Here is a 72089-nt window from a genome sequence, read left to right on the forward strand (position 1 = left end):
TGCAATTAAAATTTCATTAAGTAGTTATACAAAGTGATCACGTATATAAGGTCTTAGTTTATTATTCGAATATAATATAAAGCAATCTGAGATATATAAATAGAAAAACAATGAATTTTTTTTGCTACTGATAGAGAAAGTTCACAGGTACCTACTCTTCATGATACAGTTCTGCGAATCATCCTACAAGTTTTTGGGGAAATGAGTGATCATTTTTGCGTCTGTGTATAATACGAGTATAATGTCCGTAACGTGCGTACGTTACATGAAGATAACCTGTGAACGTCAGCTGCGGATCCGGTGGCGGGTTGAGCAGCATTAGCCCCTCAAAGTTGTCCGTTAATGTTCGTCAATTAGGTACATACCTATCTTTTAAAATTGGAGTGTACTTATCAGAATTTGAATTCAGAACTAAGAAGGTACCTACCTACTATTTGTCTATAATGGACTTAACAGGATATCACATCACCAAAAGCTATTCATCATTTGGGAAAGGACATTTGCCACACTCGTGTAACGCTGCGCAATGTTGGCTAGGCTGTCCACAATTTAGTTCGGAGGTCAACTCACTATGTTTTGCTCCAAAGTCCTGAGTTATAAATCCGTGCGACGTACCTTTGACGCAAATTGGTGCATAATATTAGCACGTTGATACAGGTTCATTGAAGTACAATCACGGTATGTCGTCAGCACAAATGGGGCATATCCTGGCATCAATTGGGTTGGCAGCGGAGTGTGACTCCAAGCCCAGTGCCACTCCGGCCGACCACACTTCACCACGTAAGTACTTATTTACTTTTACCGGTATTTTATTATTTATCATCCTCCAAACTGTTAGAATTCATTTTTTTGCCGATTTATTACATAATAAATCAATTCACAAATACAAGAGACTGACTGACAGTGTATAAAATTATTCTATAAGTAAGTATTATTTACTTATGTACGATAAGGTGCAAAAGTCCAATCAGTTTCTTGCAAAGTAATAAATTAACTGGTGCACTTAAGACCTCCTGGTTACATGTCGTTTCTGTAATAGACCAACAACACCTACAAAATAATACATTTTATAATTATGACAACTAATGGTTCATAATTTCACCACAGTTTACAAATCATTCACTGGGTTCAGTGACTGCACTTTGGTCTTTGATTGTACCTATCACAATAATACAAGGTAAAAATAAATTAATTCTCATCATCACCAGCCCATTAACGTCCCCATGGGCCTTCCCTATGGATGGATAGGGAGATCGGGCCTTAAACCACCACGCGGGCCCAGTGCGGATTGGTGGTTATTAACGACTGCTAATGCAGTCGGGACCAACGGCTTAACGTGCCTTCCGAAGCACGGAAATTAATTCTAAAATGGCGCAATCGAAACGTCACTTAATGCGAGTACATTTCCACTTTTGAGTATATATAAATACTATATTTATGAACAATACCCATAATAACAATGTTAGTACCTGTCCGCTTTCAATAAAATCCTTCACGTGATCACATTAGACGTTGATCATTAGATATGATTTCTCCGGAGTAACAAAGAGCATAGAATACTGATCATGAAGACTACTTTATCACTACTAATACTACTACCACTTCTACTTACTACTACTTCTATTTCTTTTTATCATCATCGTCATCAGGCCATTACAGTCCTCTACTGGACATAGGCCTCTCCCAAGGCGCGCCACAAAGCCCTATCCTCAGTCTTACGTATCCAGGCGCTTCTAGCCACCTTCTGCAGGTCGCCCCGCCATCTTGCCAGGGGTCGACCGACACTGCGTTTCCCTAGACGCGAACTCCACTCCAGAACACGCTTGCACCAGCGGTTGTCGGTTCTGCGACAAATGTGGCCAGCCCACTGTCACTTCAGTTTGCTAACTTTCAGAGCGATGTCGGTAACTTTGGTTCACGAAATAGTCATCGCATCAATAATTTAAGAGCCACGCTCTTGTCGGTATAACATTCTCCATGCTACGTTTTTAGGAAAAAATAGGGCAGTGGTTTCCTTCTTGTCTTCCGCCCCGCAGTATTCCGTCTGTGTGAGTGGGATGGCGCAGAGTAGTATATTTCAAAGCCGTACTAGGTAGAACTCCTGTCCTCCTCCTCTAAATAGTATTGACAATTACTGCTGTCTTTTGTCAGGTTCCAGAACGCAAAAGTTCACGAAATAGTGACAGGTCTGAAATAAATAAAAAAGCATTTCTTTTTTATTTAACATGTTATACATTTAGATTTAACCACGAATTAATGAACATATTGCTCGTAATTTGATTCCTTCAAATGAAATTCCTTCGTTTCCGTTTTAACGTTTCTGATTTGATTAATTCGAAACTACCCTAATAAATCGTGGATTGTTTTATTGTGTGGTATATACCTACTTAAGGTTTTGAAAGAGACTATCATTGAATTATCGTAGGTTAGGCTTTTATTCTATCTTATTTGTGTAAACTGTACTTTACTTTCATAGTTTTCTATGAGTTAGCCTTTAGTTAATGTCTGTTAATTATTTTAGGAAATATAAGCAAATAATAAACATACATAAATAGTCTATATACATTCCACAGCTAGGCACAGGCCTCCCCACAATCAATCGGAGGGGGAAGCAAATAATAATAATAATAAAGTAAAAAATAATAATGATGACAATAAAAGAATAATGTGTTAATAATTGGGTGTAAGTCATCTTAAATATATTTTTTTAAAGTAATATTATGTTGTGAATTTATTTTTATTGTTTTTAATTTTGGTATTTCTCTCAGGTCACCATGTTCGGCGTGGGCTTAGCATTCGTGTGCCTCTGCTTCTCCGTCGTCCAATCCTTGCCACCGGATAAGGTTTGTTATAGTATACTTATACTACGACTCACATCCCGTTCGAAGCTCACCTCGTTTCACCTTGTTATCGCCTGTTGACATCGTTAAAAAGCTATTTCGAGGCTCTCACTGGGTTATTAGAGCATGCTATATGAGCATATAAGGATTTTCTGGATTTATTTCACAAGTAACGTCGAGTGAAGGGTTGCGTTACGAGGACCCAAATTAAGACTATCAGGACGTATGATATCGTTACGGTTCGCTTATTACGTCTAACTTATGGTCTTAATTACAGTTTCTGTGTTTTAATTACGGTCACCATAGTAATATTTATTGCTACGACCTATGCCACCTAAGATGCTACTTTTTAGGGAAAAATTGGGCAGTTGTTTCCCTCTTGCCTTCCGCCCCGGGGACGCTGAAGCGAGAGGGAAAAAAATAATTTTGTGTGAAAAATTAATATTATAAAGACGTGAAAATAAATTTGTTTGTAGGAAGTAATCTCTGGAACTACTGAACCTGTTTCGAAAATTATTTTGCGATTAGAAAGTTACATTATTCCTGGGTGATATAAGCTATAGTTGATTGTGAAAAGTGCGAAGTGGGCACAGGTCAGCTAGCTAAGTATAAACACGGTAAGTCAGAACAGTAAGGTCGATAAGGGTCCGTCATGTTTGAAGGGATATAGGCACTATTTTACATTATTTAGAGTTTTGGATTGTACTGTGTCTGTTTTTCAAACTATCGAACTATACACAACGGAGAATGATTCACGTACCTATATATCTATAACTAGGTAGGTATATGAGCAGGAGATGGAAGCGCATTAAGTACTGTCAACGTATAAATTCACAGAGTGTGCAAAAAAAATCCGCTGCTGTATGTTTATTAAGTGTAATTTATCTGTGTGTTATTTCTAGTTTAACCAATTATGTAGATATTTAAGTAAGTAGTGGCCCCGTTTCCTGCAGACACCTCCTAATTTTACTTTAAGTTATACCTGTCATTTTCTTATCCACCGAAAAGGAAAGGGACGGATGATTGACCGCTCTTAATTTTAGGAAGAATGAGTAAATGGATAACCCGGGCGAATCAAAAAGATATCCCGCTGGTATGCAAACCGTTTGACGTGTGCTGTCAACATAATTCTGTCGGGTAAAATTTTTAGACGGTTGTTTTAGATTAGTGCTTAAAATTGTGTCCCATAAATTTTATGCTTGTCGATTACCCGTCCCTTTCCTTTTCGGCGGATAATAAAATGTCGAATATAACTTAAAATGAAATTAGATGGTGTTTACAGGAATTAACACCAGTGTTAGATAGAAAACATCGACCTAATCTCGACTGATACATCACTACGCTAATGAACGTCACAATACTAGCTGACGACAGATCTAATTCTGATCGCGTATTAAAGCTATTGTAAAAATATTGTTTTTATTAAAACATAATCACTATTAATTATATTTCATTCGGTCGTTCTGTTCTGTTTAATGGTAGATACCTACCTAGTTTGCCTAGCTTTAATGTAAAATGTGAACATAATCCGATTGTTCTTTGACATACTGGTGATTGTTTCATTAGCGGATGTTTTGCAGTGTGTCCATGATAAAGTTAGAAAGATAATGAAGAATACATACTCGATAAAAGTACCTATACGTATTCAATAAATACCCATATTTTAGGTCAAATACTCTGCACATTAAAATACATAATACCGGGTTCTTATCCTCATGTCACGTTACTGGTTTAACGCGGTAAGGACGGGTCCTTAAAATACCGGGGTGTTTTTTAATGATGATGACGTAAACTTCAAACAATATATAATAATACTAAAAGTTTTAATTCGTACATAATCCATAGAGGTTAGTAATTTACAAGTCTTAATTGTGTGCTTCTTCTTATTGTGTTAGTTAGTAGGTATAATAAACTAGCACATTTAAACTACATATACTTTTATGTTCATGTACCTAATCGACTTCTGTTTAACACAATACATTACACATCTATACTAATATTATATATGTGAAAGTGTATGTATGTGTCTGTTGTTTGTCCGTCTTTCACGGCAAAACGCAGCGACGAAATGATGAAATGATTTTTAAAGTGAAGATAGTTGGAGGGATGGAGACTCACGTAGGCTTAAAGGCTGCCTGGAAGAGATTGCTACTTAGCAATAAGGCCGCCTATTGTACTAATTCTATTTCTCTTTTGTTTTGTATTTTGTTTTTTCCTGTTTGTGCAATAAAGTATTTGTTATGTTATGTTATGTAGGCTATTTTTTGTCTCTTTCTAACCCCCTACTTACTTAAAATGGGGGGTGTAAGTTTGTATGGAGCAACCCGCAATTTTCAAGGTAGAAAACTAAGAAACGGTATGCGGGCTATTTGTGCATGTTTTTGTTTTAGAAATCTGCCCCCAACCCTTTCAAAGAGGGAGTAAAATTTAAAAAGGACTTTTGGCAGTTTTCATGTTAGGAAGCTAAAAATTGGTACATACCCCGAATTTTACGCGAGCGAAGCCGGTGGCACAAGCTAGTACCTAAATGATTTTATATAATTGCAATGTAAGCACCCTGTAGAAGCTGCTGATTCCGTCAATTCAACTGTGCTCGGATTTGGAATCGACTCAATGCATCGCCGAGTCAACATACGATGCATTCGCCGCTGCAACGAGCACAGTCTCCCGTTGGGAATACGTGTAGCTTCGATAAAATTTTCGCAGCTAATACAAAAATGCCTTGGCTTAATGGTCAGTTCAGCTAGTACTTAAAATATGAAACGGAAGCCAAATAATTTTGTTTATTATCAACTGCGTATTTTGAAATACTACTTAAACACGTCTTAGCCGGTTCAGATGAACTGAGCTAGGATTTCCAAGCGATAACACCCTAATCCAATACTTTCCAGACGATGAAGAACGGAAGGAGGATTTCTAGGTTAATATGCATTATAATATGCTAGTAACCCTCGTTTACCATTAACCACCACTCTACTATAATCAATCTCTTCTATCATATGGGTTGTCTAATTGACAACTTATTTTAAACAAATTATTTTTATTTTATTATTATTTTTTATTAATGACTATTGATTACTCATAAAGTTTTGAAATATTCGGGGTATTTTATGTTTTAGCGTATATTTTGACTACAATGACTCTCAAATAGCCGTGACTAAACGGCCAGATAATTCCGATATACTTTTTTCTTGATCCTACATTTAAATAGGAGACAAATTCGCAACCAAAAATCACTGTGTGTTCCAGTGAAAACCGCAGAGCAAACGAAGCGGTCTGATTAGGAGTAAGTATGCAAATGTATCGCCTAATTAATGAATCAACAATCGCTCGATACCGGTAAGTACGATAATTAAGCTCGATAAATGAATATTAGTGGCTCTGAAGCGTATAATTCTATGAATTGAAGCTACACAATGCTCAAATCTTGTTTTGATGTTTGAAATTGTAATTAGTTTAATTTCTAGTATGAAGTATAGATACAAATTCAAATCAATTTGGTCGATGGTCCTTGACGCCCTTATTTGGCAATACGTTATCGGTTCTAAGTATAATTACAATATCATCATAATCCTGCTTTTCGGTGTTCAGAAATATTGGTAGAGACAAACTGGGTATACATTTTTACTTAAATTTTACGATTTATTAATAAATCGAAGTGATTTTAAATTTCTTCTTCAAAGTTTACTGTGAACTTTTTGATTCTGAACTTTTAATTTGATGTAAAAATATCAAACATAAACAGTTTCAAGTCTGACAAGGGTAAACATCTTAATTTAACAGTCCGTCAATTCTGAGCAGTGTATACTGTACTATCCATTTTCAAACCAGCCACATTAGCAATATTGTAATCGCATTATCACACTTGGTCAAACCTCGTGACGTAACCCAGTCATTACATTTGGATGAACTAATTATTGGTATACCGGTTGCACCGGCAAGTCAATAACGGAATGATGTCGAATTAACCGACCCTTATTATGGCTTTGCCGATTTTCGAATTTCATTTCAGTAATTAATATAAATAAGTATTATAACTTTTTCCCATTTATCCAATTTTGACGATGTCAACTCCAGATTGCATTGATTTTTCATTATCTATCTCTAGCAATATACTGGGTGTTAGTGACATCGTAACGAATACTGAGGGGGTTGATTCAGACCATGATTCTGAGTTAAAATCAAGTGGAATTTTCCGTCGCCAAATTCATAATTTTTTTTTTAGTTTTTTAAATTATCTTCAATTCTATACTTTTGCGATGGAAAATTCCACTTGATATTAACTCAGAATAATCAGATGAATCATCCCTCTCAGTATTCGTTACGATGACACCTACACCCCGTACAAGTACATACGGTAGCCATATAAGTAGGTATGGGTGTTAGTGACACCGTAACGAATACTGAGGGGGATGGTTCAGACTATGATTCTGAGTTGATATCAAGTGGAATTTCATGTCAAAAAATTCATGAAATTTTTTCTTTTCTTTTTAATTATTTTCCAATCCATACTTTTGCGACGGAAATTTCTACTTGATATCAACTCAGAATCATGGCCTGAACCACCCCTCAAAGTTTTCGTTACGATGTCACTAACACCCTGTATATCATAACATGAAAATTTTGCCACATGCGTAATTTTGCTTATCCAGGTTACGGTATATTTTTTCTTTTTCAATAACAAATATAAAAAAAAACACGAAAAATTTGTCCAGGTGTCAGCGTTCCACATAATAAAGACTCGAAGTATAGATTTGAACACGGCTTATGGCTTGTCCATGGAGAATCGTCTAAACAAAGCGGTGCAGCCAACCAATTACCGACTGGAACTGGAACCTTACCTTGAAGACGCTGTGTTCAAAGGTCATGTGAAGATTAATCTAGTGTGGCTGTTGGACGCTGACGAAATTACCCTGCATTGTGCCCATGAGATTGAAATCACTGAGACGGAAGTCAAGATTTTGGGGCACAACTCGTAAGTATAAAAAAAAATAGTAATAAATAGTAGTAGTAGTAGTAATAAATTGATTGATTTGATTTGATTTGATTTATCATGCTGTATACATTTAGTACAATAGTTGTTAATTTTACAAAAATAATCTTATACTATCAAAGTAAGGTAGTTGCAAAAGTTTCTAAAGTCTGTCTCTCAAAAGAAAGTCGACAGAGTCCCGTCTCTTAGGGCGGGCGAAACAAAAAATGTTTTATAAAACCGGCTACATCTTGCTTGATGACGTTGAATACGTTTTTCTTAGCCAGTGTGGTCAAACGCGAAGTTATTACGGATAAGAAATGCCAACATGTTTTCATGTTGCTTTATAAAAGTAATATCTTACTTTTCTCTGTGGTAATAAAAACAAAGGTGCTTTGAATTTGTATTTACAAAGCGCAGTTCTGCGTTCTGCCTGTAGGTAACGAGTAGGTAAACTAAGACAAGCATTTGCATGTAACCTTGCAACAACAGATAAACACAATTCTACAAGGGAAATTCATAGAAAAATATAATATTTTAGTACAATTCGATTCTAATGATTCTTCCGCAGTAATGTTAGTATAATTAGAAAGAAAGTCAAAGTTAGTTCCGTGGTTAGGTAGATCTACTTTGGATTAGTTCATTAGGTGAGTAGGTATATATTGTCTTTGAAGTCATTAGTCTGAAATAGCTCTACGAGTAAGTACCACTGTCTCTAACAACTGGGGGGTTAAATAGGAATCGAAGCAATTCATCTAAAAAAGCAATATTGCAATGTCACGTTTACGCATGTAAAAGTAAGTGCGCGATACAAACACATGTTAAACAGCAATATTGGTTTTTTAGGTGAATTGCTTTGTTGTGGCCTTTTAACCCGTCTGATCATTACAAGAATAATGAACACCTTGTAAAGAATGTACAAATATCTGATTCAGTTGGCGATTCGGTATACATTTAAAATGAGAAACATCATGAACAATGTCACATAGCCGCATTCTTATGAGTCATATGTTTTTCTCTAGCATCCACGGCGAGTGTAACAATCGTCATTATAATCGCCATTATTTTCTTATCACGTTCCGATCTTACGTTTGAATGGTTTCCTTTGCAGAGAGAATTAAAACTTGTTTATTCAAGTGAAATGTTCTACTGGGTTTCTTTTAATGTGATCTATTTCAGTAGGAGTCGAAATTAAAATCTGCTACTATTTATCTCGAATGTTTACAGACAGCAAACAATCAACAGAAACAATTTACATATTTGCTGTCTGTTAATATATTTTTTCTTTGGACTCCCCTTTTAAATGGGACTTTAACATAGCTGGTAAGGAGTGGGCGTAGTATATATACTATAATTGTTGCTTATGCAGATTTTATTTGCTGGGACTGAAGAAAACCCGCGGTGCAAGTGAAGATCCGGTTTATTTGGCAAACAACATTAAAAATACAAAGTTAAAAAGTAAAATACAAGTAAAAAATCTTAAGTAAAAATTCGTAAATAATCGATGTAAAATCAGTGAGAAGTAGAGAAGAAGTGATTCGTGACGTGTCCAATCAGATTCTTATTGGAAATCTTCGGTCCGGAACTAGCGGGCTGTGCGCGCATTACGTCGGCCAATCAGGAGCGCCGCGCCATGTATCCGCTCCTCGCGTCGCTCCCCGCGCCATGCCCCGCGTCGCTCCCCGCACCGCTCCCCGCGTCGCTCCTCCGTTTCGCGACGCAATTAGCGGGTCGTGCGTGGATTAACTTAGCCCGCGACCTCCTCTTCTCGGCTGTCCGTAACATCCTCCCCTCGGCGTAGATCTTCGCAGCCTTCTTTCACCGGGAGGACGGCGAGACGTCGTAGAGGTCGGCGGAATATCCCTCCTCTCGTTCGTACGTCAGCGACTCTGGTCAGTCCGTCGGGTCCTTGATGCAGTCGGATTACTTCACCTCGTGGCCAGATGTTCCTCGGCAGTACTGGATCAGTGATAATCACGACGTCACCAACTTTCAGGTCCGCTCCGCGCCCGCTCCGTGTGCCTCCACGTGGTATGAGTGTAGGTAGGTACTCCGTTAGCCATCGACGCCAAAACACGTCAGCCAGCGCCTGCGTGGCTCTCCAGGTCCTCCTGTCTACCTCCCTGCACGGCCCGGTAGTGGGTAGGCCGCCGGAAGTCCCCAGTAGGAAGTGATTCGGTGTTAGCGCCTCCATGTCTCCTGGTTCAACTGGCACGTGAGTGAGAGGGCGTGCGTTGACCGTGTACTCTGCCTCCGTGAGTAATGTGGCGAGTACTTCGTCCCTGGGGTAGCGCTCGTGTAGTGTGGCGACTAACGCTGTCTTAACCGAGCGTTAATACGCTCGGTTAAGACAGCGCTCCCATGCTCCACCTTGATTCGGTGCCCCGGGTGCGATGTATTTCCAGTTCGTTCGTTGTAGTAGAGCGAAGTCCTTGAGTTGTGGACCCCACTCTCGCTGCGCTGCTCGCAGCTCTTCGTCCGCGCCATGAAAGTTCGTCCCATTATCGCTGTAGATTGTTACTGGCCACCCCCGCCGCGCCGCCATCCGCCGTAGGCACATAATAGCGGAATCCGTAGATAGCGACGGTGAGATCTCTATATGGACCGCTCGCGTAGTGAGACACGTAAACAGGGCGCCCCAGCGCTTTTCCTTATGTCGCCCGACCGTCACGTACATAGGGCCGAAAAAGTCGAGGCCCGTGTAGCTAAATGGCCTCGCGTGCGCTGCGAGTCTTTCGTAGGGCAGGTCTCCGTGAACTTGCGGTCTCGGTCTGGCTTTCTTCACTTTGCAGAGTTGACATGAATGCTCCACGGCTCGTACTGTAGGTCGTATACGTGTGATATAGAACTTCTGTTTCAGGTCGTTGACAACTTGCTCTCGGTTAGCGTGGTTCGCCGCCTTGTGTGCGTGCGCGACGAGTAGCCGGGTGAAAGCGTGGCGGCCGTCCATTATTAGCGGACTTTTTGACTGCTCGCTTATTCTCGCCACGCCCACGCGACCGTGTAGTGTAAGTAAGCCTCTGTCGTCTATCCGTGGGTCGAGCTTACGCAGCGCGCTGTTCGGACGTAACTTCAAGTCCTTTTTCAGTCGTTCTATTTCGTCGGAGTACGAGTCCTCTTGCATTTTCTTATACCATAGCTCTTCTGCCTTTGTGATATGGGCGAGTTTCAGTGTTCGCGTTCGTTTCTTCATTTTATCGACGGCTAGTAAGACGTAGGCTGTCGCACGGACGAGTCTCTCGTAAGAGGAGAACCGACTTATGTCAGGTAGGTAGGCCGGCCCCTCGCTGTTGTCCGTGGCGCAGACTATCTCGTCTTGTCCGTTGTCATTTTCCTCTTCGGTGCGTTCCGATGGCCACCTTTCTTCTTCTTCCCGGAGGAACGCCGGGCCAATGAACCATCTTTGGTCGGCTCGCACCTCGTAGTTAGGTCGTGTGGCGTCGTCGGCTACATTTAACTCGCTCGGTATCCATCTCCATTGTTCGATGTGCGTGAGGTTAGCGATCTCGCCTACGCGGTGAGCTACGTACGGCGTGTACTTGATGATGTCGTTGCGAATCCAGTGGAGAGCGGTCTTCGAGTCTGACCAGAGCACGATCCTGTCAGCCTTCTGTCTATGTTCTTCTTGTATACTGTGGGCGAGTCGTGCGCCTATGAGGCTGGCTTGCAGTTCCAGTCGCGGTATGCTCTGTGCCTTCACCGGTGCTACCTTAGCCTTTGCGCCGGCGAGCGTGATGATGACCTCTCCGTTTTCGTATTTAATTCGCCAGTACGCTACCGTGGCGTACGCTCTGTCGCTCGCGTCGTTAAATACGTGTAGCTGACGTTCCAGTACTCCCCTCGTTGGCGCATAGCAACGGGGCAGTTTAACTTCTCGCACGCTGTCGACCGCTCGTATCCATTTAGTGAAGTCCTCGGCGGCTTCTTCCGGCACTTGGTCATCCCATCCTATCCTCTGTTGTCTCCATAAGTCTTGCAGTAAGATTTTAGCCGTTATGGTGAGATGGCTTAGCAGTCCAAGTGGGTCGAAGATCGACATGACAGCGCTGAGGGCTTCGCGCTTAGTCGGCGGGCGTGCTGACGTCTTGACCTCCTCCGGTACCCTAGGCAGCGCGGTGTTGAACATTAGTTCATCTTTAGTGGCCTCCCATATTAGACCTAGAGTCTTGCCTTGATGACCAGCGGTTCCCATTTCCTTAGGTAGCTGCGCGCGGCGGTCCGGGGGTATGTCTCGTATTACGTCTTCATTACTCGAGTTCCAGCCGGCTAGTATGAACCCGGCTTGCTCGTGTACGTAGGTTACTTCGTGTACTGCTCGTGTTGCTTCCTCCTTGGTCGCGTAGCTCTCCACGAAGTCGTCCATGTAGTGGCTCTCTGTTATCGCTCGGAGGGCCACGGGGTGTGTCTCAGCGTGCGCGCGTGCGTTGTGGTTGCGCACACTGTGCGCTAGGAATGGTGAGCTCCGGGCGCCGAATATCATCGATGACATGACGTATTCCGTGGGTGGCTTCTTTCGTTCGTTACCTCTCCACAGGAACATTTGAGCCGGTCGATCTTCAGGGCGAATCTTTACTTGTAAAAACATCTCACGTATGTCGGCGGTGACGGCGACCTCTTTCTCCCGGAAGCGATAGAGAATTCCCGGTAAGGCTCGCAGTAAGTCGGGTCCATCCAGGAGGTGATCGTTCAGGCTCTCTCCTCTCGACTTGGCGGCTGCGTCGAAGACTAGGCGTACCTTCCCTGGCTTGTTAGGGTTCGTCACGGCGAAGTGAGGTAGGTACCACGACTTGTCGTTGTCTCTCTCGTCTCCGTTAGCTACTGCGGCGTATCCCTTCGTGAGTAGGTTCTCTATCTGGCTTGTGTAGGCTGCCTGGAATTCGGGGGACTGATCCATCTTCCTCTCGATAGTCCGCAGTCTCCTGAAAGCCATCTCATAGCTGGGCGGCATGACTACTTGCTCGTCTCTCCATGGCAGGCCCACTTGATATCTTCCGTTGACTCGTTCGATGGTTTTATTGAAGATGTCGATCGCTCTCTCTTCGGCCTTCCTCGGCTTCGTTATCAAGGCAATTCCTAGGGCGTCGACGTCGTAGTGTGTTTTGATGAGCGCGTTTAATTCCTCATCTTCATTAGCGAAGTTCCTCACGTCTTTTTCCGTCTTGGCGTGTACGTGGAGGACTAGTTGATCCTCCCCTCGGTACAAGCTCCGCGGCACCGTGCCATGTATCGTCCATCCCAGCTCGGTGCGTGATGCGATGGGCTCGTAGCGTTTGCCGATGAGGATTTCCTTCGAGATAATCAGATGCCAGTTGTCGGCGCCGATCAGTAGGCTCGGGCGCGCCGATTCGTAACTCATGTCATCGAGTGGTAGGTGCTTCAAGTGTTCGTATTCGATGAACTTCCTTTTCACCGTCTGGCTTCCGATCGTAAGTTGTTTCACCGTGTGGGCGGTGATGTCGTGAAACTGCTCTTCATGTTGGCCTCGTACTTCAATCTTGACGACTCGACTTTGCGTCTCCTTTTGACTCGCTGTGGCCCCGTGTATGTGTAGCGGGCTCACATGTCCTCTGGCGCCGAGGTCGTTCGCTAGGCCTTCGTCCATGAGCGTGATGGTAGCGCCTTCGTCTAGTAGCGCGTACCTCTTCAATGACGGTCCTCCCGGTACGCGTATCTCCACCGGGCACACCTTCAATAACACCTTGACCGGGCCGCTTGTAGTGGCCGACGCGGACAAGACATTTTCCTCGTTTACTGGCGGTGGCTTCGGTTGAGTAGCTGCGGCGGGCGACGTGTCCATATGCAACGTACTGTGGTGAGGTAAGAGACAGTTTTCTATTCCGCACCTCTTTGCTTTACATGTGAATCTCCTGTGCTTTCCGTTGATGCACTTGAAGCATATTTTCTCTTCTTTCACCCACTGCCATCGTTCGTTGACCGTCATCCTCTTGTATTTCTTACAATCGGGTACGTCGTGGTTGCCGCCGCAGCATAGACATCGTTTTGTGACGGCTTCCTTTTCTCTCTCGACGGTCGGTGCGGTGGGTGTTTCAGTGGTTGCGTAGACTTTCACGTCTTTACGTGGCCTTTCACGTGAAAACGACTTCTTTTCTTGATTGTTGAAAGTCTCCTTCAGCGACTGGGGCGATGTGGCGTATGAAAATCGCATCGCACGGTCGGCCTCACGTTCCAAAAATCTTGACAGCGTTGCTATCTCCGCTTCCGATGGGTCTCCGTGTTCGTAGGCGAAATCATACCACCTAGACTTGAGATGTGGGCTTAGCTTCTCGATGACCTCTCGTGTGAGCATGGGGTTTCGGAGATATCCTCTTTCATCGACGCCACCTAATACGCATACGATGTTCTTTAACTTGACCGCGAGGGTGTTCAATTCGCCCGCGGACGTACCGGACTTAGGTAACTTCTTTATATCTTCCATCGCTCGTTCGATCAACATCTCTGGTCTTCCAAAACATTGCTCCAATGTTCGCATAATCTCGTCGGGGCTAGTCGCCGAGTATAGCAGCGCGGCGACTGTCTCCTGTGCTTTCCCTCGTAGACAGTTCCGTAGCCGTGCGAGGTTCTCGTAATCGGAATACTTGTACATCGCCGTAGAATCCCGCATGGCCGCCTTGAAGGGTAGCCATTCCGTCGCGGCGCCGCTGAACGTAGGCAGCTCGTGGGCTTGGCGGGGCACCGGACGTTTATTCACGATCTTTTCTAGCGCTTGTGCTATTCTATCGACCGTGTCCTCTTCTTTATTCGTCGCATGAAAGCTCGTACGTTGATTAGGAATAGGGCTAGGCGGGCGTAGTTCCGTCTCTTTCCCTCGTGCCTCTCGATTCCATCTTCCATCTCGCTCGCTCGCGTGCGCGTTTCTCGCGCATAGAACAGGCTCCATACTGTGCTGAGGCGGGCGTCGTCCCTCCCCCCGCGGCTGGCTGTATTCCATTTCAATCAACCAGTCGTGGACGCGTTGCTGTTCCTCCGTGTGCGTTTCAGCGGCGATTTCCTGTTCATCGATTTGGCTTCCTCTTTCGCTTTCTTCCCTTATCATTGCGACGCTCCGTTCAAGTTTCGCCTTAACCTTAATGGCTTCTAGACGGAGTTCCTGCTGTTTCATTTCAGCTAATTGTATCTCCGCGTCGAGCTCGGCTTGTCTGATACGCGCCGTCGTACTTGCTGTGGAGCGGATCGATCGCACGGAGCGGGTACTTGCTCTGACAGGCGGGACTTGCACCTGCCCCCCTTCCGTGGACGTGACGAGTCGTCGTTGCGGGACAACCGTGTTCGCGGACGCTGCCGGCGTGCTGGCAGGCTGTTCATCGATGTGCATGGCTGACGTCGTGGTGCGCCGGAGCGCGGCCGTGTCTCTCTCGATGAGTACCATTGGCGCGGCGGAGGCGGGCGCGGACTTCTCTCTATCTTCAAAGGTCTTCTCTCTGACTTCAAAGGTGTTCTCTCTAGCTTCAAAGGTGTTCTCTCTAGCTTCAAAGGTGTTCTCTCTAGCTTCAAAGGTCTTCTTGCTCCTCGTGATGGGCATTCTTCGGCGTAAGCCAGAAGCTACCGCAACCTCGAAAAAGGCTATACGGCTAACTCGTAACCTCGAAAAAGGCTGTGCGAGTAGCAACTCCCGCTTCAAGGAGTCACTTTTCCGTCCTAACGGACGTATGATGTGCACACAGCCTCCCGTTGGCACCGTTAGGTGGACAAGACTGCGCTACCTTGTTGAAATTAGAAAGTTGAAACTAGAAGTTGAAATTAAAAATATATCGATGTTTTTATATCGATGTTAGACCAATCTTCAGTCTTGCGGTTCTTGATTGTTCCTCTTCCCTCTTCAGACTTCCTCTTCCCTCTTCTGACTTCCTCTTCTCTCTTGAGACTTCCTCTTCTTTTTTCCGTATTAAGAGTAGGCCTTCTTTCTTGAGAATTCGTCTTCGTTCTTGAGGGTTCGTCTTCTTTCTTGAGGGTTCGTCTTCTTTCTTGAGGGTTCGTCTTCTTTCTTGAGGATTCAGGTTTCTTCTATCCGACGACGAAGGACCACCGATGTTGCTTATGCAGATTTTATTTGCTGGGACTGAAGAAAACCCGCGGTGCAAGTGAAGATCCGGTTTATTTGGCAAACAACATTAAAAATACAAAGTTAAAAAGTAAAATACAAGTAAAAAATCTTAAGTAAAAATTCGTAAATAATCGATGTAAAATCAGTGAGAAGTAGAGAAGAAGTGATTCGTGACGTGTCCAATCAGATTCTTATTGGAAATCTTCGGTCCGGAACTAGCGGGCTGTGCGCGCATTACGTCGGCCAATCAGGAGCGCCGCGCCATGTATCCGCTCCTCGCGTCGCTCCCCGCGCCATGCCCCGCGTCGCTCCCCGCACCGCTCCCCGCGTCGCTCCTCCGTTTCGCGACGCAATTAGCGGGTCGTGCGTGGATTAACTTAGCCCGCGACCTCCTCTTCTCGGCTGTCCGTAACAATAATAATACACCTCTACATACTCCTTAGTGGATACAGGTATCCGTATAGTGCTACTACGTATGCACGTACTAAGTACTTTATTTTTTATAAATAATTATAACTCAAAGAATAATTCATAGGTTACATAGGTACTTTATTTAAAAAACGAAGAAAATATTTGGAAATTTAATTAAACTCTACCATTTTTATGATACATAGGTAAATATCGTTGCGAGGTCTCACGACCAGAAAGCAAATTTATAATTCAAGACTCAAAAACAATCTCCCCATAAGTCGTCGATCGACAAACTACGTATAGCATAGCCTTTAAATAGACTTGAAACCCTGAAAATTGGAGATTCTGGCAATATAGATACTAGACAGGTTTACTTTACGAGACGATTTCTACAAAACAATTCAATATGACGTGAAACAATAGGGTAGGCTAACTCCCCTATGCCTAATCTACTGCAGGCAGTCTACACTTACAATTAATCATATTGTCAAGCATTCTGTTGGAACCAAGAATCACTAGAGATTATTGCATACGAGTCACTTTACTAACTAACATGGGCTTACCGTCTATCGGAGTCTCATGAGCCACTTCAGGGTCCTTAGGCGGCTCAATATTAATTAGTTAGGCCAGTTATCGACGTTAGAACCCACGTGAAAGAAGAAGAAGTCACTGAGGTAGGTACTGTATTGATTCTCAAACGGAAACCCCGATTCGAACCGCGGTACTTGTATTGCGCAGTTTTTGCTAACACAATTGGCTCAATCATTATAGATGGCAATTCGACTCACCACCTATATCACGTTAGTCTACCGGAAAGCTCGATGAAGCGTTGGTAGTTAGTCGTGAGCTTATAGTAAGTATGTTATATTATGTTTAATTTCAGAGACCGGGTTGACACAATCGATATCGTGAAGCAGACAATGGACCCGAAGAAACCAGTTCTTAATATCAAACTTGATAGAATAATCCAGAGGGGAACTAAAGGGTTCATCGTGTTCAGTTACAATGGAAATATGGAAACTGCTACCACTGAGGCTTTCTTCAAGACTGTTTACATCACCGATCAGGAGGTAGAGAGGTAAGGTATTATACAAATAATCAATAATAACCCTGTTCACGACAGAAGAAGATGATACATACTAAGATTATAACATGTATACCAAATCAATACTAGAGTAAGCGATTATCTATACACAGTATTTGATTACTGAACAGAATGAAATGATATATTGATAAAGCTACAAGCATCATTTAGGTAGGTATGTATAGTATTATCATTGGCTATAAGTAATTAGAAAACATACAAACATACCTTTATTCGCATCTATCTCATAAATAATTAGGTGCATGGTCGATATTCATAGAATCATTTTAGACGTGAACCTGAGTCTACCTTTACGATATTTTTTGTTCGCCTTTAGGTCATAATTAATTTTGTGCAGTGTGATTCGTTTCATTTTGTTCCAATTTGTGCATAGAAGGTGTATTTATTTCACTTTTAAAATGTTCTACTTTAAATTGGCGTCATTAGATTTGTGATCAATTGATATGGGGTGCCTTAAAGTAATGGTATTTGGTGCATGTTTATTTTTCTTTAAAGTTTGGGACACACGTACTTCCCTCGTCACTTACTATCATGAAATATAGTAGTCAAATGTGACCCTTTGGCGTAATTTTTAAAAAAGAGAGTCTAGTAAAATTAACTATTATTGTACTGTAGCTATTCGTTGCCAGTGTAGCGCTTATCTTTAGCAATTATGATCGGTTTCGATTGCATTTTCATTACTTCGGTTAATAGCTGTGTTTGATGTAAAATGATTTCGCTATGGTTACGCCTTACGTATAACTCCGAAATCTCAAATAAAAATTCTGTAGGTAGTTTATCTCTAGTTTTTGACAATAACGATTATTCATTTTTGACTATTTGATGCATGATTTTTAATAGTAGCGAAAGGATTATTGGATACGGCCTCTTATCCAAACAACACGTTGTTATCGTTGCCTCGACCGACATTTGCATTGGCTCTGCCGACAGCAAAATTTTACACGTTATTCTCAACTTCGAATTAATCAAAGGGCAGTATTTATTGCTCTGCTTATATGTACGTAAAATATAAAATCTGCAGATTGCGTAGGCAGTCTAAATTGTCATTTCAGCACACACTTTTTCACGCAGGCATCATTGGCACATGAGAGGGTAATTTTGTCGTCCGCAGCCCTTATATTACGGGAAAGGTCAATTACCATAATTCCTACTTTCCAATTCGTTACGCTTTCAAATTATTCACCGAATAATTTTACGTGGGCACATTTTGTAGCCCTGATAAATAGGTGTCCTTCCTTTTGATTTTGGGGTGTTTTCATACGTTTTGTAAGAGAATATTTTAATGTGATGTAAATATTATGCATAAAGTTTAATTCACATAATTATGTTTATGTAGTATAGGTTAGGATAAATAATTTACCAAAGACTAACCTGTTGGTGAGTTCTTATGGTAAGTACGTAATAGGAAAAATACAATCGAAACCTCACAAAATCAAGTCAATCTGATACTATCTTGACTTGAATTCCACGAAATGACCACTGCTGCAATGATACTTGCTGATAGACTGTGTATTGTATATCTACCGGATAAACGTCTATTGGCAGTTCTGTTATCTGTCAGATATTAATTTTCAGGACTGATACAATATCTGACAGTTGTCTGTTAGTTCTGTAAGTAGAGAAAAAACCTTATCTTTTCACGTGATGATATATTGTAACTTAGATATATAATATAATGAAGTTAGTACATCCTTGAAGTTTTATATATTGGTGTATAGTGTATCTTGTTAATATGGTTGCGCTGCAAAGTTTTGCATCGAGAAAAATAACTTCAAGAGCAGTAGGTGTAATACAATACAATACAAAAACGCTTTATTGCCCATAATAACACAGCCTATATACGTCCCACTGCTTGGCACATGCCTCCCCTCAATCAACCGGAGGGGGTAAGGAGCATACTCCACCACGCTGCTCTAATGCGGGTTGGTGGAGGTGTTTTTACGGCTAATAGCCGGGACCAACGGCTTAACGTGCCCTCCGAAACACGGAATCATCTTACTTTTTCGGACAATCAGGTGATTCAAGCCTGAAAAGTCCTTACCAAACAAAGGACAGTCTCACAAAGTGTTTTCGACAATGTCCCCATCAGGAATCGAACCCGGACCTCCAGATCGTGAGCCTAACGCTCTAACCACTAGACCACGGAGGTTGTTAGGTTGTTTATTGCACATATAAATACAAATTAGGCACATACTTATTGAGTGAATTAGTCTATTATTATTAGCTACTAAATTTTTGAACACTTTTTCTTCCTACTTTATTTTATTAACCCTAAAAGAGGCGTGAAAAATTGCTTCATCCCTTTGTATAATTAAATGGTGTTAATTAGGTCCTTTATCTCTTTTGATAGTAAACAAAGTAGACTAATATCCCTCACGTAAACACTTTCAATTAGAATAGAATTATAAGTCTTTTAATGTCTGACTTTTAGCACTAAAGCGGGCTCCATCGTTTATGTGTAGTGACTTTGCATATGTAATAAATTGTATATTTCACTATTTATCCGGATAAATGGAGAGATTCTTTTCTTATCCGGTGATATAATAACAATATGTTCAGGCTAAGGTTCACTACCAGTGGCGCACAGGCTATTTTTGATACATAGGCAGGCATTTGACCACAATGTCATTTGATGGTAAGGTAATGATTGATATGGCGGTGAGGGATTATTGTTTAGATATAGCCCGAGATAGAGAGAAGTAAATAAAAGGGAGAGAGGTCTTTGCCCTGCAGTGGACTATTATATATATATATATATATATATATATATTTATTTAATATGTTTATAACTTCATTTGTTTCAGGATCGTAGCAGGGACACAACTGCGGCCCACAAATGCTAGACGTATGTTCCCTTGTTTCGACGAGCCGAGTTATAAGACTCCTTTTGAACTGAGTGTTGTACGGCCCAAGAATATGATTGCACTCAGCAATACACCCGTAGCTAAGACCGAGGAGATGTAAGTAAGAATAGAATATATCGACCCTTAACTTAGAGTACGTTCAGATGACAAGCGCTCAACGCGCGTTTTGATAACGCGCGTTTACAACTACATACATTTTATTCAGGCTGTACACATGCTAACGCGCGTTTTAATACAGCGCGCGTTGAACGCTGCGCTAGCGCTCGACTGTTGTCAACGCGCGTCAACGCGCGCCTTGAGACCATTGGTTTTCTATATTTCCGTTCACTTGAGCGCGCGCTTTCGACGCGGATAGACGTATTTTAGGGTTCTTCAGTATCAGTCCGTCCAAAAATCGTCCGAAATGGAAACCGAAGTAACTCATCAAATGACTTGATGGACATTCTGAAGAAGTTAAAAAATTTGGGTCCGAATTGCCTTAACTTAGGATACAAAATTATGTACTGGCTTTCAGTCAGCCTGTGTGACAAAATTGGGTGGACCCAATATCTGCGTCTTCTGTCGCGTCGTTTCAGCCGTCGGTATAGAATCACTGTTAAAACTGTTTCAACGTCCATCTTCAACAAATGTAAGAACTGTACTGAATACCATGACGGTCGCGGCAACGCGCGTTCGACGCCTGACAAGCGCGTGTCATGTAAACACTATACAAAAATTTTACGCGCGTTGATCGCGCGTTGAGCGCTTGTCATCTGAACGTAGCCTTAGTTATAGACAAAAACTACTTTCAAAATTAAATATAATTTTTGCATAATTTAAATGGACGGTCATTTTTCATATAGTTAATTTAAGACAATTAAATTTTTTTGTTTTAAAAATCAGACTTCTTCCAAAAACTGTAGGTTGGAGAGACCGTGAAAATTCCGTGCTTTGTTTCGGTCGGAGTCCACAGATCTACATGAACTTCAGGTTACGAAACACTGGAATATAGTAATAAAACACAAATAGCTAGATAAAGTTGTGTAGATAAGTATCGTAAATACTAAGTATTGTGTGTTGCGGCGGTGTTGGTTTAGCATATTGTTGCAGTGTAGACAGCAACCCTATTACTCCAGAATCGAGGGTGATGTACATCTAAGTGCGATAAATATCTGAAATGATCGACCATTTCATGAAATGGTCGTATTTCATGAAATGGCCAACTTCAACTGACCATATCGTTTAAACGTCAGCGTTTAATGACATTTCCATCCACGTTTGGCCATATCATTAATGTAGGGTGTCCATGATAAGTGATGTAATAAAAACGCGAAATAAGGTAGGAAATAATGTATTACTCTAGTACAAAGTACAAAAATGTTTAAAAGTCAATTAAAAATTAAAAAGTCATTTTCGATTAACGGAGTGTTGATGTAGTTGACATATACGCCGTAACTGCATCTCGCTTTGAAGTCGTCGTCATATTTTTTGACACTATTTCATGCCATTGGTCATCATTCAGTATACTTTTCGTGTGTAAGATAAACATACTGGCGGCGTAGGGGTGGCCCAAGGGCCACCCCCGCCGCACCCTAACCTACTGTTATGCCTTGTAAAAATTATAAAAAAAAAGATTATGACAATTTAAATTATGACAAAAACATTTATGCGTTTTAATAGAATCCTGTTTCAAGTAGTTAATGCCATCTGCGGCATATCTACAATAAGTCACGTCAAAAAAAGAAACTTTACGGACAGTAGGATCGTCTATATTTTTCTTTTTTAAAATTAATATCTCTTCCTTCGCAGTTTTAATTATATCATATTTTGAAATCCAATAATAATCCATTGATTTACGTAGCGTGGTCACTCGACCTTCATTATTTGCCATATAACCTAAAAATAAAAATAAAGTTGCTGTCTACTGTTAATACGAGTTTTTCTTTTCACCTTAGTGTCAAAACATTGCTTCAATACACTTTTATCTTATATATGCTCATTATTATTCGTATTATTCGCGTTCACACAAGAATAATTATTGTCCGCCGCCATTATGCAAAACATAAACAAAGCGACACCAGCGCCACTACCGGTGGATAATGTTACTATTTTACGATATGATCGCTAACGTTTGGCCATATCATGAAGTAATCATGCATTTAGTTGGTCATATCGTTAAACGTTTTGTGTTTATTGATCTGGCCAAACCACATCATGATGTGGCCAACGAATGTTGTTCTATTTCATGAAATACGACCATTTCATGAAATGGTCGATCATTTCATGAAATGATCAATTCTATGATATGGCCACGATATATACACTGCACCACGCACATACAGCGATCAATTCCAGGATGTTTTATAGAAAAGCCAGGTCAAGAGCACTCTAAACCGGCGAGCGTGCATGAAGAACTTTTATGATAAATAATTTCTTCTATTGTAATAACACTTTGATGATAGTGGAATAAGTGAGAGTGGTGTGTCAGGTTCGTAGTAACTGGAATTCCAAAGAGAAATAGGCTTGATCTTATATGTATATATGTATGTGTTTATTATAGTAAGGGGGGGGGGGCACATCGAAGCATCATCTAAAAAAACAACATTGCAATTTGACATTTGCGCATATAAAAGTAAGTGCGCAATGCAAACAAATGTCAAATAGCAGTAGTATTGCTTTTTTAGATGATTGGCTTCGATGTGGTCTTTTTACCCCCCCTATTTAAGTTACCAATGAAGAACGAAATGTCTGAGTCAGAATAAAGCGTAAACAATCGCTTCACATACAAGGTTAATGGAATTCTTGTAGATAGTTAGTCGTTTGTCTGGTTTCATTTCAGTCGTGATGTTTTAGGCTTCCTAATTTAAATAGGTTCTGAACTGAGGTTCTTCGCAACAAGGCACAATTCATAATGTTCTTTTATCAATTTGAATAGGAAAGAATTTGTATAGGTATTACAAAAGGACGCCACACACAAAAACAAGACAATAACATGAGGTGGTGGTGGACATCCTGAAATAAAAGGGCATCACTGAGCAGAAGTCGCGGCATGAACCACGAAGCTGGTATTATTACGTGGACCCTGCTGAGTGAGGCACCCACATCGTGTTCCATAAATATGAGTTCATAGTGTACATAGATTATAATTACAATACCAATTTGTGAATATCGATCTCTCGTTTCCTTTAGTACTGGAGAACCAAACGCAGTATGGGATCACTTTGAGAAGACGCCTCCGATGTCAACATTCACACTTGGTCTCGTCATCGCTGACTTAAAGCAGCTGGGCAACTCCACGGTGGTCACAGATGATGCCGGTGGCAAAATGGGTAAGGACAAATATATAAAGTAAGGCCATTAAAATTACAAAGCTATTTAAGCAATCTGTTTTAGTGTATAAGAAAGAAAAGAAGAAATATTCGGCAAAAAATAAATTAACATTACTTACTTCAAAGAAGTAAAATTTAATAATTATTATAATGCCGAATTTATTATTATAGTCTAGCCCAGCAGTGGGACGTACATAGGCTGTTTATGTTATGTTATTATAATGCCGAATTTATTATTATAGTCTACCTACAGCTAGGTTATGACGCTGATTTTCAAAGCTTTATCTAGTGTTTTATGTATATAAATTCAACAGTTCCACGTGTATCACTAGTTTGTAAGAGAAGTAGAGCCGCTTTCGTACAGCATTCAGACTTTTAAGCTTATCCGTCGCCACTGAAGAATGTGCGAGGAAAAATTCAATTTCTCTTTGAAATTTGTCGCATCCCTCAGGCGCATCCACGTTATCTCACAGGGACTGGAATCCATTTCGATCCGTGTGGTTTAAATTTATAGACGGAATTCCTGGATTTCGAATTAAAATATTTGTTTAGGAACAATTTCGGAATTATTCAAGCCATCCACTGCCCCGTGCGAGCGACCTGCGTTCCTTTAATCAAATGGGTCATCGTCGTAAGATAAACCCGAAGGCCTTAAATATCACTCACGGGATTACAGGAATTGCTTTCCTATCAAAGTTATATGTACAGCTAACTAGGTACGCACGAGTTTGCACCGTACCATGTGGTGGATAAAAATCTGCAAACAAATTTTATTTTCTTACAATTTTATTTATACAAAATGATTCGCACTTTTAACAAATATACGAGTATTTATTAAACTTTGCAGGGTTTAAGTACCTATAGGAAGTATTGTTGAACTTTTAGTTTGAAGCTGAAATTCTTAGCATTCTTAGGTTTTCAACTATTTCGTCTACATGTTCTATCGAGACCTGAGTTCATTAAGCATTAGGTACTTGAGGTTTGACAAGTGAACCGTAATGTAGCGTAATATTACACACAAACTATTTACATTGAACCTATGTATCTGTCTAACTAGTTAATATCACCTTAGTCGATATAGGCCCCCTTCATCTAAAAAACCCTTTTTCTTTTATGGATATGTTTTCTGTCACACGAATTTATCTTCTAGGGGCGATGACTAGTGATGAGCTACTAAATCTATGAATGGTATCACCATACGATTCATTTCAGGACTTTGTACTAAAAGTGGCTGCAGGTTGTAGTCGGCTAGCGTGTGGGTCTACCCACTTTGATGAGATTTGAGAGCGGTTTCATAATATTAATACATTTATTCAAACATCACCGGGTTCATTTGACTTAAGAACAATGTTAGTTACCTACTTATGTACTTTATAAATTAAAACATGGTAAATCAAATTCACTCATCCTATGACTGGCCTTTGTGAAAGTTGCTTAACTTCAACAATCGCAGACCGAGCGCGTTTACCGCTGCGCCACCGACCTCCTTTTTTTTTCATCTCGAGCTCCTCCGTGCTTCGGAAGGCACGTTTAGCCGTTGGTCGCGGCTGCATTAGCAGTCGTTAATAACCATCATTCCGCACTGGGCCGCGTTATGGTTTAAGGCCCGATCTCCCTATCCATCCATAGGGAAGGCCCGTGCCCCAGCAGTGGGGACGTTAATGGGCTGATGTTGATGAAATCAAATTCAACCAGTTAGTATGTACGTATAGTATATCTTTAAATTTCACAGAGCTCCGCGTTTGGGGTCGCCCAGAGTTCCTGCCAGCCCTGGAGGGTATCAACGAGAAGTTCGTACGAGTGTTCACCGAGATTTCCAACTACTGGAATTCTTCGCTGCCGATACGCAGGATGGACCTCGTGGCATTGCCCAACTACCAGGGGGTGAAGCCTGCCGATAACTGGGGGCTGATTGTTTTCAAGTAAGTAGCGGCTCGTGAACTTGTGTAGGACCTTTTTTACGTAATACTATCTGTTGGCGTTAGTTCATCTTGCGATGGATGTAGCTCGGACTGTGTAGTCCAATTAGTATAATATATGTATAATCGTGAGCTTATAGGTATGTATACCTATTATGTAACGAGCTGTTCTTCCATCAGCGTAAACCTTGGCTAATCTCCTAAGAAGATATAGCGAGATGATTTAATTCGCAAATGTTGATTGAGCTTCACATGTCGAGATAAAACTGTAAAATTTAAATAAAATAATTCAAAATAATTCAAAAATACAAAAATTTGCATTTTAGTCTGGATACCTATTTATATGCGAATTAAATTTATACCAACAAATATTAGTCCAAAAATAAGTTATACCTAACAATTTTGTAAAACACATGTAACTTAATAAATTGTATTACGTATTTGATAACCAATAATGAACTTTAAACCTATAGTTAGTAAAGATACAAACCTAACAACACTGTCCATCCACTTAGTAAACTTATATCTTCTTCTATCGAGTGGATTGTCAAGTGTATTAACTCTATCAACCCTGGTGTTAGGGTTATTAATGAGCCACCATAGGCCCCTGACATGACTCATGTAACGAATATGTACTTACATCAGTAAGAACCGAGACCAACGGCTTAACATGCCTTCCGAAGCACGGATTATCTTACTTTTTGGACAATCAGGTGATCAGCCTGTACTGTCCTACCCAAACTAGGGATCACAAAGTGATCAAAGTGAGTGTGTTAATTTATATCTTACCAAAATTTATTCATCTATCACCGATTACTAAATAATAAACAATAAATTTGAAAGAAACGAAAATAACCAACATTTTAAGTAAAATAATTGCGTCTATTTCAAAGCTTCGGGGCTTCTTACTGAATTTCTAATCGACTCTTAGAGAAGTAAATAAATTAGGCTATAGTCCAAAGCCAGTTGAGTGTTTAGAATGACAATAGATAAGCGCTTAGAGTCTAAAAGCCGACGTTATCTCATCAGTGCTGAATAAAGTTGTAGGGCCTCGAGTTAAGAATACTGATAAGCGCTGAAATAATATCGCATACGAGATTGGATGGATGCTTATTTTATAATGTTATTTGTTCAATGTGCAATATGATACACGTACCTACTTATTACAGTGGTATTTAGTTATTGTTTAAGTTTAAATAGCCTACATACGTCCTAATGCTGGGCACATGCCTCCCCTTAATCAACCGTAGGGGGTACCACGCTCCTCCGCGGGTTCGTGGAGGCGTTATTAATAATGTTAATGTTTTATAAATCCTAGATTGTCTTAAAGTAGAAAAGTCTGCATAAAAGTGGTTGAATGTTTATTATTATTATTCAGGGCTGGTCATGTAATTAAACGCCCAACGTGAGATAATTGGGTAGTTTTCTGGGTCAACGATAAATACTGATTACTAAATAAGGACAGACGGGTGACAAAAGAGTTTTTTAATAATGAAAAATGTAATTTATGACGTCAGTCACGTTTTTCTATGACGTCACAGGTTGCTTTTCCATACAAATCCGTTTTGACTTTTAGTAAAAAGTAACTGGTTTGACTAGTTGGAAACTACCCTATTGTTTATCCGTAGGTTCGAAGGACCAAATTACGAGTATGTTGAGGTCTGGTCTTGTAATAAAACGTGAGGTAATTGGATTTATTGGCAATGCGTGTGATGCTTGTTACACACAGAGAGAAATATTGGTAGAATAAAAATTAACACACTAAAAATATATTTTGGTTGGTTAGAAATTATCCTGCCTAATGTGATGAACTATCTAAACGTTAGTCTTCTTCTCTCGTGTGAATTGTGAGATCAATGACCTCATCACCCTAAAAGTTGTTCGAAAGTAAGTTGATCCGTGATTTGGAAGACGTTAAAAGGTTGGTATATTCTCTTCTATCGTGTGGGTTGTGAGGTGAATTACCAACCTCATCAACCCTGTTGTCAGGGTTATCGTAATTATCTTTAGACTTCTTTACTATGTGTGGCTGCAGAAAGTTCAGGTCCGTTTACTCATGTAAGGAATATTAGCGTATACTATAGTCTGTGTAAAATCCACCCATTAAGTTTATCCATGCGCTATCCGATTTGACTTGCAGTTTTCCTTCGCAACTTTAAAGCGAAAAAACTTTTATTCCCAACGATCTTAGCTCGGAAACAAGTATACAAAGTCACCACAAATTGGTTTCAAGTGTCAATTAGTGCCGAGAGAGGGCTGTTGAATGAATTTACCTGATGTAATTGCTTTCCCATTAGAAAATTCAACAAGAAACTGCTTAAGTAAAAACCAGACGGTGGAAAATTCACTTAAATTTAAATATTAACTTGCCATTATTATTTATAAATAATTATTATGAACGTAGCTTGCAAGACTAAAGATGAAAACAAGAATAGAATGACCTATGGAACTTTGGGCCTTGTTGTTCAAAACAAAACAACAATAAAGTAGATACTTGGTTCTAAATTCAAATTTTGATACACGATACGGGTACCTCATCTAATAAATGATGAACATGGAAATTAGCATTCGTTTGGTATTAATAAATGCGATGATTGCCGGGAGACATGTATAAGTAGACATGTAACGTGTCTGTTTGTTTGTCCGTCGTTCACTGCAAAACGGATCGATGAATCAACGTGATTTTTTAAGTGAAGATATTTGAAGGAATGGAGAGTGACATAGGCTATTTTGGTCTTTCTAACCACCTTCTGACCTAAATTGGGGATGGAAGTTTGTATGGAGCACCCCGCAATTTTCAAGGTAGAAAGCTAAAAATTGGCACGCGGAATGTTTGTAACTCTAACAAAAAAATCACGCATCATTTGTGTTTGGAAATCTGCCCCCCAACCCGAATTGAAAGAGGGGGCAAATTTTATATGGAACTTTGCAGTCTTCAAGGTAAGAAGCTAAAAATTGGAATTTAAAGCGAGCGAAGCGGCAGGCAAAAGCTGGTTAAGAAAATAAAAGCACTATACTCCTGTTACCTTGTCGTGAGATGAATATGGAGAATCGTATAGAAAGAGGTGAACAGCCCGTCGCCCTAATACCAGATAGTCCATTATTGATGGCATTTACAGCAAAATTTTGGTAGTATGAATTTGTATTTATGGATATTTGGATATGAATCATAATTACTTCACACACAGAGAGAGCGATCTGGCCAGCAAGGGGTATCTGCAGTTGGCTTCAGAACTGACGTACCAATGGATGGGAGCATTCACCACGCCGGCGTGGTGGACCGACGCCCACTTAAACAAGGCTCTAGTGGGATATCTCGCTGCCGAAATTGCTTTTAAGGTAAGTTATTTGTTTTTCTATTGTCTTAGTTTATTTCGCGCCAAGTAAACTAAATCCTTCAATGAAAAGTACTTCGATCTATGTATGCGCTAATTATCATTCAAATCAGTCTTGTACTTTATGCGTGAAGAGGTAACAGGCCGACAAAGAGGATCACTATCCAATTTACAATAATATTGTATGAATATAGAAATTTGTCCGTAGCAACAATTCTAAGGTTTCAAAATATCTACAAAATTACAGATTAACAATGGATCAGAAATGGAAGGCAAATGGCCGATGACTGTACTTTACTCACTATACTACGAGTTCAGCAAACGCTACCCTCATTCTCGTATCACTGGCATGAAGCAAGAGACCACGTGCACGAAGATTGAACTGCTCTTCAGAATGTTCAACCTCACCCTCGGAGGAGAGACCTTCAGAAATGGCTTGAGAGATTTCCTTGAAATCAGGTAAGTGTAAAATTTGTTTTACATAATATTAGATTTCACCAGACCGCCTTCTATTGACTGACTTTCGATGGACTATTCAGAACCTACTTGTCAGATACTAGCAAAGATACACACACACACTAGATACAGACACTTTTCCTGCAGATAATTTATCAAATCAAATAATTATACTTTATTGCACAGAACTAAACACATGAATACAATAAAAAATATATATCCGTTAGTTTATTAGTAAACATCATTAAAGTAATTTAAGATATCCAAAAATTAAGAGGATATAGTTTAATTTTGGTTTTGGTGATCTTGAAACCTTTATAAGATAATGTCTTAACATGTTTTTTTCTTTTTTGCAGCAAGTACAAGACCTTCCATGGCGATGATATCTGGTATGCGCTAGATAGTTCTGCCAAGAAAGACAAGAAAGTTGCTGAGGACATCAGTGTTAGGTCAATTGCCAGGAGTTGGACAGATAGGGACAGATTGCCGCTTGTTACTGTGACTAGAAACTACGACGCCAAGACTGCTCATGTGACGCAGGTGAGCAGAAATATCAATACCAACCGGAAGTTCATCGACTAGATACTGGTCTTCAACTTATCATATTGTTATTCTTTTAAATGAACATTAATGTGAAGTACTTTTCATAAGTTTTTCAAAGATTCTCATACCGTGGAAACAGGTGCATAAAAACAAAAAAAAAACATCATACTATCCCGTCTCTGGAATAACAACTAGTATTACTTTTTGTGCATTGATCTTTAAAATTGTTTTTTTTTTTATAGAAAGTGTTCCTTCGTGAGCGTCCCCATGACGTTCCCGATGCCGATCGCATGTTGTGGTTTATCCCGCTGGTAATAGCACGCAGCGACAAACTGGACTTCACCAAGACTTCTCCCGTCGCTTGGATGAAGAACCAGAAGGAACACGACCTCAAAGACTTACCTAATAAGGAACATTTCATCATTGTTAATCCTGAAGAAATCGGTAAGTATTTTATCATTATTTATATACGAGTTATTTCAACTTGGCACCCTGCTGCTTTGACAGATTAATATTTAAAAAAAGTTTTGAGTAAAATACTTCTGGATTAGTTTTTTGTCTAGAAATAGTCATTACTATGAATTCTCTTTTTTTGATAAATCATTGCCATGTTTTCCATAGTTTGAATAAAAAATCTTCAAAAAGTATTCTTTCCATATTCAATCTGGATAGTTGTTGCGATGTCGTGCTTTCAATATATTACAGTAGTGACTTACTTCTTCAGGTCCATACCCTGTGAATTATGACCAAGACAACTGGAATCTCCTGGCAACTTACCTACAAAGTAATAAGCGTAACCTCATCCCTGAGCTTACTCGAGCCAAGTTGCTCCACGATGCCTGGAACCTCGCCTATGCAGGAGAATTGTCCTTCGCAACTGCATTTAACATGACCCTCTTCTTGAAGGATGAAAGGAATCACATCGTGTGGGATCCTGTGTTTACGATGATTGATCACATTGGCAGACATATTTGTGATTGTATTCACGGAAAATTCCAGGTAAGGCTAGAACTAAACTTTACTTTTGTGATTTTTTCTTCGTCATCAATAATACAATCTGACAACGATACATGAAATTAACATCAACAAGCCAATGCATCATAAATGCCTATTTAACATTGACAACTTTTCGTTCAGGCGTATGTCAGAGCTCTTTTGAGTCCTCTCTACGAGGAATTGGTGAAGAATGAGCGCGAAGATGAGGAGAATTGGCGAAAGAATCTGCGATCGCATACGAAAGCGTTCTTATGCCAAGCTGGGTACAAGCCCTGCATCAGGGAGGCTCAGGAGCAGTACAGCAAGTGGATGCAGGCTAAGAACCCTGATGAAGGCAATCCGTGAGTATTACTGAGCACAATTGACTATCACTGATGACTATCATGGATATCTCCATTCACAGCTGGGTTTACGGACATTATTTATTGTAATAAAGAAGGGGCGTAAACTCAGCCCAAAGGTGTACCACCTTGAACTATCCTGTGGGCCTTGTCATAAATAAAGTACAAAACCCTATTGCTGGCTATACTATAATACACCCATTGATCGTTTTCCATCTCACAAAAGTAAACAATGTTAATCATACAAATGTTGAATTGCAGCTGCGTATGTTTGCGCTAGGTAAATAATTTCTATACTTTATAGATTATTATTGTATTCTACCTCGAAGAAATTACAAGCGTAGTTGTGGTATTGATAAAATATTAATATGATACGGTAGGTACATTTATTTTGTTCGCTTTACTTTTAAAGATATGTCCATAGAGTCAACCTTAAAAAAGGTAAGTAGGTTCAAATTTAAAGAACCGTGAAGTGATGAGCTCTGGGTCAGAGAAGATACGGGCAGTAATGCGTCAAAGGACGCTTACCGCTTTGATTGATATCTGTTTAAGATTACAATAAGGGACAAAGATTGATGAGCAAATATCCTACGGTGTAAAGGCCCGGATATCGCTAAAGTCTTGACATGTATAGGGTATTGAGTAAAAATAGGTCAGCCCTACGGGAAGTACCAATATACATACATACAATTAAGTCTTTATATTCTACTGGGGTAGATGAGTATAAATATATGTGTGGGATAAGCTCTATCGACTTTTCAGATAAATGCGTAATCGACTACGCTAATGTATTTTCTTTTTCTTTCAATCATAGTATCCACTGTTCTCATGCGTTCCCACTATGTCGTGATTATGGTTTGTAAGTATATTTAAATGAAGGTGTTCACATACAGGACGACACAATGAACTCGTCAACTAATTTTTGCAGTGATCCAATATGAACACCTAGATACGATAGTCTACGACAGTCGTTACATGGTATAAGAAGTATGCTCAATCTTATGACAAGCCGCCATTACTAGCCCTTTGATGACGTAAGTGTTACCACTGTGTTACGTAAATTGTATTATTGAAAAGTAAGTGAATTACTGACTAATGTCATCATCATCATCAGCCGTATGACGCCCACTGCTGGGCATAGGCCTCCCCCAAGGATCTCCACGACGATCGGTCCTGCGCTGCCCGCATCCAGCGGCTTCCCGCGACCTTCACCATATCGTCGGTCCACCTTGTAGCGGGCCTACCCACTGAGCGTCGTCTGACTAATGTATTTAATTGCTATTACTTGTCACATATATATAAAAATATATAACTGTAAGTAAATCTTTTACTAAAAGTTCAAATTAAATAAAAAAAAACTTTGGTCGTAGGTAATTTATTTATTACGAAATGGTAATACAGGGCGGGCGGGATGACGTTAGCTGGGTTAACCTTAAAATGTTAGCTGTCAGTTTTGAGCATACCTTGTTTTCTTACTCGTATACATTGTTTTAACAACAGTGTCGAAATATCGGGAGTCTCATATCCCCATTTAAACGCGGTAAGAATCCGTTATTATGTGCTTTTTCTTACTCGTATACCATGAGTCGTTCAACGTTTAAGTAACCGTCGCGACATAGTGGGAACGCGGCTAGGTGAAATGTTTAATTTTGTAGAATAATGACAAAAAAGGAAATAAGGCATGTTGTCCGACCAAAAATCGACAGTATTGTGTCAATTGGTCAATGTATTCATGTTCAACCAATAACGGATCCTTGTGGCTTCAAAATACTCTGATTTACTTATTCGTATATTTGTTACAGTATTTCAAACCAGTACATCTGTCCTGTCTTCAAGTACGGTACGAAGAAGGAATGGGAGTTTGGATTACAGAGAGTGATCAACTTCCCTCCATCTCGCAAACAAAGCGAGAGAACTTATCTTTTGAAGACCTTAGCTGGTTGTCCAGTTGAAGAATATAAAATTATGAGGTAAGTAAGTTGAATTATTTTTACTACGCTTATCGGCAAAGGTAATTCCCGATTTTCCCACAATGCTCGAATCTTTAGACTTGGAGCTGTAATATCTCGTAAGGCTTCTTCTTAGGCAAAGGAAATAGAAATTAATAAAATAGAAACAAAAAATACGTAGGGAAATAAATAGGATTTTGTAGCCTTTGAATATAAGGAGAAACTGGACGAATGTCTCACTAAGTGACACAATACTTTAACCTACAGTCCACGTTAAAAGTAAAAAAGACTCTGGAGCCTATCCGAGTAGAATGAAATACAATGATAACGTTGCTGTTACAGGTAACGGCATAAGTCAACTTTTTTCTAACTACTTTCATTCTACCTTTTTGGAAATGACTGAAGCTGCAGTTGAGTCTTCTCTCCTTGATACAACTCGGTACGACACTTCTTGCAATATATCGTCTTGTTCAGTTTCGCGTGAGGAGCTCCTAAAACTCTTGAAGTCTCTCGACCTGACCAAGTCTGGTGGACCTGATCTTATACCACCCATTTATATAGTTAATTGTGCAAAAAGCCTCGTTATACCTCTGAGTATTTTATTTACCCGTTCCATCACTGAGGGTACAGTTCCAAAAATTTGGAAGTCCGCCTTTATTACTCCCGTCCTGAATAAAGGAGACAAAATGCATGTTATGAACTATAGGCCTATTTCCAAACTATGTTTATTTGCGAAATTACTCGAGAAACTAGTCTACAATCAACTATATGCCGCACTAAAATGTTCTTTTAGTGAAAATCAACATGGTTTCTTAAGGGACCGGTCCACCACATCAAACCTTCTATTGGCAAGCGATTTTATTAGTAGGGGCATGGAAGATGGTGCTCAAGTAGATGTCATTTACACTGACTATAGCAAGTGTTTTGACAGAATTGACCATAACGTGCTCTTATCTAAACTCGCAAGTGCCGGCATACATGGGGACTTGTATCGTTGGTTTTCCTCGTATATTGAAAATCGTAGTCAGGCGGTGGTGCTGCAGGGCTACTCTTCTAATTGGTTATCAGTACCCTCAGGGGTACCTCAGGGATCTTTGCTGGGACCTCTGTTATTTGTTATATTTATTAATGATGTTATTAAATGCTTTCATCATTCTAAAATACTATTATTTGCAGACGATATGAAAATTTTAAAATTGATTAACAATCTTCAAGAGGATCTGATTGGGTTCCAAGATTATTGCTCATTTAATAAACTCGACCTCAATATATCCAAATGCTATTGTATGACATTTTCACGGAAAAAACTCATTATTGATTATACCTATGTATTGCATTCTCAAGAAGTTTCTAGGGTAAATTCAATGAGGGATTTAGGGGTTGTTTTCGATAGCCAGCTACTATTTGATAAGCACATTGATAATATAGTTACTAAAGCCTCTAAAGCATTAGGTTTTATTATGAGAACATAGGCTGGCTTTCGTAGTGTAAAAGCCTTAAAAATACTTTACACAGCCTATGTACGTAGCCACTTAGAATATGCATCCCAAGTTTGGAACCCGCAATATGAGACATACAAGTCTCGTATTGAGAGTGTTCAGAGGAGATTTCTTCGGTATTTGGATTTTAAAACAAGACAAAGATCATTAGGCTATTATCATAGATGTAAACGTTACCATTTTCTGCCTCTTCAATCTAGGCGTACTATTTCAGATATTTGTTATCTGTTCAAATTAGCCAACGGGCGTGTTGACTGTCCGGAACTACTGTCAAAGATCTACCTGTGAACTAATTTACTTGGGCTCAGACAGCGCTCTGTTCTTCGAGTACCATTTGCTAGGGTAAATTATCGCAGAAATTCATTTTTTATTCGTGCCTGTCGTGATTTCAGTGAATTGCAATGTGATTTAGATTTGTTCTGTACCAGCATTACAACTGTCAAACGAATGCTTGCCAAACCCTTTTTTTTCACTCATTCTTCTTCTCATTTAATGTTAGATTAATGTGACATACCTATACCTGCCTCTTTATCAGCGCGTAACTCTTTATCTATTTGTGGAGATTTCTCATTAGCATTGTCTACATCTATCGTCTAGATCTATAGTTATTATTTGACTGTTAATCTTCCTAAGAAAATAAAATAAAAATAAAAACACCTCTGGAATTAGAACGTTTATAAATACACTAAGTACTAACAAAAGGTTTTTGGAAATTCAACCATCCAGGAAACAACAAGTTTTATATTAGTATAAGTAATTTCAAAATAATTTGTACGCGTATGTTTATCTATCTATATATTATTATATGTATATGTTGTATATCTCTCTCGTCGCGTAGGTCAGCTGGAAGAAATCTATTTGTTTAGAGATAAGCTTACCTGTACTATCTTTGCATGTTCCTTGTGTCTGTTTCATTGTGTACAAATAATAATAATAAAAAAACAACACATAACACAACAACAACTAGTTTTACACAACCTCAAACGGTGTAGTAAATAAAATAGTAAAAAAAGTCTTTAAAATTATTCAAAATTTCTTAAGTATTCACTAAAATTATTATGCCTGTATAAAACGGAAGCCTTACTATCTGAATTTCTTGGCCTGTTTGTTCTCTGAAATGAACATTGGACTCGCTTTCCCGACTTTGTATTTTGTAGTACCGTTCAAATAAAACGTCCAGCAATTCAATATGAAACGGCGCTTTTTAAAAGATATAGGTCATAATAAAATGTCCTAAGTTTCAAATGTTTATATCATAATTATGCAAAAGGGAAAAGTAGAATGCTTCAAATTATCTAGAGAATCGTGCTTATGAACAAGCGAGATAATATTTCCAGCAGGTAAATTGTTTTTCGAATTTATGTTTGGATCATAAATGTTTTGTCACGTGCTCAGCGATGAAGGAAAGCATCATGAGGGGAACCCACATACTCGAGAAATGCGTTTCGGAGGTATGTGACCTAACCTGTATTGGGCTAGTTTTCACTTCTCAGATTGGAAGGTCAGACAGGCAGTCACTTCTGTAAAAAACGGACCTGTCAAATCGTCAGGTTAGGTAAGCGGATCCTGTGAAAAACGGAATAATGCTAGGAAGATGATGATAAAAATAGAACCTTTGATACATTCCAGTAGTTGTTAATCGTTTGCCATTTCCATAACGTAACTATTATGTTTTGATTAACAGTTTAATTTCTTTTTCTACTTAAGCCCGTATCCGTGTGTGCTTTTTACGAGTTATGTAGATATTCAAATCCACGGCGGAATAAAATGCACACATGTTTTACATCGATACTTAGACCTAGTATGTGCGTACATAAACTTACGCGCGTAATCCCTAAAGAGGTAGGCAGAGTCACGAGTAATTCGCAGGAAAACCGACCAAAATTATTATTTTAGTTTAAAATATACTAAAACAAGTACTCCCGGTCAATCAGAGTTGCAGTATAACCCGACCACGTTTCGAAGCACCACGAACACACGCACAGCACGCACGGGAGTACTTGTTTTAGTGTATTTTAAACTAAAATAATAACTGTGGTGGGTTATCTGCAAAAATTAAAGCGTTTATACTATACATGCACAATGTCATTACTTATTAGAAATATGATGTTCCATCCTTCTTTTTTCGCTTTGAGCTTCTATTTCTGCACGTGGTGCCAGTTTGGCACCTAACCGCGCACTGAGGTAAAGTACTGTCAAGGTCGCTATATTAACAGTAACTTACGTCCCACTTTTTGAGCGCTGATGTTCAATGTAAAGGACACAATCCCTCTGTCTGCCGCATCTGTTACACAATGCAGCTCGACTGAGGTTGTTGGCTGTTGAGGTTTGGTTGAGGGAGCTTCAGCTAGATATATGTTTTTTTTTTTGCCGTACGCAATAATAATAATCCCTCTGTCGGATTTCACAACAGATCCGTGAAGATAAACAGCTGAATGTGTTCTTGCTAATTGTTATTCTTTATTCGCTCCTATTCTAGTATAGAAGCTTAGATTAGTATGTAGGCATATCTGAACCTAACCTAATCTATTTACCTACTTGTTTCCTTTGTTTGTTTTTCAAAAATAATGTAGTCTTATGGTACACCCGCTTGCTTATCAAACGGGCAGCGCCGGTTCGAACCAATGAATGAATTCAGCTTTCACTAACAGAGTTGGCTCGACAATTATAGACGTGGTGAGCCGTATCGCCTCACCACCCATCACGTTGGTCTAACAGGAATCTCGGTGAGGTGTGGGTACTTCGATCATCTTACGATGGATGAACCACTGACTGTCTTAGTGGGATATAGTCGTCAGCTTATGTTATGTTTAAATATGTTTCTTTTTTCAATAATGTTCCCTCTATCCAGGTTACTGAACATCACGGTGCTCGAAGGTAACGGAAACTTCACGGAAACAGACATCTTCCTCATCTTCAGTATGCTGACGGGGGCTCCTCAAGGATACACCACACTTTTCACATTCCTTAAAAACAACTGGGACGTGCTTAAGGAAAAGTAAGATTTCTTATCTTATCTACTTAACGGTTTCCGTAGCCCAGTGGTTGAGCATTGGGTTACATAGATAAATACGTAAGAGAGTTATCACTCTCTTCTGAATTTATCTATGTAACTCTATCGAGTTATATACCTATTACTATACAGGGTGTAATTGACACTGTGCCGAATACTGAGGGTGACGATTCAGTGGATGATATATTATAATAAATATAACAATCATAACTAGGTAAATGTTGTAAATATCGTGTATTTATTGATTTTCGCGAAACGAGCGTGCATTGATTTGGTCGCCCTAATTATAATTACGAGTAGATATAAATGTAACATATAACATCTACGTATATTTATAAAACGTTTCCTATAATGATTTACTAGTATTTTTGTACAGTAAATAAATTAAAAGACCATTTTCATTTTTATAGGAATCAATTTAATCTTTAAAATCATTCCTGTTGGTTTTCTGTGTGTACTTAAGTTTATTGTTTATCGGCTCGGGAACAGCTTTGAATTTATTCGTTTTAAGTTTTATTTTTACAACGTTCATTAGCATTTTCCTGTTCTTTTTTCGTTTACAACCTTTATTACAGCTGTTACTCGATACGTTATAAAATTGTGAAGTCTATTTTGTAAAAGTATGGAATAATTTCACTCGAACCACCATGAATGTGATGCGTGGAAAAAGCTTTAGGAAATACAATTTCTGACATTATTTTATATTTTATATTACATATATTATGACAAAAATGCGATAAACCTACTTACATTCGTATACATTATTTATTTAAGAGAACCATCTTGTTTTGACATGGTACCGCTTCAAATTAGTTTATTCAAGTTTTTGACGAATAGTAAGTTTGAAAACTGAGAAACTCAATTCAAAATGTTTATTTACAGATTCCATAGCAAGACCAATCTCTGGGACAATCTGATCACATCAGCTACTTCTCAGTTCACGACCCAGTCTGGGTTGGAAATGGTGTCCAGTTTATACGTCTCCCACCAGGGAGAGTTCGGATCTGCCGAACACATCATCGAGAAGTCTATGAGGAACATTAGAGAGGAAGCCAAGTGGTCCCATGAGAACATTCCAGTCATTGAACAATGGCTCGACAAATACCTTGCCAACGTTGATATCAAAGAAGAACAGTTTATCGACAACTAAGTTAAGACTAAGTCCTGTTCATATGACTAAGTGATTCTATTTAATAAAATACAACTTCGTCAATACATATTCAAATGTTATATCCAGTGTATAATATCTACGCTGTCATATGAACCCTTTCTTAAATTCAGAATTCAAATTACAAAAATTGAATTTATTTTATAACTGCAGTGCAGTAAAAAGAAGGTACTCGTATTGTCAATTATCTAAGTACAGTATTATAGTATTTAACTCATAATTTGTACATAAATTGGATGTTGTTTACAATAAAGTAAAAAAAAAGTGGTACCCGTGTTTTGATATAAAAATCTTTAAGAGAGCAGCTTTTGGTATTCTTTAGCCGAGGGATTTCGTGTGAGTGGGGAATATTGAAATGACTTCATTTTGGACGCTTGTGTAAGTTTCTTTTCCAATAGAAATCGTCAAAGCCGTTGATATCCCTGGATGGACGCTAGTACGGGTTATTTACATTCATAAGGCTGAAAGGTCTATTTTTATTAAGGCCAGTGTATTCCAATTATTCCGTTGAGATGAACACAATGTGAAGGGTCTTCGAGGACGCTTATTTACGACCATCCGGCGTTCCACTCGCCATGGTTTATAAATCCTATTCGTAGATTGTTACGTATAATTCAAGTTTTATATGACCGGAGAGAGCGAACATCTTTCATAGAATAATGTATTAACACTTTGACTGTCCCACGGCAATTGTCTATACAATTGCCATACGTCCAATAGTGCATTACATGTAATGCATGGACAGTTAAAGTGTTAATGTACATTATTGTATTGTCTTTTGTTATTTTCCTACGGTAATCACATATTCACAGGTGTAAATAGTATTTATTCTTAGACATTGCCTTGAGCCGAGGTTCGCGCCTACCTGAAGTTGATTACTTTGAGAAACGTGTTGAAAAAATGCGTTTGCGAGTGTGAATATGACAGGCAAACATAACGATATTTTAATTAAAGGATTCATTAACATTGTCTTCCTCTTATTCAATAACTACCTGCAATGAATTCCCATTGTTGAAAGGCTGGTCTACGTCTGTAGCCCTGGCCCTTGATTTAAACTCGTGAGTGACATCATACCAAGATAATTTTATGAGTAACACTAGAAGGTCAGTGACAATGACTTATTTTGGAGTTCTATGATAACCTTTGCTATGATAACGAATGTGAGAATTGTCGTGATTGGAATATTTAAATATATGAGAGAAACTAGCAGACATTAAAATTAATAACGAATTATTTTGAATGGGGGAGACCATCTTGCAATAAGTTTGCTTAAAATAAAATCAGCACACAGCTAGACCATTGCGAGTAAAAAATAGGGCGAGAAATAAGGCCAATAAATACTGATAATTACTATTATTGATTATTTTTTTTTTTATTTGATTTTGATTTGATTTTGATAATTAAAGAAAAACAATGGTTAATGTAAAAGTAAAAAAAAATAAATACGCATTCGTAACCATTTTGGATTGGACATTTTTAAACATCCTGATTGGCACTATTATGATTTATCTTTGACATAGGCAACCCTATTCAGTTTGATTGGCAACGCCACTGATGCGAAGCGAGGTTTACGATATGCATATTCATTCGCATTGAATTGGACGTCTATTCTGTATTCAATAATTGGGAATCTCAGGTAGTTACGAATAGATAGTATTATGTGAGTAGGATACAATCAATTTATTCGTAGTACCAATCGAATACATTAACGTTTTGATATAAACAATAATGCATGCTATGCATTTCATTAGGCAGGGTTTTAGTGCTTGGAGCTTGCCAGCCTTTCCATATATTTTATACCTACCGATTACCCGTTCTTTTCCTTTTCGGCGGATAAGAAAAATGACAGGTACTTAAAATAAAATTAGATGATAAGTACAGGAACCAGCACAATTATCGACTTATGGGACTGTGATCCTGTGTCATTGGGTTTCTTTTCAAATGGGGAGGTTCGATCCCAGTTAGACTAGTCGTGAGCGTACGTTATGACTTAAGTATACGGTTTACATGTTTTTTTCTTCTCCCTCAGTCTCGCATAACGTAAATACGTAATCCGGTCAAGTAGTTACGACCCAATTGCTCTAGCCATGGAAGCAGCCAGTAAGCTCGCGACACCAAACACTGCCGGTGTGGTCGACGATTTCCCTCAATCAGCGCTTATCGCTATCGACCCACTGGGGTTGATTAATTCTCTCAAATATTTTTCCTTTTAGATGGCGTCCTGAGCCGAGGTTCGCGTCCATTCGGGCACCCTCAGGCCTGTTGTCTTAAAAGTTCTGTTGTTATAGAAAAGGTCAATAGTTAATGCCATTATCGCCAAATCTACAATAAATCCCAATAAGTAACGTACAAGTAATAAAACGCAATAAGAATGTTGAACGATAACTAAACGATTTGACACATTGTGCATGATTTGGTAAATACAAAAGAAAATAAACAGTTACTGAGTCACTGCATCATCGCTTCACATCTCAAGCATGTAACATTGTTCTCATGGGCATAAAATTGGTGACTTTGTGTGAGGTATGCAGTCACGCCCTTACATTCTAGGATGGAAAGAGGCAGAAGAAATCAAAAGGCAACTTGGACAATTTTTTCATGCCAAATTTTAGGATGGATAAAATGAACCACGTTATACAGAATGTTAATGACATCGTAAAGAAAACTTAGAATGACGATTCAGACCATGATTCTGAGTTGATATCGAGTGAAACTGTCAATAATTTAAAACAACACTAAAATTTCATGAATTTTCAGAACGGAAATTCCACTTCATATCTAACTAACATCCTGTATATCAGCCTAAATAAATATTCATAATTCTGAAAACGACATTTCTAGGACTGCTTTATGACGAAGGAAAGTAAACATCCCATACTTTCTAACTTCCGCAATATGCCTCGTCCCCATAAAATAACATTAATATTAGGTATGTAGAAGTGAACGGCCTACGTGGTCCAGTGGTTAGGGCATTGGCCTCACGATCCGGCGCTCCTAAATACGATACCCGCTGGGGACACGCGAAACAAATGAAGTCGGTTACAAATCGCGTTCTGGCTGAAATTATGAAATTACCTGATTGGTCGAAAATAACATGATTCCGTGTTCTGGAAGGCACGTTAAGCCATTGGTAGTTGTTACATGAGGCATGTCATGGGATTTTGGCGGCTCCATGATAACCACGACACCTTCGAGTTGGTGAGGCTGGGCATCGACTTTGAAAGACGACGGGATACTTTCAATATTCATCAAGATAAGTAATGTTGATTTTGCGATCATTCTCTTAAACACTGATAATGAAAATTGCGAAATGGCCTGAGGCCCTCGCCAATTCAATTGACCTCGGGAATCAACCTGTTATAATATTATTTCCTCAATATTTTCCAGCTGAGTAATTCATTTCATCGCCAAAAGATTATCATTTGACTTCTGGATGTTTCTTTCACGGTTCACTGGCGATTTCATCGTCTTATCGTATTTCATTAATCCAGCTCCCTCTGTTTCTGCTACGGTCTCCAGTGTATTTTACGTTTATTTTTTTGAAAGTTTTCTACCAAAGTAGGTATCATAAAAGTCTATTTCTTCCAGTTAAATTGGTATTTGAATTTTTGTACGCAGTTGATTATCCGATGATGTAAATCTCACCAAAAAATGTTGCATATTGGCCTCCAACCCAAAACGCTCCAGGATTAGGTGAGGTAACCCTATATTTTTAGAAAGCCTATTTAGACAGTGACAACATAGAGCAACACGGACCTCCGCGGACCAGTGACATGTGGTCCCATGGTGGTACTCGGTGACGTAGGATATGTCACGGTCCGCTCTCGTACTGTAACGTCTCAGTTAAAGCCCGTTTTTGTTGAAACACGTTTTGCTTAGTTTTGCTAATAATATGTGCTTACGATGACCAAATTGGAGATGTCCTTAGAAAAGATTTAATACGATTTACTCTGAACCGGCGTGCGTGTATGAAGCGATTGATGAATGTGGAGGAAGCAAGAGAAGTGTGTCAGGATCGAAGCAAATGGAATTCTATAGGCTCTGCTTACCCCGGTGGGAAATAGGCGTGAGTTTATGAATGTATGTATGCTTCTACCAAAATGAGAATTTACTACATACATAAATTCAAGTCCGTAATATCTAATGGGGTGGGCAGAACCACAAGTACCTAACCATAGACAACTTGCAGACACTGTTGATATGATGTCGTAAGATGGGATTTTAAGTACGATGATTTTAGAATTTACTGCTGTTTAAAAATATATGTTGCGTATGCACAAAAATGTATTCTGATACGATATCGGTTTGTCGCGCGTCACTGCTTCATGTAATCGTACCTATAACTCTTTATGGCCAAGTTTAGAAAGAAAATTAACGAGAAAGGAAAGCGGCACTACATTATTTATTATTGGTAGTTTTTCCATACGGTACGTTGCGTGCAATAAAATACCTCAACCTTAACACACGAAGGCCCAAAAGAAATATTTATGGCGTATTTCTTAGTATTTTTTGAGGTTAACATATTACATCAATAACACAACAATTGGTTTTACACATGACATCATTATTGCAGTGACCATGGTATTAATAAAACATGATACCTCAGTATGCACACACGTTTATAAATACAAGGATAAGGATATACATATTCAATACAGACAACAATTCCACGAACCCATTGCGCAATTTAAACAAATCTTGTTAATGAATGTGTTTCCCAAGATAATGGTAGTTTTGCTGCTTTGCACCGTCTCCCCCGCTCGCGTCGGATGTATATATCTGTGACGCAAACTACATAAAGGCACATTGATTAAAGAGCAAAATAATTATACAAATATCTGAAGAGATAATTTGATATATCTATGTATAATGTAGTTATGTAAGTACACTCAGTGTGCTGAATTTACGGGGATTGAGATTTCGCGATTGTTTTTTTCTGATTTACGATGACAAGAAAACTAAATTCTTTATTTGAAAAATTATAACAATTGACAGTAAGTAAACTTACTACATAATATTATCTTGACGCTAGACTTATATACGTGTACCTACGTAATACTATGACGAAAACTGCATCAACAAAGTTGTAAAGTAGCGCTCGGCCATTCTGATGCACATCACGCTATCTACAATAATAATAACTTGTAAGGTACATAATCCAAATGTGTTTTGAAATGTTTGCCAATCTCGGTGCCAGTGTGTCGTATTATTTGTGAAGAGCCGGTTCTCGCAATTATTGGAGAGATATTATAAGGCGGCTGGCTACGGAACAGTGCGGTGACAAGTGAAATGTTGCGAGCTTCGTTGACAGGTAGGATTGTTCTTCTAATGAATCGTCTGTACTAACTTGCTGAGTTTATATTTAATCTTTCGAACGCCGGAACGCGGATTTCGACCAGACACAATGTAAAATCTATTGTGTCTGGTATCTCGGCATATGAGAGGTTAAATGACCGAACATTATTTTTTTAAAATTTTCTGTGACTGGTTACATTCCTTTTTTAAAATGATATTGGTACGATATTAATCTGTTTTGTAAACTTAGTTATTTTTCCAAATGCATGGAAACAAAAGTTGTATCATTTTTTGTTCACCAGTATTTTTGTATTTACTTTGTTTTTATGCCTTGTCTTTATTAATTGAATAATCTTAGGTCTTCTAGATAATGGGCATTCATTGAGTAAGGATTTTTGTCATATTTATCAAGTGACATGAGGAATTAAACAAAACATTTTTATGGAAACAAACATGATTTGTTTGGAATGTTTGGGATCATCACCTGTGTGGCGCGTAAATATTTTTTTGTTCAATGAATTCTGGATAAATACTGCCAAAGAAAATAAAGAGTATGCTCCATACCCCTTTCGGTTGATTGAGAGGAGGCCTGTGCCCAATAGTCGGACTTAAATAGGCTATTTATTTATGTATGTTGCCAAAAATAAGGAAATAAGTATCAACAAACAAAAACTTTGCCTTGAAACTTACTGATAACATTAACAAGTCATGACCCTTCATACACTTTTGACGGACACTTGTAAACAACTACTATTACCTATTAATAATTATTCTAAGGCAAATATACTGGTTGGGTTTTGTTAAAACTTGATGTGCCGAATATGAATTGATGTGGATGATGATCGGTTATATTAATTCTTACTTATTTCATCTTGTTCAAATAGGAACTTATATAATAGGAATTTGAACTACGGCCAATCAGCTTGCGACAGCAAAATGCTTGAGGACCTGGTACTTACCCCGCCGGCGTGCTTGATCATTTCTCTCATTTAGCGCTTATTGCTATCGGCCCACTAGAGTCGATTAATTATTTTTTTCAAATATAATCTTCTCAGACGACGTACAGCGCCAAGGTTCGCGCCCAACTGGGCACCCTCAGGGTACGGAACAAATGCACCCTGTTGTCTTAAATTTTGTGCCGGATGAGAGACCTTAGTGCTCCCCATTTGTCCGGCCAAGTAGCTTAAATAAAAATAGGTTAGGTTAGGTAAGAAAATAGGTTAAAGGCACATAAAATAATGTATTTTAGACAGTGCACATTTTTGTGTGTAATTTTTGCTGTACATTTTTTAGTCAACTAAATGAATACTTGTCGCGGAGGATTCTATACTATCATAACAAACTTTATATAGGTACTTAACGTAAGCTCACTATATGCGAATGGGGTAGAAGAAGTACATCCATACCAAGATAAATTATCTAGATATTCACACCTCACCGAGCTTTCCGTCCGACCAACATGAAATAAACGTTATTGTCAGTTGTTATATAAATTGTCTGATTTAATTCCAGTACTGGCCCTCATTGGTCTATTCGGGATATCGGCCAGCCTGCAGGGGTCATGCCCACCGACGCTCACAGTAGACCTGTGCGACCCAGCTTGCGGTCCCTCCAAACCCTGCAACGAGACACAGTTGTGCTGTCCAACCGCATGTGGAGGGTCCATGTGTGTTGACCCTGTGTCGGAAAGACACGTCGTCACTTTAGGTAAGAAGAGTTTTGTTAGTAATACAACGGATTGGTTACAATTGTGTAGATTTTTCGGTTTTGTTTGGAGTGTCTAGTCTAGCGTCTAGCTAGTTAAGGCCCCTGGCCCGTAAACCCGTTAAGGAGATCCCTAGCGTTATCCCGTTTTCACAGGGTCGGCTTCCCTAACCTGAGGATTTGACTGGTCCGCTAGTATAGAATAAGGAATAATATTACGTATAGAAGGGCAACTCTCCGCTCCCCACCAGCAGCGGCTGAGCTAGTTTTACCTCACCCCCCTCGGTCTTACTTTAGTCTTCCATCGTATCGACGTCAGACGTCACACGCTCAGTTACGTTTGTTGATAAAGTCAATATGAAGTGTCTGTGTAAAACGAGGTTGTTTGTATGAAGTGTCCGGGGTGTGCCTGTAGTAAACCCTGCCTGGTGTGCCTGTGCCGGACGGATTAATCCGTCGTTGGCGGTTAACCTATAGTACTGATATATCCGCCGGCGTTGAAAAGGTAAATTATTATTATTACTTATTCCTTCTTATTCTATCTTTTCCAGTGAAGGCTGGTCACTGTCCGGAGAATCCCCAAGGAGTGTGGGTGTGCGCACACAGCTGTACCGGCGACTCGGACTGTCCTAGGACGCTCAAATGTTGCCACAACCGTTGCGGGGCGCTCCGATGTATGAAGCCCGAGTATCACGAAGACAACACTGTTCCACCGGGACAATAATTTAATTATTTTTAATAGTGATTTTAAGATATAAGTTTGAAACGTATGTGGTAAATATTAGGTAATATGTCGAAGAGTAGATTATTATTTCAGTGAAACCTTATTGCATATTTGAAGTGTAACAACGGTCATCTGGTGCATGGTTAGATATTATACAGAATATTGACGAGGATGATTCAGACCAAGATTCTGAGTAAATACCAAGTGGAATTTTCCGTCGCAAAATTCATGTTTTTTTTTAATTTTGTAATTATTTTCAGTTCTATACTTTTGCGATAGAAAATTCCACTTGATATTATCTCAGAATTATGAGCTGAATAATTCCTTTCAGTATTATTTAATTTTTACGTTTTTTAATTACTGCCCTATTTCGTTACGATGTCACTTACACCCCATACAAGTACATACAAGTAGCCATACAAGTACGTATGGGTGTTAGTAACACCGTAATCATGGTCTGAATCATCCTTCAAAGTTTCCGTTACGATGTCACTAATACTCTGTAAGATATTAATGCGTAGCCTGTTGATACGTAAGCAAAGTTTCCCACTGAATAAAACATGTTTATGCAGTAGCGAACTAAATTGTCGGTTATGCTAACAGATGGAGAACAGGAAGAGGGGAGACTTTGTTTAAGGATGAAATATCAGAACTAAGACCAGCTTTAAGTATACTGGATTAAGCTTTTTACCTTCGTCACAATTTACTGCCCTATTTCTTTATTGTGCTACATATAGAGTGTATTTTAGTAACGTTCAAAAATAATAAATTATTTAATTCTAACAAAATGTAGATTAATTGTACTCAAAGCCCTCTTATTACCTGTGTCAATTTGTATTGAATCGTCACGTACATAAGCTTAAGTACAGATTGCCAATCCCCCGTCTCCCTTTGTACAGGAAATTACATTTTCATTTAAACGAAAAGAAATAGATTTTAAACGGTAAAATATCGTAGGATTTCCTTAGGAGCCGTCTCTAATTTGTTTCAGTTTTGCACCTGTTCTTTTTCAAAGTTGCTAAAGAATTTTTCTTCAATTACAATATCCGTTTCAATTTACGAGGTGTACCACTTTGTTCGGAGTTGAGTAATTAATTGTATTGTAGCGTCTGTTGCACCGTATTAATTTAATTTTGTAGTTTATTTCTTCTAATATAAAGTTACGTTTTGTTGTTTATGTACTTATATTCGTGTTTTTGTAGGAGAATATTACAAAGTATACGTAGGTAAGTATTTTTTAGATGTCATTAACCCAATTTTAATATTGTAAAATAAATTTATTTATTTCAGTACACAATCATATTTTGTTAGTACTTAACAATTCATTATGTCTGATATCTTTCTGAAATCTGAAACGACTTAGAGACTTAGGAAATGTAATTTAAGACACACACTCACAATAAGTGTATAATAATCGCTATTATTTTAAGTACCTAGAAAGTTAAGTTTAGTATAATTTTTCTTGTAATTTCATAAGATTTGTAGGCGTATGTAGGTATGTCTATCTGTAGTATTATACACTGCATGTCTCCTCATCACGTAGGTCAGCTGTAAGAAATCTCTTTTTTAGAGATAAGCTTACCTGTACTGTCTGATTTCTTTATGTGTTTCTTTCTGTGTTTTATTGTGTACAAATAAATAAATAATAAATAAATAATAATAAAGTTTTAAAATTATACACGCATTAGGTAAGTAATTATTAAAAGTCCTAACGACTCTTTACTTTAGTTACTTATTTAACATAATTTCTTTTCTCTTGTTCTAAAGTATGCCTAAATAAGAATATGCGGCACCTTCGTTGTTTTCTAATAGGTAGTTACAGTTGAAGATAATTTTCGCGTTAATCTATGTTATTATGGACGTAAACCGAGTCCCCTTTATGCAGATTCTGTTTAAAGGAGGATGAGACGCCATTACAGCTTCTGTGCAGCTGAGAGGACACACTAGAAGCCGAGCACTGGGGAGCCACATAATGGATCCCAGGAGGTCATGGAGCTTCCTCCCAAAAATATGCTCGATCTAATCAAACAGATTGGTCTAGAGGAGGAGTTTTAAATATATGTAGGGATTTGGTCAGAATAGATCTAACTAGGTCGCAGTGGCCATTCGGGCTATATCGGTTCGAGCCCTCTCTAATGCAAATAATATTAATAATAACAGACCCACTTGCAACTTAACCCAATTTATTAAATGAGTGATGCACTTGGTTTAGGCCCGTGATCACTTAAAGGTACCGGCCTTAAAGAGCCGAGATGGAATCAATCCAGACATATATGTACATAATAATAATGTATATACATTGTTTTAAGTTTACGCGGTTATTATCATAATTAAAGCACATAATAACGGGTTCTAACCGTGTTTAAATGGGGATATGAGACTCCCGATATTTCGACACTGTTGCAAATGCCATGATCACGGGATGACTCCATCACTGTCATCACGTGATCATGGCACTTGCAACAGTGTCGAAATATCGGGAGTCTCATATCCCCATTTAAACGCGGTAAGAACCCGTTATTATGTGCTTTAATTATAATAATAATGTTATTATGGACATAATTATCGTACAAAACAACTTGAAGTAATAAATTAATTGAGTTTTATAAAGTTGTTTGTATTTCAATTGTAAGATTGTGCCGCTACTTTGGGTGTTGATCTCCTGGTGTGATCGTAGTAAAAATTTACAGGATACCTAATATGTGAAGCTGTATGGAAAATTTAAAATTTTCTTTTCATCTCTGACCGTACTTCGAAAGTAAAATATGTTGTTGGTTAATTATTTACTTACTCCAAAAATGTACCTTCTAACCACTGAACTTTATAATATAACTAAATAAACTTTATATTATAATGCTATGGGTTTTCGCAGAAAATTGTTCAATGTTTGTTTTTACATCGTCGCAAACAAATCTTTATTTAAATTGCTGAAATTATTTTCCTTTGAAATACGGAATGTCAAATTCTGTATTAGCTGCGAATACAAAAAGGCTCTACACTACGAGTAAGTCAATTCGGAGACTTCATTAACTCCGACTGGTCCTTAGAAAAATTTAATTAAGACCAGCGAAGTGGGTGCGATAAATTTCCACGAAAACAAGAGGTTGCTCAGTATTTTTTTAAAGATTATTTCCTGTTACATCGAGCGCTGCGATGTTGGCTTGTTAATTAAGTGGTGAAATACAAAAAAGAAAATTAATTGAAATTCTGTTAACATTTTTTTTCAAGTACAAGCCTTCATCGCTGGGTATTCCACTATTTTTTTTAAATTGAACGTATCAATTGTGGTGTAGAGTATAGGTTTTGACATAATGAAGTACGGTAATTCGCTCCGTCAATATAGTTACTATGACAACATCCATAAACTCACGCCTATTTCCCACCGGGGTAAGCAGATAGTAACTATAAATTAATACGAAACTTAATGAACACAATAAAGTACAGTTATTTGATGATATGATATGGCATTAGCGTTAGCATAGAATAAGGACTACGCATAGAACGCTACCATACTACGTATAGAACGGCAGCTCTCCGGTCCTCACCAGCGGCTGAGTTGGGTTTACTCTTCAATCGTATGACGTCAGATTTCACACAAAAAGATGCGCGTGTACTTAAGACGCACGTGTCAACGTGTAGTGTCTATGTTGTATGAAGTGTCCGGGGTTGGCGTAGTAAAAATTATCTGAAGTACAGATGTACTGTGGTAGATGACATGACCCACTATAGCAAGATGACCCACTTAAGTACCCACGCTCATTCATTATTTTCACATTATCGTCATCTACCCAAATAATAATAATGTACCTGATTATTGTTTTCACGATGTTTCACGATGTTTTCTTTCACCGCCGAGCATATGATAACAAAAACCGAATTATTACGACTTCAATACAAAATATAAACAATGCTTTGTATGATTCCTACTGCTGGTATCAGGCCTCCCTATTAAGCGGAGCATACTATCTAACTCACCACGCTGATCGAATGCGGGTTGCAAAATTGTCAAAACAAAAATATGAGTTTTAAAATGAAGTCGCACATTGAGTGAAATAAATGTTGCATAAAGCTATGTTAAAGTATTAAGTCCACAAAAGTTCCAACAACACGTAGTAGGTACATTGCGTTGGTTTAAAACTTGCAATTAAAACGAATAAGTTATGTTTCCCTAACAGAGTAAATCCGAACTTATGTATGTGCCTATAGCCAGTTCTATTTTCCTTTCTACTCTATGAATTTAAATGAGTTTTAATTAAAAGTTTGTTATGTCGCAGTTGTAGCCGTATGTCCTTAGGGATATAATTATTTTTATATAATTAAGTTTAGCGTTCTGATTATCTGATTAAACTAATGTGGTTATAATATACGTTTTGTTCAAAAAGAGGATTGTAACTTATTAAATGGTTATAATTATATTATTGTTTTATTCAAGATGTTTTAGACAGGGGGTGGTTCAGCTTATTATTCTGTGGTTTCATTCTTTGGTGGATTTATAATCATTTAACTAAATTAGTTTAGTCAGGTATACTGTTGCAAATGCCATGATCACGGGATGACTCCATCACTGTCATCACGTGATCATGGCACTTGCAACAGTGTCGAAATATCGGGAGTCTCATATCCCCATTTAAACGCGGTAAGAACCCGTTATTATGTGCTTTAATTATAATAATAATGTTATTATGGACATAATTATCGTACAAAACAACTTGAAGTAATAAATTAATTGAGTTTTATAAAGTTGTTTGTATTTCAATTGTAAGATTGTGCCGCTACTTTGGGTGTTGATCTCCTGGTGTGATCGTAGTAAAAATTTACAGGATACCTAATATGTGAAGCTGTATGGAAAATTTAAAATTTTCTTTTCATCTCTGACCGTACTTCGAAAGTAAAATATGTTGTTGGTTAATTATTTACTTACTCCAAAAATGTACCTTCTAACCACTGAACTTTATAATATAACTAAATAAACTTTATATTATAATGCTATGGGTTTTCGCAGAAAATTGTTCAATGTTTGTTTTTACATCGTCGCAAACAAATCTTTATTTAAATTGCTGAAATTATTTTCCTTTGAAATACGGAATGTCAAATTCTGTATTAGCTGCGAATACAAAAAGGCTCTACACTACGAGTAAGTCAATTCGGAGACTTCATTAACTCCGACTGGTCCTTAGAAAAATTTAATTAAGACCAGCGAAGTGGGTGCGATAAATTTCCACGAAAACAAGAGGTTGCTCAGTATTTTTTTAAAGATTATTTCCTGTTACATCGAGCGCTGCGATGTTGGCTTGTTAATTAAGTGGTGAAATACAAAAAAGAAAATTAATTGAAATTCTGTTAACATTTTTTTTCAAGTACAAGCCTTCATCGCTGGGTATTCCACTATTTTTTTTAAATTGAACGTATCAATTGTGGTGTAGAGTATAGGTTTTGACATAATGAAGTACGGTAATTCGCTCCGTCAATATAGTTACTATGACAACATCCATAAACTCACGCCTATTTCCCACCGGGGTAAGCAGATAGTAACTATAAATTAATACGAAACTTAATGAACACAATAAAGTACAGTTATTTGATGATATGATATGGCATTAGCGTTAGCATAGAATAAGGACTACGCATAGAACGCTACCATACTACGTATAGAACGGCAGCTCTCCGGTCCTCACCAGCGGCTGAGTTGGGTTTACTCTTCAATCGTATGACGTCAGATTTCACACAAAAAGATGCGCGTGTACTTAAGACGCACGTGTCAACGTGTAGTGTCTATGTTGTATGAAGTGTCCGGGGTTGGCGTAGTAAAAATTATCTGAAGTACAGATGTACTGTGGTAGATGACATGACCCACTATAGCAAGATGACCCACTTAAGTACCCACGCTCATTCATTATTTTCACATTATCGTCATCTACCCAAATAATAATAATGTACCTGATTATTGTTTTCACGATGTTTCACGATGTTTTCTTTCACCGCCGAGCATATGATAACAAAAACCGAATTATTACGACTTCAATACAAAATATAAACAATGCTTTGTATGATTCCTACTGCTGGTATCAGGCCTCCCTATTAAGCGGAGCATACTATCTAACTCACCACGCTGATCGAATGCGGGTTGCAAAATTGTCAAAACAAAAATATGAGTTTTAAAATGAAGTCGCACATTGAGTGAAATAAATGTTGCATAAAGCTATGTTAAAGTATTAAGTCCACAAAAGTTCCAACAACACGTAGTAGGTACATTGCGTTGGTTTAAAACTTGCAATTAAAACGAATAAGTTATGTTTCCCTAACAGAGTAAATCCGAACTTATGTATGTGCCTATAGCCAGTTCTATTTTCCTTTCTACTCTATGAATTTAAATGAGTTTTAATTAAAAGTTTGTTATGTCGCAGTTGTAGCCGTATGTCCTTAGGGATATAATTATTTTTATATAATTAAGTTTAGCGTTCTGATTATCTGATTAAACTAATGTGGTTATAATATACGTTTTGTTCAAAAAGAGGATTGTAACTTATTAAATGGTTATAATTATATTATTGTTTTATTCAAGATGTTTTAGACAGGGGGTGGTTCAGCTTATTATTCTGTGGTTTCATTCTTTGGTGGATTTATAATCATTTAACTAAATTAGTTTAGTCAGGTATAATATCACTTTTTACTGCGACATACTCGTACAAGCGACTGAAAGTACCGCTCACTTTTCTGCAAATAGGTACAATATTTTCGAGTTCAATGAGGAGAAAAAATATAATTAATAGTTAATTAATGTTATAAAGTGTTGGTCGACGTTGGTTCCAGTTATTGATACGTACCGGTTAATTACGTAGTCGTTATAATGAGTCATGTCAGGAGCCTTTGGCGGCTCAATAATAACCCTGACACTAGGGCTGATGAGATAGGTATTTCACCTCATAACCAACACGATAGAAGAAGACAAATGCGTCAGATCGTCACAGCATATTTTTATTCCCGACATCACTTTTGTTAATCATTGTATAATAATTGTATATTGTTTCTTGTGCAAGTAGGTAATATTGTAACACAGTTGGCTATTAACTAGTGATATGGCTCACCACTTATCACGTCGTGACTTTAACAAAAAGCTCGATGAAGTATATCCGCGTGTCATTATGAATGCGATGTATATACCTCTGATTATCGCAATCTACACTACTAATGTTATAAAGAAGTAAAGTTTTGTTTGTAAGAAATAATCCCTGGAACTACCGAACCGCTTTTGAAAATTCTTTCACCAGTAGAAAGCTACATTACTTCTGCGTGCTATATAGGGTTTGTGTGAGTGACTTCGTAACGAAGACTTTGAAGGATAATTCAGACCGTGATTCTGAATTGATATCAAGTGGAATTTTCCATCGCAAAGGTATGGAATTGAAAATAATTAAAACATACACTAAAATTTTCATGAATTTTCCGAAAAATCCACTTGGTATCAATTCAGAATCATGGTCTGAATTATCCCCCTCAGTACGTGTTACGGTGTCACCAACACCCGTACGTACTTGTATGTCTACCTGTACGTACTCGTACGGGGTGTAAGTGATATCGTAACGAATACTAAATGATTCAGCTCATTGTTCTGAGTTGATTTTGAGTGGAATTTTCTGTCGCAAAAATGTACTATTGAAAATAATTTAAAACAACACAAAAAAAGACATGAATTTTGCAACGGAAAATTCATGTTTTTCTATTAACCCAGAATCATCACCCGCAATATTCGTTACGATGTCACTAACACCCTGTATTTGATATCCGAACAGTCACGGGCGGAAGATGAAAATAAGTAATTATAGTTGTTAGAATATGCAATTTTTTTTGACAGTCATGATACGGCAATTTTATTAATTACTCGCGTAATCAGATTATTTGCAATTTATTTATCCTTTTTCCAGTATCCGGTTTTTCTGCTCTACTAATTACAACAATGGAGGTTCGATTTTACAAGATTTTTTGTTTTTGTAATTAGAAATTGTAATATTATCTACTTACTTATTCTAAAAATTTAACATAACACATACATTAATACCCTAGATATAAACGCAATGTCGACGTCCCATTGATGGGAAATTCCTCTTTATCAATACTTACGTTTAAATAACAAAATATTTTTCACATAAAACCTACGAATAAATAATAAATAAAACTGATTGATTTTAAAGATTTTTACACATTCTGTCTTAGAATAAGACGAAGTGGTGTAATATTTCACTGAGCCGCAATTACCTTGTGCAGGTTTCATCCCTGTTTTTGTGGCAGACGTGAGTGGAAAATGTTTTAGGATCAAGAAAGTAGACTTGTTTTTTTGTGTATGAGGACTACCTTCTTTTACGTAATTTGATAACATTAATGTACTACCTAACTAAGCTAAAGCGTAAGAAAATTAGCTATTTAATTAACCCGACCTAACAATTCTTTGTTCAAAAATTGATATCGATATTTTGTGATAATTAGTTGTTTTAGTTATAAAAATAAATAAAGCTAGCTATGAAAAAATACCTATGTATAACATAACATAAGTTCGCGACTATATCCCAATTGGGGTCGTCATCCATCGCAAGATGAACTAAGTACCCACACCTCACCGAGATTTCTGTTAGACTAACATTGTAGATGGTGGGTCGACTATAATGATGTAGACTGTGTTATGAGGTGTTGTTAAAAAAGAAGGAACTGGGAGATAACGTCCTTGATGTTGTACTAGACTACCTCGTCTCACGGTCTTAAGGCCATAAGGTCTTTTAAAATCCAAACACTATTATTTCGCTACTGTGTCTGAAAATCGGGGTCGCAGGAGGCTATACTTGTTTTAATCTACTATAGTCCATCTTATATGCCTTGAGACAAGTCGTGTTTGAAAGACTTGGGGCTCTGCGCACCCCAAAAGAGTAACATTAACTACTCATAGAGACGTAATATGCGCCACAAAATGTCTTTCGCGAATCAACAAATAGAAGAGAGCAGCAGCTAAGTAGTAACTTACCTTTGAAAGTTTTGAATATTTTTATTTCTGTGCTGTGATGCAGAAGTTCATTTAATAAAGGGAGAACGAATATAAATTATGGAGCTTTCTCTTAATTGGCTGACTTAAATATCATTCTCAGAAAATGAATATCATTAAAATAAATACTGATATCTTTTTACAAAATAAATGTTTTATATTTAAATTGTATTTCAGATTTTTTCTCTTCACTCCGGTACAGTCATGAGCAATACGTATATAATGTACCCACTTTAGGACTCTGTCGCACTAACATTTTTGAAATTTAGTGAGACTTACAGTTCAATTTGTCAAAAAAGTTAAATGTGACTAGGTACCTAAGTGTATACATATTAATGCTCGTGACCGTACCTGTCAGGATAGATAAAGACAACAGTAATGAGAATTACAAACAATGAAAAACTCAGAATGTACTAGCATCCTGCTACTTGTGCGTAAGTCGAGTGACTAAGAAATTGTGTCATTTTCAGTAGCTTCATACATACATAAACTCACGCCCGTAATCCCTAATGGGATGCGCAGAGCCACAAGTAATCAAAGACAACTTGCAGCCACTGTTGATACGATGTCGTTAGCTGGATATGATAAACCTTATGGTGATAAGGGATAGCCTATCGCTCATAACATTAGTCCATCATGTTAGAGGACACAATCCCTCCGTCGGTATTTACGACATGCCTGGGAAGACAAGCAGCTGAACGTGTTCTATGTTTTTTATTTGATCCCAGCGAACAACATAGAAGCAAGTTTTCAGTAGCTATACCTTCTTAGTCATATGCCAAATGGATTTATTGTCAAGGCAGTGTTTTGCTCGGCGAAACCAATAAGCCAGATATTAAAAAAAAAACTTGCGCCAATATTCCTGATTTATTATTTTCATTTTTCCCCACGCCGTGACTGGTGCCAATATTGCGCAATGCAAAGGTGCAATCACCAATTAATTCCTAACTCACCTGCTATGGTGGAACTGGGTCGCACTTGAGATCCTATTAGTGCGGGGAAAATAATAAAATTCCGTGATCCGATTGGCTGATTACAATCCGCACAGAAATTGAAGGTGTTCGAGTGAAAATGTCATTAACTGAACGAACCGGAATGAAAGGACCCTAGTCTTGGCTTAACCCAAGAGTAATGAAATCCTCGTAAGGTACTTATAGCTCAAAAACCTTAATTAAGACAGGTTAACTTAATAGGCAGGCCTTTTGCTTAAACAGGACTTAAACATATTCCTAGTGAAGATTTTTGGCCGGTCACTCCAAATTGAATTTCCAGAAATGTTTAATAAAAGTCAAAGTGTCATAATCAAACCACTATTGGATTCAAAAATATTTAAATCAAACATTGAAACACAAAACAAATAAATGAAAAAATACCGAAACAAACACAATAAAAACAATTTTCCTTATAACCTACATAATTTATCATCATTGGTTTTAAAACAAGTAAAAATATAATTATTATTGCAAGGAAAAGCAAAAAAGAAAAACAATTTTGGGCAACACAATTAGCAGCAGCAATTTAAAAGTCAATTTTTAAATAAAATATTTAATGACCAGCATAACGGTAGTGGCTTCTGACGTTTATGATCAATCAATACTGAAATCAGCAGAACGGCCTTTCAATAAATTAAAATTGTTATTGCAATTTCTACAGTTAAAACTATTTTCAATCAATGATTATACAGGGTGTTAGTGACATCGTAACGAAGACTTTGAGGGATGATTGAGACCATGATTCTGAGATGATATCAAGTGGAATTTTCCGTCGCAAACGTATGGAAAAGAAAATAACTTAAAAAAAACAAAAATTTTCATGAATTTTCCGACTGAAAATTCCACTTGATATCAACTTAGAATCGTAGTCTGAATCATCCCCCTCAGTATTCGTTACGGTGTCACTAACACCCATACCTACTTGTATGGTTACAGTATGTACTTGTGCGGGGTGGAAATGACATCATAACGAATACTGAAGGGGATGATTCAGGTGATTATTCTGAGTTAATATGAAGTGGAATTTTTCATCGCAAAAGTATAGAATTGAAAATAATTAAAAAAAACAAAAACAAAATTATGAATTTTGCGACGGAAAATTCCACTTGACATCAACTCAGAATCATGGTCTGAATCATCCCCCTCAGTATTCGTTACGATGTCACTAACACCCTGTATACCTCCGAATATTGAATAATTGTGTTAGTCACTTTTAAAATTTAATAAATTATTTTGTTTTCGTTTTAAATAAATAAAGTTGTAATGTTTTTTTATCTTATTTAAAATTTAATTATGTATCGACCCGTTAAAAATAGATTACTAATTATGTTAGTTTGTTTGTAGCAAACTCGTTGACGCCCGTCAGAGTTCTCATTGTCGTGTACAATGACCTGTGTTCATTGACGAAATATTATGCATGTCACTGCTCAACTCACATTTATTTTGTCAGTGTTAACCGCAGCGAGAACAAACATCTGCGTCTTACATCTTCAGACACAGACCTGCTGCCAGTCCGTTTGACCTCACTTACTCCACCCGTCTTGTCTCACAAGTTACTAAAACTGTTTTTGGAGTGAGCAAACTGGAATTCACGAATTATACCATTAAATTCGTTTAAAAATATTGGAACGCTATTGGTACCGAGAGCCGTGGTAGCCCTGTTAAAAGAACGCTTGACTCCTATTGAGAGGTCGCAGGCATGGGCCTAATTCAATTATTTTTGTACTTATTTTCGAATTCATGTTTGGATCATAAATACGTAATTATCACGAACTCAGCGGTGAATCAAAACATCGTGAGCAAACCCATATTTCCGATAAATGCATTTCGGAGGCATATGACCTAACATATATTGAGCTGGATTTCCCTTCGCGGGTTGGAAAGTCAGACAGGCAGTCGCTTATATAAAAAAACCCGACCTGTCAAAATCTTCAGGTTAGGTAAGCGGACCCTGTGAAATCGAAACAGCGCTGGGGAGATGATCGGAGTTCTTTTGGTGAATGGAACTGAATATACTTATAACATCTATTATATCTTGATGAAAAGGTCTTACGCGAGATAAAAGCGGTACACAATGCAGATAAATGTCATACAAAGCGCTTAAAAAGTACAAAATCGCCTGTAATACTAGTGCTCCATTGTGGATAGCTACGAACAGAGCACAACACGGGCCGTGACTATTGTTATGATTATTGTTCGGCGCAGACTGTCTGAATGCGATGTTTGCAATGCAGTTTCTACTAAAAATGATTCACTGTTGTGGTGTAATGTCCTTTTGAATACAACAGCGTTTGCAGAGAGTAAGCAGCGTTAATTTTTAATTACTTAAAATTTCTGGATAATAAAATTTTACATTACGAATTACATTGTTCTTTATTAGCTAAAGAGAAATTATGACGCAAGAATTAATTTAAATGTAGGTATTTAGAATACGGTTGCGAGCGATTTTAAGCTACCATTTTTATTATGATCATTGTAGTTGTCCGAATAATTTTTGACCGACCTGGTGCTACAGCGATAGGAGACCTACCTTCTTTTTGCCAGGCCTTCCTTATTCGGGTTTTTCTAATCTCTTGTTTCTAGAGGTTTCGGCTTTACATAGTGATTGGGTCAAGGTTATTAGTTATAGAGATAGCATAATTCGTTGTTAATTCGAACGATCCTTAAAGTCGTTTTTCGGATCACGTGATCTTTCAGTCTTCTGTGGCATCACGGCACGGCCACGATATCTCAACTTGTGATGGAATATCCCTTCATATTATAAACACTTCAGAATTACGGTTTTTTATCTGAATTAATCTATTTAGTAGACACCCTATGTGTTTGTACAAGGTTCGTACCAGCTACTCTTTTAATTTGTGTTCAAAATTTACATCGAACCCAAAAGTTACCTTTGATCACTTCACAGAATGGTTTCTTTATAATCGCAATTCTGTACGTAATTGAAAAATAGTTGAAGTTTTCATTGCTTTGTTTCTAAGGGTTCGTGTAGCTAGCTCCGAAGTTAGTCAGAGAATAATAGGTTCTACAAAGTTTCGTATAAGTGTTTATCGAAGTCATAACATACGATAATAATGTGTGAGAACAAAGTTTGAGAATTTTAATAGGTAGTGATAGATATTCTATTAAAACTTTCAAGGTAAACGCGACACGTTAAAGGGAAAAATCTGCGAAAAAAATCTGCGTATCTATTTTCGGAGATATTTTATAGCCATAATATTATGTGAAATAATAATTATTTATGCAGTATGATTATTTTATGTAGTGTGGTTTTATTTATGTTCTGTGTAGTATGATTACTTATTTTCTCTAATTTACGGCTCGTGCATCAATATTTTCTGTTTTGTTTCGGATATCAAAAGGAAAGATTTTGCATCTTGTTTATCGTATTTTACTACTTTATGTTCAAGTTTTATGCTTAGAGCAGTTCCAATAAAAAATAGAAGAATTTCGATGTAATTTCCTACGTAATGAGGGTACCGCGGCGAGGAAGCGACAGTTATTGGAAGCGGAAACGGAACCCAAGCCAGCGGGGACGCCATCTTGAGAGATTTTAAATTTGGAACGCGCTGGTTAAAATTGGAGGTATTAATCTTGGACTTACCCTCGATTTTCACAGAGGTTTACTTAGTACTTTCATTTACGTCGTGTAGGTACATTATAGAATAATTTAGTTGGATAAGGTGAATGACGTAAAAAAACCATTTCAATTACCTTGTAAATGAATACACCCATTCAATCTTGACACATTGTTGAAAGAAGTTGCCAAAATATAAATTCTAATTTTTGATAATATGAAGTGAAAAAAGAAAGAAAATATTACTAATTCCACGTCAATAAATTTATTTTATAATATGTCGTCATTTTTTATAACTCAATTCACTTCTTATTATTCAATCCGTAGCTTTCAGTTCGATATTCAGTAAGGTACTGCGAAACCGATACGGTTACTAAGTATGTTATTTTTCAATAACCCCAATTCTGACCAATTCTGGGTCCAGTGTTAAATAATGTTGATTCTTTAAGGCACTCCTTCACCGGGAGCATTCCCCTGTAATGTAATAATTATGATTCGATTTTGAGCATTATGTTACAATACTGCATATCTGCTTATTAGCGGTTCTCCTCCCTCTTCGATCTGTAACAATGCAGGCGAATGTTCGCGGTCTTCTTCTATCATGTGGGTTGTGAGGTTGGGTACCAACCTCATTAACCCTGGTGTCGGGGTTACTATTAAGTAGCTAATGGCCCCTGATATGACTCATGTAACGACTACTTACTTACATCAGTAAGTAGTAACCGGGACCAATGGCTTAACGTGGCTTCTGAAGCACGGATCATCTTACTTTCGGACAATCAGGTGATCAGCCTGTAATGTCCTAACCAAACTAGGGACCACAAAGTAATTTTTGTGATATTTTCCCATCGGGAATCGAACCCAGGACTTCCGGATCGTGAGCCCAACTCTCAGCCACTGGACCACGGAGGTCGTTATGTTCGTAATGTTCGCGGTGAGGGAGTACATGGGCTATTCCGTTGCGCCGTCATACCTACCTACTGTGTAAGAACATAACTTGTTGAAATGTATCATGTTGAACGTCGGCGTCAGGCGCCGCAACGGAGCCTCGTGTGGTGTCACTCTTATCCGAATCAGACGGTAATAAAATGACGGGAATAAAAGATTTGCACGCAAATTCAAACTCGACCACGTTCCAAATGGACGCTAATGGACGATTTATGTTGCTCAGCGAAACGTATTTATTATTAACTGGCTGTTGTCCTCGACTTCGTTGACGTGGACTTCAGCTATAGTGGTTCCTGGAATGTACTATAATTAAATCCTAGACTTTTGAAAAGGTACACAGCTATTAGTATTAGTAGTATTAGTAGTTATTTCCACCGTTGATAAGTAATACGTATTAGAGTCATAATAACTCGCTATTTTGTTTCCTGAAAGCTATGTTACACGTAACATACGTGGTACTTGTGCATACGTGTGTGCTCGATATTTAAAAATCAAGTATACGGTATATAAATAAGTATGTCATTGCGAAGCAAGATAATGGGCAATGGGTTATTTATAGGGACGTTACGGATATGAAGTTTCGAATACGGAAATATTTTTTTACCGGTTTTGGATAGTTTTCATTCAAGTACTATTAAATAATTTTGGATTATCTGTTAGTTTCGGTTACAGATAGTTAAGGAATTATAAGTAAAACATAGGTGTCGTTTACATCCTGCAATTATCAAAATTGTTTTTTTCATGCAAAAAAACTATAAAAAACTAAACCTTACGAACTGTAAAAAAACCAAAAAACAATAGCACCTTTAAAAGGTTATTTACTCGCCGCGCAAATAACTAGTGCAATCAAAATGATAGGTACCAAAAGTTATATCCATCGATAAATTCCTTTATTAAACGGCTTTTAAGATGAGTGACCAAACATACGATCGGTGAACGAGAAACGATGGAAATGAGGCAATTTCCAAGGCCATTAACGGTACGTTCGACGTGAGTACGTGCCGTATGCTTATTCGTGACCGTTATTGGCTCCAACTGAAGGTTGACCAAATAAAATCCGCTATAGTTCCTTCTCACGTAGGCGCTTATGCCGTGATTTCATCGATTTACATTTAAGTATTTCTGGCCAAGTGTTATTGAATTGAATACCCAATGGGCGTTTAAATGTGACTTTAATATTATTATGAACTATATGCATGGACCCTGGATTGAGAGTTACGAAAATAAAATAATTACACTTGTTTAAAATAAAATAATTATACTTATTTGACGAAGCTTGTGTGGATTTCATTCTTCTTCTATCGTGTGAGTTGTGAGGTGGAGTACCAACCTCATCAACCCTGGTGTCAGGGCTACTATTGAGCCGCCAAAGGCCCCTGTCATGGCTCATGTAATAACTACTCACTTACATCGGTAAGTAGTAACCGGGACCAACGGCTTAATGTGCCTTCCGATGAATTTCATTGACTGTTTATAATTTCATTTTTGACGAAGCTTGTAGTGATTGCCTAGTCGTTTTGTTTTTCTTATTACCTAATTATTCAAATTATACTTACTTCATTTCAAGAGAAATCTTCTTGGCATTCACTAGTTGCTCGGGCTAGAGGGCAGCGCTGAGGGCTCACAAGACTAACCCACACTGGAGCAGCGCGGTGGAGTATGCTCTATACCACCGCCGGTTATATGATGGGAAGCTTGTGCCCATAGAGACATATATATGTTTAAGATATTATGTTATGTAAGATTGTATAGTACCACGAATATTATTGAAATCATTTACCTCACAACCAATTTACTTACATTCAAACATCATTTCACTGAGGATTATTTAGCCACCTGTAGGCATGAGTTAACACTAGTACGGTATAAAGAGCGTTACGGTAGAAAGTTGGATACTTTCCACATGCGGTGTCTCCGTAATATCCTACGGATCACATGGCAAGATCGCCTGTCTAACACTGAAGTATTGCGCCGTTCGGGCATGGTTGGCATGGAGGCACTGCTGATGAACAGTCAATTAAGATGGTGCGGTCACGTCCGCCGTATGAATGACTGTAGACTCCCAAAGTTCGTCTTCTACTCCGAACTAGCGAGTGGGAAGCGTAAACGCGGGGGACTATATCTGCGGTACAAGGACGTCTTGAAACGTAACCTGACCGCCTGCGATATTTCCACTGAACGCTGGGAGGACCTTGCTGTTTTAAGACCTGATTGGCGTCACTGTGTCAAAACAGGGGTGACCAACTTTGAACAAAATCGTCTGAAAGAGCTCGACGAAAAACGCCAAAAACGCAAGGATCGTCCCAAACCCACCTATAGCTACACCTTTAACTCGGATGGACAGCTATTCTGCCTCCAATGTGACCGGGTTTTCAGAACAAAGTTTGGCTTTGCCAGTCACATTCGAGCGCACGAGAGAAGAGACTGAGGTCGCCGTTGTCGGATACGACAAGGAGGGTATAAAGAGCGTTAAATGAGGCGGGGTAAGATCGGTTTGTCTGAAACTTTGATCGGTTTCAAAGCAACGTTCGAACTCACTGGATGAGAACCAACTCATTTAACTTCAGAGTGTAACTTTCATACTGTTTTATTTTATTTACGTATATCTGAAATCACAGGGACGTAATAGCTTTGAGGACGTGTGGAATGGGCTAGATGACAACCTACTTTTTACAAAACGTGGAAATGTAAAACTTCTATGCAATCTGGGGGGCTAAAAAGGCTACATCGAAGCAATTAAAAGTAAGTGCGCAATATTACTTTTTCAGATTAATTGCTTCAATGTGGCCTTTTTAATTACCCTGTATTGAAAAAAATCAAGGACGTTGTGAATAGGCATTTAAATAGGTGGCGAGGGATGTGCTGCCGCCAAAGACCACATCGTCACTTCGGTGAGATGGTGTGGTCAAACGCGAGCCTATACCAGGTGAATATTTGGCCATTTCACATAATGGGACATGTGAATCTTTGACGAAAATTAAAGCAACGTATTTTTCAATGTGATCAAGAACTAAAAATTTTAGAAACAACATTACAAAGTTGTCTCAAAAATGTCCTCTACGCGGTACACACTCGCGCCTCGCACACGCCACTTTTTTTTAGACGTGACTTACTGTAGATTTGCCGCAGATGGCATTAAATACTTGGCCGGACAAAACACACACAACCGCAGCGCATGTGCTTATCCCAATAATTAATTATGTATGTTTTAAAGATTTATGTCTATGCCAAATTAGATTATATGTATCTTCACAAACATTAAGAAAGCTTATTTTGAGGCGCGTCCACCAAGCGAAAATTGGTTTCATAACATTCATTGTCCTCTTAACAAAGGCAGGGCCTAAGGATAATCATTACTAAGCCAGTATTCCATTTTTGTCAAAGCCACTGGCGGACATTTTCTTCCCAAAATGGGCAAATACAGCTGACTGGTCACAACTGTAGGAATAATATTTCAGTATATAAAGTTTAATATAAACTTCGTAATAATGTAATGACTTTTTTTAAATAGCTCGGTTCGGATAACGCGTGACTGATGTCGTTATGTTACGGGTTTGGGTCGCGGCTATGGCTTAACCCATTTTATTTGAATTGATGATTGGATTAAAGATAATTGATAGCACGTGGTTCGTACTTTTACCCGGTTAGTGGCTCACCTCAAATTACATAAGACTTAAAAGTATAGCTGGCGAGGAATACTACACATCATCATCTCCTTAGCATCATCCCGTTTTTCAAAGGGTCCGCTAACCTAACCTGAAGATTTGACAGTCGAGGAATGCTACACATAACTTGTATAATAATACACATCATATCGAGGATACAGGCGTGCCGGCGGATCCGGAGGTCCCGGATTCGAATCCCGGTGGGGACATATCACAAAAATCACTTTGTGATCCCTAGTTTGGTTAAGACATTACAGGCTGATCACCTGATTGTCCAAAAAGTAAGATGATCCGTGCTTCGGAAGGCAAGTTAAGCCGTTGATCCCGGTTACTACTTACTGGGTAATGTAGGTAAGTAGTCGTTACATGAGCCATGTCGGGGGCCTTTGGCGGCTCCATAGTAACCCTGACACCAGGGCTGATGATGTTGGTACTCCACCTCACAACCCACACGATAGAAGACAAGAGAAGAGCCGTAATGCCACTTTTTAAATTAACATAATCGTGGCTGACTTTGTAAACGTATCTGTATTTTTTTTCTAAAGTGACTTGTGTCTTATTGACAATTGTAAAAGGTGTAAATCAGTTTCGCTAAAAAATGCAGATACGTCAATTCGCGACATTAGCGACGATATGTACTAGAGTTCTGCACGAGTTAAGTAAAACAACAAAAAATATACATATCGCAAACAAGATGGACTGTCATTATAGCGAGGAGATGGTCACTTACAAACATGCGGTTCATCGTATACATCTTAGGACTTAGTAGGAAAAGTCCCTGCAAGTAATCTTCGGATTGCTTATGGCTCTGTCTATCTCAGAGGGGATTACGACCGTTAGTTTATGTATGTATGCAATTTGTACCACGGAGTCCAGGGAAAGTCTGACTCTGGAAGAAATCTTCTGAGTACGACACTGACGTTAGCGGTCGAACTTTTATTGTCCTCTTTATCGAAAACCGCTGACCGATCGACTCAATAGTCGCAGGCCGAATGTGGAATAATACAAACAGTTTCATTATCTGACTTGTCCCAGAGCGGATTCTACCATTAGGTGAATGCTGAAAAAACACTTTTCGACGTGTTTTTAGAGTCCGTTTGAAAGTGACAGGTTTGGTGGTAGTTGTCTTCGTAAGTCTTGATTGCTTCTAGCAGGTTTTTATAAAGGTTATTTGTTGATTTTTTTCCTGCATTCTTTTGTTACAGTTCATGAGCGAGCACACCGCCCGAGCGGATATCAATAGCGAAAAGACATAGTACTTACATACCTACACGTGTAAAGTTATCCTATGGGTTTTAGGGTGATTCTCAGAGCACCGGATTCCATCATTCGCTTCAACGCAAACATATTCTAGAATTATCCAGAGATAATTTATGTAAGTTATAATTAGATTTGCAAAAAAAAAAAAAAAAAATAAACGACTGTAGAATATTTTTTTGTGGATGCGAATGATATTGACTTTCAGTGCGTTGAGATTCATCTCTAACGTGGTGTGTATGAAAAAAACATTTTCTTGGTGTGTCTCTTTCGCACACACACACACTCACACAGTATTTTATCTTACTCTCCGGATGTCATACATCATTCTTAGTACATCCACATAGAGACGATCTGTGACATTACGAGTCTATAAACTGTTCGAACCATCCGCATTACTCTGAAAATAGCTTAAAATAAACTCACTGAAAGTGTTTAATTAAACTTCGCTTTTGTTCAAGAAAAAGAGCGAAAAGTGCACATTCGTTGTAATTGGAACATTTGGAACACGATGAGAAGTGCATCGATTTATTTGTTTCCTGTTAAAACTATGTATTTGGATACGGTTCAGCTACTGCATAGTAACTACTTGAAACAGTACAACAATTCGAAATGGAGAGAACAAATTTAAATGGAAAAAATATCTGATTTGGACGGCACTTGAACCCGCAGCTCTTGTCAATCCGGGACGAGCTTGTTAATCACTACACTGGGTCCTCCTCCTGTCCATGCGTAATTCTTTAGATCTACTCGTACTTCTGTATCGACATTAATTCGAGGCCGTTTTAAAAAAAATCCCGTCCCTTACGAGTAAAACACATTAAAAAAAAAAATCTTTTTTAGATTTCTATTATCTCTTTGTGAGTTTCCCTAAGCACGAGTAAGTGCTATAAAAACAAAAAAAAAACATTTACAGATAATAAATATTCACTTAAAATATTAACTTAAAAAATTATAATAATTATGAAACCGGCACTGGTCGCCGGGATTTGGTGCATTTCAGTTACAGAACAAGACTTATAATATATATAAGCACGTGAACGTAATTTTATAACATTTGAACTCTCTTAGTGGACATCCTTGTGATTAAAAGCAGTATGCAGCATTGTAGGGACGAGAAGTGAATACTAAGAGCCTGTCCAGAAGAGGCGTTTTACGCGCTTTGTCATACCACAGAGTACTTAACATCGTACGGATACAGACGCACATCTCTAAGCATGCAGGAATCTATAAAGTAATTAAATTACTCTGTGGTATGAAAACGCGAGTAAATCGCGCCTTCTGAACTAGGTCTAACTGATTGAGACTATGGAACAGCTGACGACACATTTTTACAAAAAATTAATACGCCCAATAGAGGGCGTTAGTGACATCGTACGGACTACGGATGGTGATGTAATCAGGACATGACTAAGTGTAGTTTTCCATCGGAAAAGTATGGCATTGAAAATATTTCAAAAGAAAACAAAAAAGAACATGTATTTTTGCGATGCAAAATTCCACTAGATATCAGACCAGAACCATGACCTGAATCATCTCCCTTAGTATTCGGTACGGTTTTACTAACACTCTGTATATTTTGTTCAACACTTTTACGAGAGCTCTAAAGGTACTTACATCAAAATTCCAACGTCCTGTAAAAGTATCGTGATTTAAAGACCGCAGTAAGTAAAGTTAACAAGCTGTTCCAGTGCTAAAGTGGAACGACTGCGTAAGAGTGTATAATTGCTATAAGTTACGTAACTTTAAAGTTCAGACTTACTTTATAATGTTCCTCTACATGAGACGGAACGGTTTGCGTTTCAGTTCAGCTGCATATTGAAAATATAGTAATTTTATCGATCTTTGATAGGGGTGCTTGCTTGAAGTTTGTTATAGATTATTTATATAAACATAAACAGCCTATATACGTCCCACTGCTGGGCACAGGCCTCCCCTCAATCAACCGGAGGGGGTATGGAGCATACTCCACCACGCTGCTCCAATGCGGTTTGGTGGAGGTGCTTTTCCGGCTAATAGCCGAGACCAACGGCTTAACGTGCCCTCCGAAGCATGGAATCATCTTACTTTTTCGGACAATCAGGTGATTCCAGCCTGAAAAGTCCTTACCAAACAAAGGACAATCTCACAAAGTGATTTCGACAATGTCCCCATCGGGAATCGAACCCGGACCTCCAGATCGTGAGATTATTTATAATAAGTGAATTTTCATATGAATTCAAACTCTTCTTCTTCTTCATCAGCCCATTAACATCCCCACTGCTGGGGCACGGGCCTTCCCTATGGATGGATAGGGATATCGGGCCTTAAACCATCACGCGGGCCCAGTGCGGATTGATGGTTATTAACGACTGCTAATGCAACCGGGACCAACGGCTTAACGTGTCTTCCGAAGCACGAAGGAGCTCGAGATGAAAACTTTTTTTTGTGGTCACCCATCATATGACCGGCCTTTGCGAAAGTTGCTTAACTTCAACAATCGCAGACCGAGCGCGTTTACCGCTACGCCACCGAGCTCCTCATTCGAATTCAAACTCATAATGTTAAATTCTGAGTTATAAAGCCTGAGCTGAGTGATGCAAATTTATTACATGCAAAAAACAGATAATAACAGTTATTCTACACAACTTTTCAAACAATAGACATGATAAAAAAATACAAAAGCCTAAAATGAATATGTATCAAACAATGAACTATACGTGCTGTTCAAATAGAAAATCTTTTGGAATTTGGAAAAAAAAAATATTAGACTAAAAATGCTTATAACAACACAAAAATTATGTGTGTGCACTGCAGTACCTACAATTTACATATATACATTCGCCTCTTTCACACTGGGGTAAGCAGAGACTATGGAATTCCAATTGCTTCAATCCTGATATACCTCTCTTGTTTTCTCTACATTCATCAGTCGTTTCATACACGCACGTCGGTTCAGAGTAGCTCGTACTGAGCCTTTTTAAGGCCGTTTTTGTTACTAAGAGAACGTGCATTGACCAAATGTACGTTCTTCTAGTAACTACGACTCTAAGTAAAAAGTAAACTTAGTCAGCACACAATGTAGAATAGTTGTGTATGCTTAGAATTCAGAGAGAGTTTTAGTTTAGTAAACTAGATAAAATTAAAGTACGAGTAAGTATTGGAAAAGTTCTTATTGGTACAATTTGATTGTTGCTTTTGTCGCTTAGGCAAAAAGTCAGAAACAACGTTAAAGGTTTTTTCTTTCATTGTCTTCTTGTTATAAGTTAAGAAAGGTGACACAGTCAAGGCGCGTACAGAATAATGAAGAGAGATTTACTAGACGAAGCACGACTTTTATGAAATAAGGTACCACATACATAAACTCACGCCCGTATTGGGGTGGGCAGAGTAATCATAGGCAACTTGCAGTCGCTGCTGATACGAAGTCGTAATAATATGGATATGATGAACCTTTTGGTGACAAGGGAAAAAAATAAATAAATTTAATAAGGTGATCAATCAATCAATCAATAATACTTTATTGCACAACGAATTATACAAAGGACATAAACGAAAGGTAACAACTAACACAAAATAATAAATAATATTCACATTTGATATAATTGTTATTCTGTTTAGATCATTATTATCAAATTGCGTAGCAAACGGCTACGGCGTAGCATATTCGTCGAATTGATACAAACAAAGGGTGGTATTAATAAACTAATCTCAGATTCGAGACTGCTTTCAAGATCATGTCAATGTGACAGTTCTTATATTATAAAAACAGGGACTCGAGTATGGTCTTGAGAGGCAGTTTCAATTGAGATTAGTTTATTAATACCACCCTAAATAAAGACTGCATAAAAGTAAAGTTTTCAGTCTAACGATATTCCAACCAGTAGGTAGCCACAGTCATGAATGTCGTTACGTCTTCCCTTGCCTATAGGAGACTAATCGAACCGCCGTGCATGTCGGTGGCGGACGACCTTTGTCGACGGATTTACATGTCAAAGGCTAGGACATGACCAGATGACGAACTGCATCTAGTGCAAGCAAAGTACCTACCTACCCACAACCTACTAGACCATTGTAGGTATAGTCTGTAAAGGATTTATTTCCATTATGCTTTAAGTAAGAGAGTTTGATGATATTTCCTATCCTTTGTGAAAAAGAAACTCGTCAAAAGCGTCTTTATTAACATTTGTGTTCTTGAAGATGATCTATATCAAATAAAAAAAGAGTATTTCAGTCACGTATGAAGAGTATGATCTATTAACAAGAAAGTTCTATTTAAATAGTGATGACGTAGCACGAATGTAAATACACATACTTACAAAATTTTTCCTTTTTAAGTAGGAAATGCTTTTTATTTATCACCATCGTGTAAAATGGGTATCTAAATTGACTAAATTGTCATTTGTTTCAAGTTTCTTGTAACACTAAATAATAAAGAAACTAACAATAATAATAGATTTAGTGTAATAATTTCTAATTTAGTATATTCAGGCAAAAACGTCCTTTTGCTCACCAGACGCGTATTAAAGCGGATTCATTTTGTAACGGGATTTAATAAGTATAATTTTATGTGATATAATTTCGCGGCTGAAATTAAATTCAGCGTATTATGCTTATCTGCTCGTCCAAAAACTCGATAAGCGCGGAGGGTTAATTCCCAAAATGAACGTGTCTCTAATTTTGTGAAAGCTCTTTTGTAGCTCATCGTGACACACGGGAACATAATGTGTCAAACATTATCAAATCTATGGGGGAAGTGATGGGATACTAGTGATCATTATTTTGAATATACTCCATGCAGATATGGAGTTTGAGTTTGAATAATTATCTCTCTTTTTTCCTAGCCTATGTGTCGACGTCGACACTGATAGAAAAAGCTTCTACGTTTAAATTCTTCTCTTTTCGAAATTATCTCTGCCTCTCTATCTCCTCTATCTCAAAAGCATGCCGATAATCTCTTCAACGCTTTCTGAACTGCTTCTACCTCTGTGTCTGTGTCTGATTTTTTGACGTGACTGTTTTCTCTCGGTGGTCGCGGGTGTTTGTTGGATGCGGGCAGCATAAGATCGGTCATTGTGGCGGGCTTTGAGGGAGGCTTTGTATCTAGCAGAGGTTGGTTACCGGTTGATTCTGCTACTCACCTGTGTCACCTGTGTGAGTGTGTGTGTGTGTGTGTGTGTGTGTGTGTGTGTATGTGTGTGTGACATCTGTTTTGTTTATTTCTTGTAATTGTTTTGTGGAAATTGTAAATGATGTAATTATCTTTTTTTTTAACGTTTTATAATAAACTACTTCTATTCTATTCCAATCTATGCTATATAATTATTTGTGCCGTCGTATTTGTATGATCGTGTGTCTCGCCATGACAAATTTACATTTCAACAGCGTGGCCCATTTGACGAGGCTGTAAGAACAGCTATTTGTCACCAAATATTATGTGCTCTGCATATTTATCGTTCATTTTCCTATAGTATTATTAATTAGATTTAAAGTTATGTATAATATCTACCTATATGCTGGTATTGTCCTGATAGTGGTAAATGGAGATAGTTAGCGGTACTCTCTCGAATGTTATTATTAATTTATTCCACTGAGTGAACTAAAACTAACAAATAAATAAAAGTAATTTGGGTTTTTGGAAACCATATTGTCGTAGACACAGCTAACAATACAATACTATTGTAGTTTGTTGTGTCTAGCGGTGGAAGAGAGGAGTATATATGCTATTATAATTATGTTAAGCATGTATGCATGTATATTATGAACTAAGTTGGAGATTTTTATCCATTAATAGCTAGCATGTTTCATTTGAAACTGTATCGTCATCCATATTCATTTATTGTAAGTCAGAAAACCAATTCTAAAGACATTTCAGGCTACGTTCACGAACAACAATAAAGATAGCGTTGTATAGCTCTAACGCAATGCTCTAATTACCTATTTTCTCATTGCTCGGGTACATAATTATTTCAAAATATAATGTAATAGCAAAAGCATATATAAAAATATTTGTTGCTTGATGTACGGATCACATTATGTACTTATACATTTATGTTGCTACCTATATTACTTCTCTATATTTTGATCAGAATAATAATGGGTGGAAGATGTACCTGTTTTGATGTACCTGGATGTAATA

General features: G+C 38.2%; 2 protein-coding genes across 2 annotated transcripts; both read left to right on the top strand.

The window, feature by feature from the left end:
• The first annotated feature begins 684 nt into the window (after window positions 1–684).
• On the top strand, window positions 685–39049 carry LOC126369570 (aminopeptidase N). The gene is made up of 16 exons (XM_050014049.1): window positions 685–780; window positions 2769–2843; window positions 7556–7815; window positions 17169–17363; window positions 20195–20350; window positions 23423–23562; window positions 25295–25484; window positions 28670–28820; window positions 29064–29275; window positions 29629–29812; window positions 30058–30259; window positions 30540–30814; window positions 30953–31152; window positions 32955–33122; window positions 37452–37598; window positions 38496–39049. Exons 2-16 carry the CDS (start codon window positions 2775–2777, stop codon window positions 38761–38763), a joined length of 2817 nt encoding a protein of 938 aa, XP_049870006.1. The 5' UTR covers window positions 685–780; window positions 2769–2774; the 3' UTR covers window positions 38764–39049.
• Window positions 39050–43931: 4882 nt separating this feature from the next.
• Window positions 43932–46849, top strand: LOC126369579 (WAP four-disulfide core domain protein 2-like). Its single transcript, XM_050014061.1, has 3 exons — window positions 43932–44092; window positions 45589–45783; window positions 46332–46849. Exons 1-3 carry the CDS (start codon window positions 44071–44073, stop codon window positions 46502–46504), a joined length of 390 nt encoding a protein of 129 aa, XP_049870018.1. The 5' UTR covers window positions 43932–44070; the 3' UTR covers window positions 46505–46849.
• The last annotated feature ends 25240 nt before the right edge of the window (window positions 46850–72089 follow it).

The sequence above is a fragment of the Pectinophora gossypiella genome, chromosome 9 (genome assembly GCF_024362695.1).
Source record: "Pectinophora gossypiella chromosome 9, ilPecGoss1.1, whole genome shotgun sequence".
Taxonomy (NCBI): domain Eukaryota; kingdom Metazoa; phylum Arthropoda; class Insecta; order Lepidoptera; family Gelechiidae; genus Pectinophora; species Pectinophora gossypiella.

What these genes read in the sequence shown, in the direction of transcription:
- LOC126369570 (XM_050014049.1), top strand. Translation starts at nt 2,775, where the DNA reads ATGTTCGGCGTGGGCTTAGCATTCGTGTGCCTCTGCTTCTCCGTCGTC. An exon ending in AGAGATTTCCTTGAAATCAG is followed by an intron (nt 29,276 to 29,628) that starts GTAAGTGTAAAA and finishes TCTTTTTTGCAG; the next exon opens with CAAGTACAAGACCTTCCATG. An exon ending in GAAGAATATAAAATTATGAG is followed by an intron (nt 33,123 to 37,451) that starts GTAAGTAAGTTG and finishes CCCTCTATCCAG; the next exon opens with GTTACTGAACATCACGGTGC.
- LOC126369579 (XM_050014061.1), top strand. Translation starts at nt 44,071, where the DNA reads ATGTTGCGAGCTTCGTTGACAG. An exon ending in GTTGCGAGCTTCGTTGACAG is followed by an intron (nt 44,093 to 45,588) that starts GTAGGATTGTTC and finishes ATTTAATTCCAG; the next exon opens with TACTGGCCCTCATTGGTCTA. An exon ending in AAGACACGTCGTCACTTTAG is followed by an intron (nt 45,784 to 46,331) that starts GTAAGAAGAGTT and finishes TATCTTTTCCAG; the next exon opens with TGAAGGCTGGTCACTGTCCG.